Here is a 72,089-nt window from a genome sequence, read left to right as displayed (position 1 = left end):
CCGCTGTAGGGTTTGCAATATGCTTATGATTTGCTTATGGTGGGTGGCGTGAGTGACAGAAGCACAGACCCGAGTAAGTAGGTTGTTCGCGTATGGGATAAAGGGGACTTGATGCTTTAATGCTATGGTTGGGTTTTACCTTAATGAATCTTTAGTAGTTGCGGATGCTTGCTAGAGTTCCAATCATAAGTGCATATGATCCAAATAGAGAAAGTATGTTAGCTTATGCCTCTCCCTCAAATAAAATTGCAATAATGATTACCGGTCTAGTTATCGATTGCCTAGGGACAAATAACCTTCTTGTTGACAAAAGCTCTCTACTAAAACTAATTTAGTTGTGTCTTTATCTAAACAGCCCCTAGCTTTTATTTTCGTGTTCTTTACTTTCTTGCAAGCTTACCCAAAAACACCTACAAAGTACTTCTAGTTTCATACTTGTTCTAGGTAAAGCGAACGCCAAGCGTGCGTAGAGTTGTATCGGTGGTCGATAGAACTTGAGGGAATATTTGTTCTACCTTTAGCTCCTTGTTGAGTTCGACACTCTTACTTATCGAAATAGGCTACAATTGATCCCCTATACTTGTGGGTTATCAAGACCTTTTTCTGGCGCCGTTGCCGGGGAGCAATAGTGTGGGGTGAATATTCTCGTGTGTGCTTGTTTGCTTTATCACTAAGTAATTTTTATTTGTTGTTCTTAGTTGTTTCCTAGCTTTAGTTATGGGTAGGAAATGCAAAATACCAAAAAAAAATTAGTTGTACCTACTGAACCAATGGTTGAAGAACCAATCAAAATCTATCACACTGCTGAAGCTTATTACTTGGATCATCTTCGATCCCTATGTGCTCGTGCTAAAACCCCAACTAGCTTAGTTGAGGGCAAATCTTTAGATGAGCGTGCTTGTTATGTGCGACACCGTATATCTCAAAAATGGAAACTTTTACATCATCAAATTAATACTATGCAATGATATGCTTGGAATTTATGCTATTATTATGATTTTACTTGTTGTTCTGAAAACCCTAAGAAACACCTTCCCTACCAATGTGAGTTTAGTGATAATGTCATCGTATCTTCGTATGCTAAAGGTGCTTATAGTTACTATGATGTTCAACAAATTGAAGAATTTGTTGCTTTTAAGGGTGCTTTTGAAATTGCTTCTTTGATTGAAAAGTATGATGCTACTCTTTACAAATCTGAAAATTTTGCCATACTTGAATATTGTTATGAGAATTATGCTTCTAATGCCTATGTTAAACAATATATTGAGGAGTACTCCGCTGCCCAAGAAGAAACTAATATTTTGCAGGAGTCTATGGAAGAAGAAATTGATGAAATTGTGAGCTCATTGGATGAAAAAGATGATGAGGAGAGCGAAGAACAAAAGGAGGAAGAGCGGATTAGCTACCTGTGCCCACCTTCTAATGAGAGTAACTCTTCAACTCATACATTGTTTAATTTCCCTTCGTGCTTACCGGAGGATGATTGTTATGATCCCATTGATTCTTTTGAAATATCCCTTTTTGATGATGCTTGCTATGCTTGTGGCCAAGATGCCAATATGAATTATGCTTATGGAGATGAACTTGCTATAGTTCCTTATGTTAAACATGAAATTGTTGCTATTGCACCCACACATGATAGTCCTATTATCTTTTTGAATTCTCCAAACTACACTATATCAGAGAAGTTTGCACTTATTAAGGATTATATTGATGGGTAGCCTTTTACCGTTGCACATGATGATTTTGATGAATATAATATGCATGTGCTTGCTGCTCCTACTTGCAATTATTATGAGAGAGGAACTATATCTCCACCTCTCTCTGTTTCCAATATGATAAAATTGCAAGAAACTGTTTATACTATGCATTGGCCTTTACTTTGTGTGCATGAATTGTTCTTTTATGACATGCCGATGCATAGGAAGAGAGTTAGACTTTGTCATTACATGATATATGTTACCTTGTGCTCACCACTAAATTACAAATCATTGTTAATTAAAATTGGCTTTGATATACCTTGGGATCCGGGTGGATCCATTACTTGAGCACCATATGCCTAGCTTAATGGCTTTAAAGAAAGCGCTGCCAGGGAGACAACCTGAAAGTTTTAGAGAGTCATTTATTTCTGTTGAGTGCTTTCATATAGTTTAAAAACAACAAAAATAGAGAGGGGAACCCAAAGCTTTTTCAAAAAGAAAAGCGAAAGTGAGAGAGACAAGCATTGTTGAAGTGGGAGCTAGCCTTGAACTTTGTTCATGCTCACGGCAACTTTACGAATATTGATTACAGAAAATTTTCAACAAAAATAATCATCCCCTTGTACAATTCCATTGTATTATAAAAATAATGTTCCAAGGTTTTCCTTTAGGATGTTTACGATGCTTGTTGGTTTGTGCGGTGCAGGACAGAAACTTTGGTTGTAGTGCGTGAATTTTAATTTTTTACTGGAACGTCGAATGGTTCTGATTCTTTTTGCACTGTCTTGCTGTATTTTTTTTATTTTTCCTAATTTTGGCTGAATTTTTCAAGTATCAGAAGTATGGTGAATTTTCAGATTATTACAGACTGTTCTGTTTTAGACAGATTCTGTTTCTGATGCATAGTTTGCTTGTTTTGATAAACCTATCAATTTATATCAGTGGATTAAGCCATGAAAAAGTTATATTACAGTAGACACAATTCAAAAACAAAATATGAATTGGTTTGCAATAGTACTTATAGTAGTGATTTGCTTTATTATACTAACGGATCTTACCGAGTTTTCTGTTGAAGTTTTGTGTGGATGAAGTGTTCGATGATTGAGAAGCTTTCGATGTGAGAAGAAGGAAGAGAGGCAAGAGCTCAAGCTTAGGGATTCTCGAGGCACCCTAAGTAAATATTCAAGGAGACTCAAGCGTCTTAGCTTGGGGATGCCGGGGAGGCATCCCCTCTTTCTTCAACAAATATCGGTATGTTTTCGGATTCGTTTCGTTCATGCGGTATGTGCAAGTCTTGGAGCGTCTTTTGCATTTAGGTTTTTATTTTTATTTTTATGCACCATGCTGGTATGAGATAGTCCTTGGTTGATTTATAGAATGCTCATTGCACTTCACTTATATCTTTTGAGTATGGCTTTATAGAATGCTTCATGTGCTTCACTTATATCATTTGAAGTTTGGATTGCCTGTTTCTCTTCACTTAGACAACCGCCATTTGTAGAATGCTCTTTTGCTTCACTTATATTTGTTAGAGCACAGGCATATCTTTTGTAGAAAGAATTAAACTCTCGTGCTTCACTTATATTTGTTTAGAGAGATGACAGGAACTGGTCATTCACATGGTTAGTCATAAAATCCTACATAAACTTGTAGATCGTTGAATATGATATGTTTGATTCCTTGCAATAGTTTTGCGATATAAAGATGGTGATATTAGAGTCATGCTAGTCGAGTAATTGTGAAATTGAGAAATACTTGTGTTGAGGTTTGCAAGTCCCGTAGCTTGCTCGTATGGTGAACCGTTATGTAACGAAGTCGGAGCATGAGGTGTTTATTAATTGTCTTCCTTATGAGTGGCGGTCGGGGACGAGGGATGGTCTTTTCCTACCAATCTATCACCCTAGGAGCATGCGTGTAGTACTTTGTTTCGATGACTAATAGATTTTTGCAATAAGTATGTGAGTTCTTTATGACTAATGTTGAGTCCATGGATTATACGCACTCTCATCCTTCCATCATTGCTAGCCTCTTCGGTACCGTGCATTGCCCTTTCTCACCTCGAGAGTTGATGCAAAATTCGCTGGTGCATCCAAACCCCATGATATGATACGCTCTATCACACATAAGCCTCATTATATCTTCCTCAAAACAGCCACCATACCTACCTATCATGGCATTTCCATAGCTATTCCGAGATATATTGCCATGCAACTTCCATCATCATCATATACATGACTTGAGCATTTATTGTCATATTGCTTTGCATGATTGTAAGATAGCTAGCATGATGTTTTCATGGCTTGTCCGTTTTTTGATGTCATTGCTATGCTAGATCATTGCACATCCCGGTACACCGCCGGAGGCATTCATATAGAGTCATATCCTTGTTCTAGATATCGAGTTGTAATCTTGAGTTGTAAGTAAATAAAAGTGTGATGATCATCATTATTAGAGCATTGCCCAAAAAAAGAGAGGCCAAAGAATCCTAAATAAAAAAATAAAGGGGGGCCAAAGAAGCCCGCAAAAAAGGAAAAAAAAGAAAAAGGGGCAATGTTACTATCCTTTTACCACACTTGTGCTTCAAAGTAGCACCATGTTCTTCATATAGAGAATCTCTTGAGTTATCACTTTCATATACTAGTGGGAATTTTCATTATAGAACTTGGCTTGTATATTCCAACGATGGGCTTCCTCAAATGCCCTAAGTCTTCATGAGCAAGCAAGTTGTATGCACACCCACTTAGTTTCAGTTTGAGCTTTCATATACTTATAGCTCTAGTGCATCCGTTGCATGGCAATCCCTACTCCTCACATTGATATCTATTAATGGGCATCTCCATAGCCCATTGATACGCCTAGTTGATGTGAGACTTTCTTCCTTTTTTGTCTTCTCCACATAACCCCCATCATCATATTCTATTCCACCTATAGTGCTATGTCCATGGCTCACGCTCAAGTATTGCATGAAAGTTGAAAAGGTTTGAGAACATCAAAAGTATGAAACAATTGCTTGGCTTGTCATCAGGGTTGTGCATGATGTGAATGCTTTGTGTGGTGAAGATGGAGCATAGCCAGACTATATGATTTTGTAGGGATGAGCTTTCTTTGGCTATGTTATTTCAATAAGACATAATTGCTTGGTTGGTATGCTTGAAATATTATTGTCTTTATGTCAAAGGATAGATTATTGCTTTGAATCACTCGTGTCTTAATATTCATGCCATGATTAGACATATGATCAAGATTATGCTAGGTAGCATTCCACATCAAAAATTATCTTTTTTATCATTTACCTACTCGAGGATGAGCATGAATTAAGCTTGGGGATGCTGATACGTCTCCGTCGTATCTATAATTTTTTATTGTTCCATACCAATATTATTCAACTTTCATATACTTTTTGGCAACTTTTTATACTATTTTTTGGGCTAACATATTGATCCAGTGCCCAGTGACAGTTCCTGTCTGTTGCATGTTTTTGGTTTCGCAGAATAGCCATATCAAACGGAGTCCAAATAGGATAAAAACGGACAGAGCTTATTTTTGGAAAATATGGAAAATTTGGAAGGAAAATCAACGCGAACCAGTGCCCGAGGTGGTCACGAGGCAGGGGGCGCCCCCCTTAGGGCGCGCCCCTATCCTCGTGAGCCCACCGTAAGGCGGTTGACGCTCTTCTTTTGCCGCAAGAAAGCTAATATTCGGAAAAAAATCACGGCGAAGGTTTCAGGCCAATCGGAGTTACGGATCTCCATATATATACGAAACGGTGAAACAGAGCCAGAGGAGAACGCAGAAACAGAGAGAGACAGAGAGATAGATCTAATCTCGGAGGGGCTCTCGCCCCTCCCACGCCATGGGAGCCAAGGACCAGAGGGGAAACCCTTCTCCCATCTAGGGAGGAGGTCAAGGAAGAAGAAGAAGAAGGGGGGCCCTCTCCCCCTTGCTTCCGGTGGCGCCGGAGCGCTGCCGGGGCCATCATCATCACCGCCATCTGAACCAACAACTTCACCGCCATCATCACCAACTCTTCCCCCCTCTATGCAGCGGTGTAACCTCTCTTACCCGCTGTAATCTCTACTTAAACATGGTGCTCAACGCTATATATTATTTTCCAATGATGTATGGCTGTCCTATGATGTTTGAGTAGATCTGTTTTGTCCTAATGGCTATTTGATGATCGTGATTTGTTTGAGTTGTATGTTTTATTATTGGTGCTGTCCTATGGTGCTCTCCGTGTCGCGCAAGAGTGAGGGACTCCCGCTGTAGGGTTTGCAATATGCTTATGATTTGCTTATGGTGGGTGGCGTGAGTGACAGAAGCACAGACCCGAGTAAGTAGGTTGTTTGCGTATGGGATAAAGGGGACTTGATGCTTTAATGTTATGGTTGGGTTTTACCTTAATGAATCTTTAGTAGTTGCGGATGCTTGCTAGATTTCCAATCATAAATGCATATGATCCAAGTAGAGAAAGTATGTTAGCTTATGCCTCTCCCTCAAATAAAATTGCAATAATGATTACCGGTCTAGTTATCGATTGCCTAGGGACAAATAACCTTCTTGTTGACAAAAGCTCTCTACTAAAACTAATTTAGTTGTGTCTTTATCTAAACAACCCCTAGCTTTTATTTTCGTGTTCTTTACTTTCTTGCAAGCTTACCCAAAAACACCTACAAAGTACTTCTAGTTTCATACTTGTTCTAGGTAAAGCGAATGTCAAGCGTGCCTAGAGTTGTATCGGTGGTCGATAGAACTAGAGGGAATATTTGTTCTACCTTTAGCTCCTCGTTGGGTTCGACACTCTTACATATCGAAAGAGGCTACAATTGATCCCCTATACTTGTGGGTTATCAAATATACAAGCCAAGTTCTATAATGAAAAATTCCCACAAGTATATGAAAGTGATAACATAAGAGACTCTCTATTATGAAGATCATGGTGCTACTTTGAAGCACAAGTGTGGTAAAAGGATAGTAGCATTGTCCCTTCTCTCTTGTTCTCTCATATATATTTTTTTGGGCCTTTTCCTCTTTTTTATGGCCTCTTTTTTTTGTCCGGAGTCTCATCCCGACTTGTGGGGGAATCATAGTTTACATCATCCTTTCCTCACTGGGACAATGCTCTAAAAATGATGATCATCACACTTTTATTTACCTACAACTCAACAATTACAACTCAATACTTAGAACAAAAAATGACTCTATGTGGATGCCTCCGGCGGTGTACCGGGATATGCAATGAATCAAGAGTGACATGTACGAATTATGAACAGTGGCTTTGCCACAAATACAATGTCAACTACATGATCATGCAAAGCAATATGACAATGATGGAGCGTGTCATAGTAAACGGAACGGTGGAAATTTGCATGGAAATATATCTCGGAATGGCTAAGGAAATGCCATGATAGGTAGGTATGGTGGCTGTTTTGAGGAAGGTATATGGTGGGTGTATGATACCGGGGAAAGGTGCGGGATATTAGAGAGGCTAGCAATGGTGGAAGGAAGAAAAGTGTGTATGATCCATGGACTCAACCTTAGTCATAAAGAACTGATATACTTATTGCAAAAATCTACAAGTTATCAAAGCAAAGTATTACGCGCATGCTCCTAGGGGGATAGATTGGTAGGAAAAGATCATCGCTCGTCCCCGACCGCCACTCATAAGGAAGACAATCAATCAATAAATCATGCTTCAACTTCATCACATAACGGTTCACCATACGTGCATGCTACGGGAATCACAAACTTTAACACAAATTTTTCTCAAATTCACAACTACTCGACTAGCATGACTCTAATATTACCATCTCCATATCTCAAAACAATTATCAAGTATCGAACTTCTCATAGTATTCAACACACTCATAAGAAAAATTTTATTAATCTTGAATGCCTAACATAATTAAAGAAAATTACCATGCTGTTTTGTAGGACTCTCAAAATAATCTAAGTGAAGCATGAGAGAAAAATAGTTTCTATAAAACAAATCCACCGACGTGCTCTAAAAGATATAAGTGAAGCACTAGAGCAAAAACTATATAACTCGAAAGATATAAGTGAAGCACATAGAGTATTCTAACAATTTCCGAATCATGTGTGTCTCTCTCAAAAGCTGTGTACAGCAAGGATTATTGTGGAAAACTAACAAATAAAGACTCAAATAATACAAGACGCTCCAAGAAAAACACATATCATGCGGTAAATAAAAATATAGCTCCAAATAAAGTTACCGATGGAAGTAGACGAAAGAGGGGATGCCTTCCGGGGCATCCCCAAGCTTTGGCTTTTAGGTGTCCTTAGATTATCTTGGGGTGCCATGGGCATCCCCATGATTAGGCTCTTTCCACTCCTTGTTCCATAATCCATCAAATCTTTTACCCAAAACTTGAAAACTTCACAACACAAAACTTAAAGTAGAAAATCTCGTGAGCTCCGTTAGCGAAAGAAAACAAAACACCACTTCAAGGTACTGTATGAACTCATTATTTATTTATATTGGTGTTAAACCTACTGTATTCCAACTTCTCTATGGTTTATAAACTATTTTACTAGCCATAGATTCATCAAAATAAGCAAACAACACACGAAAAACAGAATCTGTCAAAAACAGAACAGTCTGTAGTAATCTGTAGCTAACGCAAGATCTGGAACCCCAAAAATTCTAAAATAAATTGCTGGACGTGAGTAATTTATCTATTAATCATCTTCAAAAATAATTAAATAAATATCACTTTCCAAATAAAAATGGCAGCAATTCTTGTGAGCACTAAAGTTTCTGTTTTTTACTGAAAGATTAAAAAGACTTTTCCCAAGTCTTCCCAACAGTTCTACTTGGCACAAACACTAATTAAACAACAAACACAAACAAAACAGAGGCTAGATAAATTATTTATTACTAAACAGGAGCAAAAAGCAAGTAATAAAAATAAAATTGGGTCGCCTCCCAACAAGCGCTATCGTTTAACGCCCCTAGCTAGGCATAAGAGCAAGGATAGATCTAGGTATCTTTAGTTGGTAATTCTTTAATGAGACATCTATAACCTTTAGGAGTTTCTTTCCTTTTATCAATAATCAAACTTCTAGGCACAAGATCGAAAAAATCATTAGCAGCAAATGGTTCCTTAATGATAGCAAAAAGATTAGGATTAATACTTATAGATTTGAGATCCGGAGTTTCTTTGCTAGAGGATTCACCCTTATTTTTAGGAACATACATAAGCTTGGCAATTTTAGTTGGAGGACTTGGAGTATTCTTTACAGAAGAAAAGGCGGTTTGCAAGTTGGTAATGATACCCTCAAGTTTATCGATTCTAGTGGAATCATGATTTATTCTTTCATTAATTATAGGTTCCTTCTCTTTAATATTTTTCAAAGTTACTCCTACTTTAGATCCATATTGGGTAATTTGGTTGTGGATCTTTTTATCAAAATTTTCAATTAACTCAATGGTAGCAACTTTATTTTCTATAATTTCAAGTTTTTGCATTACATGCTCCAAAGTTAACATGGTTCCATTAACCAAAAGAGGGGGTGAGCCAAATAAATCTATCATAGCATTATAGGATTCAAAAGTGTGGCTACCTGTAACGCCCTCGATGCGGCTATATCTCCTACGTGTCGAAGCACGACTTAGAGGCATAACCGCATTGAAAGCAATGTCGCAAGTTAGGCAATCTTCACAACATCCCATGTAATATAAATAATAAAAGGGGAAGGAACATAGTTGGCTTACACTCGCCACGTCAATCAAAGTACATAAATAGCATTACATCAATCAAACACTCATGGCCCGACTACGGCGCCAAAATAAAAGATCAACCCAACATGCGACACGGTCCCGATCGCCCCAACTGGGCACCCCTACTGATCATCAGGGAAAGACACATAGTAACGGCGTGAGTCCTCGTCGAATTCCCACTTGAGCTCAAGCGCGTCATCTAGAACGGAGTCATCAGGCCATGCATCTGGTTTGGAAGTAATCTGTGAGCCACAGGGACTCAGCAATCTCGCACCCTCGCGATCAAGACTATTTAAGCTTATAGGTAAGGCAAGGTAAATATGTGGAGCTGCAGCAAGCGACTAGAATATATGGTGGCTAACCTGTTCGCAAAAGAGAGCGAGAAGAGAAGGCAAATCGCAAACGAATAACTAGAGAACAACCTGCGGCAACCATTACTCCAACACCGTGTTCGCTTCCCGGACTCCACCGAGAAGAGACCATCACGGTAACACACACAGTTGATTCATTTTAATTAAGTTAAGGTTCAAGTTATCTACAACCGGACATTAAAAAATTCCCATCTGCCCATAACCGCGGGCACGGCTTTCGAAAGTTCAAATCCCTGCAGGGGAGTCCAACTTAGCCCATGACAAGCTCTCACGGTCAACGAAGGAATAAAACTTCTCCCGAGACATTCCGATCAGACTCGGTATCCCGGTTCTACAAGACACTTCGACAAGTTAAATCAAATCCAGCAACACCGCCTGATTGTGCCGACAAATCCCGATAGGAGCTGCACATATCTCGTTCTCAGGGCACACTCAGATTGTCCTAGGTACGGGTAGGCCAGCCCAGAGTTGCCCCTGGTGGCCACCGGCAGCTGACAGGTGGACCAACACTCAGAGGAGCACTGGCCTGGGGGGGTTTAAAATAAGATGACCCTCGGGCTCCGGAAACCCAAGGGAAAAAGAGGCTAGGTGGCAAATGGTAAAACCAAGGTTGGGAATTGCTGGAAAAGCTTTATTCAAGGCAAACTATCAAGGGGTTCCCATTATCACCCAACCGCGTAAGGAATGCAAAATCCGGGAACATAACACCGATATGACGGAAACTAGGGCGGCAAGAGTGGAACAAAACACTAGGCAAAAAGCCAAGCCTTCCACCCTTTACCAAGTATATAGATGCATTAAGATAACAAGGCAATATAATGGTATCGCAACAAATAAGTAATGTTCAAACAAGGAACGGTCTCCAATCTTCACCTGCAACTAGCAACGCTATAAGAGGGGCTGAGCAAAGCGATAACATAGCCAATCAACGGTTTGCTAGGACATGGTGGGTTAGAGGTTTGACATGGCAATTTGGGAGGCATGATAAGCAAGTAGTAGGCATCGTAGCATAGTCATAGCAAAAGAGCGAGCATCTAGCAAAGCAAAGATAGTAGTGATTTCGAGGGTGTGATCATCTTGCCTGCAAAGTTGTCAGAGTTGACTGGATCCTCGAAAGCAAAATCAACGGGATCCTTGTTAGCGAACTCGTCTCCCGGCTCTACCCAAACAAGACAAACAAGCAACAAGGACACAATCAACCACGTGCAAGGCTCAAACAACATTATGCAAACATGGTATGCTATGCGGGATGCGATATGTGATGCATATGCAAGATTTGACAAGGAATGAATGAACCTGGCCTCAACCTGGAAAACTAAGTGTGCCAATGGAAAGGTGAGATGATTTCGCTTGAAAACGATATAAAGAACACCGGAATCGGAGTCGCGGTTTGGAAATGGCAAGCAATTCAAATATGACAACGGTCTGTGATATACAGCAAGTAGCCATCTAAATGCAACAAGTTAAACATGCTACAGCACCAAAACATGACAACAAGTACATGGCAGGGATCCAATCATGATGCTTAACAAAAGACGAACACTGAGCTACGGCCAATTCATCCATTAACAGGTTCAAACAAGCATGGCAAAAGTGCATTTAGTAAACAGATTTCAGACTTAGTGAAATTAACACTTGTCTGGAATTTCAGATCAGGTAGCACACTTTGGATCATGAAAACTATATGCTACAGGGCCTGAACATGGCAAAGTAAAGCATGGCATGGAGCTACTCAAAGAGCTTAACAAAGGTCCCTTAGTGACCTTGAGCCAAAAGGGATCAGAAAATACATTTGCAAGCATGTGAACATGGCAAAAAAACATAATCAGATCACAGGCTTAGTGAAAAGCTGGAGCATGCAAATCAGATATCAAGTAGGCATATTTACGAGCTTGATGCACTCACTACAGAGTGAGTCATGACGATCTAAGCATACACCCATCAAGAATACACATTATACAAGATAGACATGTCAAGAACAATAGCATAGCATGCACGGATCAACTACAACATCCTCGGCAAAATTGCTAACAAGTAGACAATCTGCCCAGATTCACGAAATAGCAAAAGTAGAGCTCGATTGACTCAAGCTAGGGTGCTCCATAATTGCAAACAAATACATGGATGGATAGAGCACTACAAGATTAACAAATCATCCTTACTGATCATCCTCAAAAGAGGCACGGATCACTAGGAAACAACATGAACATATGACATATTGAAATAAATAGATCAACGACAGATCAAGGACATACCCTAAGTCCCTGAAATCAGCATTAACGAATGCACCACTTTGCAAGCTTGTGCTAGTCACCACACACATCATAAAAATATAAGGTTTGCACCTCTGGATAGATGGCAAAGCATATAACAAAACATATGTAGAGCCCAGGGGCATATCATGCACACATTAATCATGGAAAAAATGACAAATAGCTATTTGGAGCAGCAGATCCGATAATTATCTCAAATAGCACTCTTCCAACAGCATTTCGGGCATCAAGATGAACTCAAATGAAAATGATGCAATGAGATTAAATGATGTGCTCTCTGAGACGAACATTTTGATATGCTATATGACCAAAACGGAGCTACGAATGCGGAGATACAACATGATGAAAACGCAAAAAGTTAGGATTTCGGGGCAAAAGTCAACCGTCCCAAATAGATCTAGATCCGGCCCGGAAGCACTGTAGCGCCACGGCTGCCGAGGTTCGCCGGAGATGGCACCACGGTGGTCGGACTTGTCGAGGGAGGCCGGTGTGGAGGAGGGACTTGAGGCCGGAGTTGCGGGCGGTGAGGAGGAGGAGCGGCGTCGGGCGGCGCTCGGCCGGAGTCGGTGGCGCGGCGGCCGGAGGTGGAGGTACGGCGGCTCGGTGCCCGGAGCTGGGGAAGAGGCGGCGCGGTGAGGCGCCCCGGTGCGGCCCGGTCGGGTGGAGGAGAGGGCCGGCCTCGGGCCTCGCGGGCCGGCGGTGGGAGGCGGCGCGGTGAGGCCACGTGGCGGCCTGCGATTCATCGGGCGGCGGCGGCGCGCTTTGTCCGGCCAGACCGGACGTGTCCGGCGCGGCGCGAGGTGGTGGATCTAGGGTTTCGGGGAGAGGAGAACGAGAATTTCGGAGGGGGTCTATATATAGAGGTAGAGGGAGCTAGGAGAGTCCAAATGAGGTGCGGTTTTCGGCCACGCGATCGTGATCGAACGCTCTAGATGATGGAGAGGGTTTTGGTGGGTTTTGGGCAAAATTGGAAGGGTATTGGGCTGCAACACACACGAGGCCTTCTCGGTCCCTCTAGCATCAAACGAAGTCCAAATGGTACGAAACTTGACAGGCGGTCTACCTGTAGTAAACCAAGGCCGCTTGACAAGTCTCGGTCCAATCCGGAAATGTTTAATCCCCACACACGAAAGAAAGGTAGAAATGATCACCGGAGGAGAACGGAGCGCCGGAATGCAAAACGGACAACGGGAAAAAAGCTCGCATGCATGAGACGAACACGTATGCAAATGCAATGCACATGATGACATGATATGAGATGCATGACAATGACAATAACACACGGAGACAAAAACCCGAACCCGAGAAAATAAAATAACTTAACGCCGGAAACGGCAAGAGTTGGATTACATATTAGGTAAATCATATCCGGGGTGTTACAACACTCCACCACTACAAAAGGATCTCGTCTCGAGATCTAGGACTAAAAGAATGCCGGTTATTCAGAACGGAGGTGATCCTCACGTTCCCAGGTGGCTTCACGGTCGGAATGGTGTGACCACTTGACTTTGAGTAATTTGATTGACTTGTTGCAAGTCTTGCGTTCAGTCTCTTCAAGAATAGCCACGGGGTGCTCACGATAAGAGAGATCTTCTTGGAGCTCAATGTCTTCGAAGTTAACGGTGCGGTCATGAGTCTTGAAGCACTTGCGGAGCTGAGAGACATGGAACACATCATGCACATTTGCAAAGTTTGAAGGAAGCTCGAGTTGATAGGCGAGATCGCCTCTCTTGCTGACGATCTTGAAAGGTCCCACGTATCTAGGGGCAAGCTTCCCTTTGATACCGAAGCGACGGGTACCTTTCATTGGAGAGACGCGGAGGTAAACATGATCTCCGATCTCGAAAGCCAAATCACAGTGCTTACTATCATAGTAGCTCTTCTGGCGGGATTGGGCTGCTTTGAGGTTATCTCGAATGACTTTACACATTTCAAATGGGGCCTTGCCCGAACTTGCTTGAAAACTGTTGTTGTAGGAGAATTCAGCATAAGGAAGACAATCCTCCCACTTCATGCCGAAGGAGATCACACAAGCCCTAAGCATATCTTCAAGAATCTGGTTGACACGCTCGACTTGACCGCTAGTTTGAGGATGGAAAGCTGTGCTGAAGCGGATGTTGGTGCCCATGGCCTTCTGAAAAGAATCCCAAAACTTGGAGGTAAAGATGCTGCCACGGTCTGAAGAGATCACCTATGGAATACCGTGCAGCGAGACAATCCGAGAGGTATACAGCTCCGCCAATTGAGCTGCAGTGATAGACTCTTTGATAGGCAGAAAATGAGCCACTTTAGTGAGTTTGTCGATGACAAAGAATATAACATCATTGCCACGTTTGGACTTTGGAAACCCAGTCATGAAGTCCATCTCAATGTGGTCAAACTTTCATTCTGAAATGGCAAGAGGTTGGAGGAGACCAGCTGGCCTTTGGTGTTCTGCCTTCACTCTTCTGCATACATCACATTCATTCACGAACTGAGCAATCTCGCGCTTCATTCGAGTCCACCAATAAGCCTGCTTGAGGTCCTGATACATCTTCGTGCTCCCAGGGTGGATGGAGAGGAGAGAATTGTGAGCCTCGTTCATGATCACTTTACGAAGGTCACCTTTGGGCACAACAATACGATCCTCGAAGAAGAGAGTATCCTTGCCATCAAGGCGGTAGCACTTGTACTTGGGTTGACTCTTGGCAATCCCAATCTTCACCTTCTTCACCATAGCATCAAGAAGCTGGGCTTGGCGAATCTGGTCTTCCAAGGTAGGAGAGACTTGAAGGTTGGCGAGGAAACCTTGAGGAACAACTTGCAGATTAAGTTTGCGGAAAGCTTCACAAAGCTCGGGTTGATAAGGCTTGAGAATCAGACTATTGCAATAAGCCTTCCTGCTCAATGCGTCAGCAATCACATTGGCCTTGCCTGGAGTATACTCGATACTCGGATTATACTCTTGAATCATTTCGACCCATCGAGTCTGCCTGAGGTTGAGATTAGGCTGAGTGAAGATGTACTTGAGACTCTTGTGGTCAGTGAAGATGTCCACTTTTCTTCCCAATAAGAGATGTCTCCAAGTCAAAAGAGCATGCACAACTGCCGCCAACTCGAGGTCATGAGTGGGGTAGTTCTTCTCGTTGGGCTTCAACTGGCGAGAGGTATAAGCCACAACTTTCTTCTCTTGCATCAACACTGCACCGAGACCTTGGAGAGAGGCATCGCAAAAGACCTCGTACGGTTTGGATTCATCAGGAGGAGTCAGAACTGGAGCAGTGACCAATTTCTCTTTCAAAGTGTTGAAAGCAATGTCACATTCCGGAGACCAAACATACTTGACGTGCTTCTGGAGAAGATTTGAGAGAGGCTTCGCGATCTTTGAAAAGTTTTCAACGAATCTTCGACAGTAGCTTGCGAGACCGAGGAAGCTACGGAGTTGCTTCACGTTCTGAGGTGGTTCCCAATTCACAATTGCAGACACCTTCTCAGGATTCACCGCAATGCCCTTGGCAGAGATGATATGCCCAAGATAAAGAACCTCATCGAGCCAAAATTCGCACTTGGAGAACTTGGCGTAGAACTGGTGTTCCCTCAGCTTATCGAGTACCAAAATCAAGTGCTAGGCATGATCTTCCTTGTTCTTCGAATAGACCAGAATTCCGTCGAGATAGACCAAAACAAAGTCATTGGTGTAGGCGTTGAAGATGAAGTTCATCATGCGAGAGAAAGTCGGAGGAGCGTTGACGAGGCCAAAAGACATGACAGTGTATTCATATGAACCATAGCTTGTCCTGAAAGCTGTCTTGGGAATATCTTGCTCGCGGATACGAATCTGATGATAACCCATACGGAGATCAAGCTTGGAGAATACTTGGGCACCTTTGAGTTGTTCGAACAGCTCGTTGATGTTGGGAAGTGGGTACTTGTTCTTGATAGTCTTCTTGTTCAATGGACGGTAGTCAACACAAAGTCGGTCCGTTCCATCCTTCTTCTTCACAAAAAGAACACCACAACCCCACGGAGAGGAACTAGGTCGGATGAGACCCATTCACTCTTGAATATCGAGTTGCTTCTTCAGCTCCTTCAACTCTTCAGGTCCGAGCTTGTAAGGACACTTGCACACTGGTTCTGTGCCAGGCTCAAGATCGATGACGAATTCAACTGGCCGGTGCGGAGGCATTCCTGGAAGCTCTTCTGGAAAGACGTCTTGATAATCGCAAACGACTGGGATTTGAGAGATGGCATCGAGTTCACCCTTCTCATTAAGAGAAAACAGCCGGATTGTATCATCACGAGCGGCAAAGACAATTACATCCTTAGATGAATGAGTCAATTGAATCTGCCTGGCTGCACAATCAAGCTGAGCCTTGTGCTTAGAAAGCCAATCCATTCCAAGAATAAGATCAATGTCTGAGTCACCAAGAACCGTTGGAGAAACCAGAAACTTGTAGTCGCCCAAGGTGATAGTAACATCCGGAACGATGGAGTTAGCATGCATGCGCTTACCGGGAGAGACAACTGCTAACGGACTAGGCAAAACTTGCAAAGTCAATTCATGCCTAGATGTAAACGGTCTTGAGATGAAACAATGCGATGCACCAGTGTCAAAAAGAACTTTAGCTGGAATATCGTTAACAGGGAGGTTACCCATGATGACATCTGACGAGTCCTCTGCCTGAGCTGCATTCATCAAATTGACCTTGGCGTGCTTGGGGTTATGCTTGACCACAGCTGTACTTTCCGATCTCACAGGAGGAGGAGGGAGGCGCCTCTGATTGAAGCATTTGTTGGCATAGTGACCCTTCTGTTGGCACTTGTTGCACGTGACCTCTGAAAGCGGACGGTGATACGGAGCACTCGATCTTGGAGCTTGAGACGAAGTCTTGTTCTGAAAGCCAGGGTTGGGTGGGTGGGAAGATCCACTGCCACCTTTGCTGTTCTGCTGATACGGCTGACGGAACGGAGGAGGAGGAAGCCAAAACTTCTGCTGCTTGGCCACTTGAGTAGAGGAAGAAGGAGTAGCATCTCTGACTCGCTTCTTGGAAGCATCACACCTCAGTTGAGCAGCCTCTTGCTTCAATGCCATGTTGTAGAACTCATCGTACCTCAAGGGCTCAAAGAGAACAAGAGCTAGCTGGATTTCTTCTCTGAGACCACCCCTGAACTGGTATATCATGCTCTTCTCGTCAGGGATGTCCTGCTTAGCAAAGCGGGCGAGCTTCTGAAACAACTTGTTGTAGTCATAGACAGACAAAGAGCCTTGCTTCAGGTTGCGGAATTCCTCATGCTTGCTTTTAACCACGCTCTGAGGAATATGATGAGCTTTGAAATCTTGACGGAATTCATCCCAGGTAATCACACGGCCTCCTCTGGAATCCTTGTACTGCTGGAACCACTCTGCAGCTTGGTCTTTTAGTTGAAAGGAAGCGAACTTGACAAAGTCCTCAGGCCTGACGTTACTGCACTCGAAATGCTTGCACAAGTCCACGAGCCAATCGTCAGCATCAGTTGCCTCAACACAATTGCTGAAAGTCTTTGGCCCGTTAGCAAGGAACTGGTTGAGTGTAGCAAAGTGATTCTGATTGTTGCCTTGGTTCGCTTGGTTGCGCTCTTGAAGAATTTGCATGATCAACTGCGTGTTTGCATTGGTTGCGGCCATCACATCTTGCCATGCCTCCGGAGGAGGGGGAGGTGGTGGCGGATCCTGATTCTGATTCTGATTTTGATTGCTGCTCTTAGCGGGAGCCATCCTGAAGAGGGTGACATCCATTAGCACATTGATAGATAAAAAATTTGAAGCTGAATCAAGCGGGATGAAATTGCAACATATAGTCTTCACATCCGAACAAAAGAACGAATGCATTCCACTTGAAATGGTCACATATCCATAAATTGAGAAGCCACTTAGAATTTAGGTAGAGGAATAAATCAACAAGGTACGGAGCAAGAACGAATACTCGGTAAGAAAACCCAATCTCAAACCAAATATCCATGGAAGAAGAACTAGAGCCACAAAAATTCCCACCTATGAAACTCTCGAACCTTTCCGGTTATGCAATCAGGTGTTGGGGATACAGGGGAAGCATAATATCTCACCCAAATCTAGCAATTCCTACATCCAGCTGTATCCATCCTTCAACACATAACCGAGAAAAACTTCAGAAACCATCTACCTCAACCTTCAAAAAACATCCGTTATACAAGTTATGGCAATACTCCTGAACTCCCGCCCCAGTACTGGGTGGCGTCGAGGTTATCTCACCAACGAACTGCATAAAAGAGATTTTTGATGTCGGCGTACTAAACTCAGGTATTCCAAAACTGCAACGATAAAATTGTGACGACAACACCTCAGAGCTCAACTCCCCGGGACACTGCCACAACCCCTAAATGACAGGAGACACCAAGAACAATGTTCTCGTCACAAAACCATCGGAACGATTCCAAGATACCCGCGTGATCATAAATTTTTTTTTGGTGAAATTTGAGAAGAGAAGAGTCAAAACTCTACGTCAGGATGCCTTACCAGAGCGATGAGGAGACTGGGGAGTAAAAAGAATTCCTAAACTCTCCGATATATAATTCCTAAATGACTCAAAAACATTTTTCTAGACACAACTCGGCCGCTAATAACGATCAAGCAATGGGGCTCCTAAGGTCGGGGAAGGCTCTGATACCAACTTGTAACGCCCTCGATGCGGCTATATCTCCTACGTGTCGAAGCACGACTTAGAGGCATAACCGCATTGAAAGCAATGTCGCAAGTTAGGCAATCTTCACAACATCCCATGTAATATAAATAATAAAGGGGGAAGGAACATAGTTGGCTTACACTCGCCACGTCAATCAAAGTACATAAATAGCATTACATCAATCAAACACTCATGGCCCGACTACGACGCCAAAATAAAAGATCAACCCAACATGCGACACGGTCCCGATCGCCCCAACTGGGCACCCCTACTGATCATCAGGGAAAGACACATAGTAACGGCGTGAGTCCTCGTCGAACTCCCACTTGAGCTCAAGCGCGTCATCTGGAACGGAGTCATCAGGCCATGCATCTGGTTTGGAAGTAATCTGTGAGCCACAGGGACTCAGCAATCTCGCACCCTCGCGATCAAGACTATTTAAGCTTATAGGTAAGGCAAGGTAAATATGTGGAGCTGCAGCAAGCGACTAGCATATATGGTGGCTAACCTGTTCGCAAAAGAGAGCGAGAAGAGAAGGCAAAGCGCGAACGAATAACTAGAGAACAACCTGCAGCAAGCATTACTCCAACACCGTGTTCGCTTCCCGGACTCCGTCGAGAGGAGACCATCACGGTAACACACACAGTTGATTCATTTTAATTAAGTTAAGGTTCAAGTTATCTACAACCGGACATTAAAAAATTCCCATCTGCCCATAACCGCGGGCATGGCTTTCAAAAGTTCAAATCCCTGCAGGGGAGTCCCAACTTAGCCCATGACAAGCTCTCACGGTCAACGAAGGAATAAACCTTCTCCCGAGACATTTCGGTCAGACTCGGTATCCCGGTTCTACAAGACACTTCGACAAGTTAAAACAAATCCAGCAACACCGCCTGATTGTGCCGACAAATCCCGATAGGAGCTGCACATATCTCATTCTCAGGGCACACTCAGATTGTCCTATGTACGGATAGGCCAGCCCAGAGTTGCCCCTGGTGGCCACCGGCAGCTGACAGGTGGACCAACACTCAGAGGAGCACTGGCCCGGGGGGGTTTAAAATAAGATGACCCTCGGGCTCCGGAAACCCAAGGGAAAAAGAGGCTAGGTGGCAAATGGTAAAACCAAGGTTGGGAATTGCTGGAAAAGCTTTATTCAAGGCAAACTATCAAGGGGTTCCCATTATCACCCAACCGTGTAAGGAACGCAAAATCCGGGAACATAACACCGATATGACGGAAACTAGGGCGGCAAGAGTGGAACAAAACACTAGGAAAAAAGCCGAGCCTTCCACCCTTTACCAAGTATATAGATGCATTAAGATAACAAGGCAATATAATGGTATCCCAACAAATAAGTAATGTTCCAACAAGGAACGGTCTCCAATCTTCACCTGCAACTAGCAACGCTATAAGAGGGGCTGAGCAAAGCGGTAACATAGCCAATCAACGGTTTGCTAGGACATGGTGGGTTAGAGGTTTGACATGGCAATTTGGGAGGCATGATAAGCAAGTAGTAGGCATCGTAGCATAGGCATAGCAAAAGAGCGAGCATCTAGCAAAGCAAAAATAGTAGTGATTTCGAGGGTGTGATCATCTTGCCTGCAAAGTTGTCAAAGTTGACTGGATCCTCGAAAGCAAACTCAACGGGCTCCTCGTTAGCGAACTTGTCTCCCGGCTCTACCCAAACAAGACAAACAATCAACAAGGACACAATCAACCACGTGCAAGGCTCAAACAACATGATGCAAATATGGTATGCTATGCGGGATGCGATATGTGATGCATATGCAAGATTTGACAAGGAATGAATGAACCTGGCCTCAACTTGTAAAACCAAGTGTGCCACTGGAAACGTGAGATGATTTCTCTTGAAAACGATATAAAGAACGCCGGAATCGGAGTCACGGTTTGGAAATGGCAAGCAATTCAAATATGACAACGGTCTGCGATATACAGCAAGTAGCCATCTAAATGCAACAAGTTAAACATGCTACAGCACCCAAAAATGACAAAAAAATACATGCCAGGGATCCAATCATGATGCTTAACAAAAGATGAACACTGAGCTACGGCCAATTCATCCATTAACAGGTTCAAACAAGCATGGCAAAAGTGCATTTAGTAAACAGATTTCAGACTTAGTGAAATTAACACTTGTCTGGAATTTCAGATCAGGTAGCACACTTTGGAGCATGAAAACTATATGCTACAAGGACTTAACATGGCAAAGTAAAGCATGGCATGGAGCTACTCAAAGAGCTTAACAAAAGTCCCTTAGTGACCTTGAGCCAAAAGGGATCAGAAAATACATTTGCAAGCATGTGAACATGGCAAAAAAACATAATCAGATCACAGACTTAGTGAAAAGCTGGAGCATGCAAATCAGATATCAAGTAGGCATGTTTACAAGCTTGATGCACTCACTACAGAGCGAGTCATGACGATCTAAGCATACACCCATCAAGAATACACATTATACAAGCTAGACATGGCAAGAACAATAGTATAGCATGCACGGATCAACTACAACATCCTCGGCAAAATCGCTAACAAGTAGACAATCTACCCAGATTCATGAAATAGCAAAAGTAGAGCTCGATTGACTCAAGCTAGGGTGCTCCATAATTGCAAAAAAATACATGGATGGATAGAGCACTACAAGATTAACAAATCATCCTTACTGATCATCCTCAAAAGAGGCACGGATCACTAGGAAACAACATGAACATATGACATATTGAAATAAACAGATCAACGACAGATCAAGGACATAGCCCTAAGTCCCTGAAATCAGCATTAACGAATGCACCACTTTGCAAGCTTGTGGTAGTCACCACACACATCACAAAAATACATGGGTTGCACCTCTGGATAGATGGAAAAGCATATAACAAAACATATGTAGAGCTCAGGGACATATCATGCACACATTAATCATGGCAAAAATGACAAATAGCTATTTGGAGCAGCAGATCCGACAATTATCTCAAATAGCACTCTTCCAACAGCATTTCGGGCATCAAGATGAACTCAAATGAAAATGATGCAATGAGATGAAATGATGTGCTCTCTGAGACGAACATTTTGATATGCTATATGCCCAAAACGGAGCTACGAATGTGGAGATACAACATGATGAAAAACGCAAAAAGTTAGGGTTTCGGGGCAAAAGTCAACCATCCCAAGTAGATCTAGATCTGGCCCGGAAGCACTGTAGCGGCATGGCTGCCGAGGTTCGTCGGAGATGGCACCGCGGTGGCCAGACTTGTCGAGGGAGGCTGGCGTGGAGGAGGGACTTGAGGCCGGAGTTGTGGGCGGTGAGGAGGAGGAGCGGCGTCGGGCGGCGCTCGGCCGGAGCTGCACCGGCGCGGGGACTTGGTGGCGGCGACGGCGATCGCCGGAGTCGGTGGCGCGGTGTAAGTGCATCTAGTGCCACCCCTAGTTGGTTTTGGAGTATTGACCAAACCTAGTTGAGGGACTAATGTGTTTGTGAGAATTGCAGGATAACACAGGTAGAAGTCCCTCATTGATTCGGTTTTCCTACCAAAGATGACCCCTAAAAATGTATGAAGACATTGAAGTCAAAGGTGATATATGAAGACATTCACATTGAAGACTATGACAAGAGAAGACATCGCATGAAGCCTATGGAGCTCGAAGACTTAGATCTTTCGTAGTTCTTTTTCTTCTTTGTTGAGTCATAGGAACCACCGTACTGTTAAGTGGGGTCCAAAAGAACCATTCAGAATGACCGAAGTGATGCTTAAACAAAACCTATGTCTTCGAGTGAAGACTATGAGAGCGAATCTTGTCCAGAGTCGGACAAGTCAGCTTTGCTTGTAGCCCAAGTAAAGTTGCCGTGTGAGTTTGAAATCTGACCGTTGGAACACGTGTCAGTTCCTACAACCATAAACAGTTGGCTGCTCAGAGTTAGTGTACGGCTTTTGTCGTTTGAGAGCAACCCACCTCGAAGCATTTGAGAGAGAATTCCTTGCCAGGATAAAGCCCTAACCACCCAAAGCCAAAGAGAATTAGGCATCACTTAAGTCTTCTTGTCTGTGTGATCTGAAGACTTATTACACTTGAGGACTGTGCATCCTCCAGCCGGTTAGGCGTCGCATTCTGAGCATCCAAGAGACATTGTGGATCGCCGGTGAACGAAGTCTGTGAAGGTTTGGGAGTCTACCTTGAAGACTTACCAGAGTGATTGGGCGAGGTCTGTGTGACCTTAGTGTAAGTGCATCTAGTGCCACCCCCTAGTTGGTTTTGGAGTATTGACGACAAACCTAGTTGAGGGACTACTGTGTTTGTGAGAATTGCAGGATAACACAGGTAGAAGTCCCTCATGATTCGGTTTTACTACCAGAGATGACCCCTAAAAATGTATGAAGACATTGAAGTCAAAGGTGGTATATGAAGATATTCACATTGAAGACTATGACAAGAGAAGACACGATATGAAGCCTATGGAGCTCGAAGACTTAGATCTTTCGTAGTTCTTTTTCTTTTGTGTTGAGTCATAGGAACCACCATACTGTTAAGTGGGGTCCAAGAGAACCAGTCAGAATGACTGAAGTGATGCCTAAACCAAAAAACCTATGTCTTCGAGTGAAGACTATGAGAGCGAATCTTGTCCAGAGTCGGACAAGTCAGCTTTGCTTGTAGCCCAAGTAAAGTTGCCGTGTGAGTTTGAAATCTGACCATTGGGACACGTGTCAGTTCCTTAGTGACCCAGGGTCATTTCGGACAAATCAGGTCGGGTTGCCAAGTGGCTATAAATAGCCCACCCTCTACAACCATAAACGGTTGGCTGCTCAGATTGAGAGTACGGCTTTTGTCGTTTGAGAGCAACCCACCTCGAAGCCTTTGAGAGAGAGAATTCCTTGCGAGGATAAAGCCCTAACCACCCAGAGCCAGAGAAAATTGGGCATCACTTAAGTCTTCTTGTCTGTGTGATCTGAAGACTTATTACACTTGAGGACTGTGCATCCTCCAGCCGGTTAGGCGTCGCGTTCTGAGCTTCCAAGAGACATTGTGGATTGCCAGTGAACGAAGTCTGTGAAGGTTTGGGAGTCTACCTTGAAGACTTACCAGAGTGATTGGGCGAGGTCTATGTGACCTTAGCTCAAGGAGAATACGGTGAGGACTGGGTGTCCTGAGCTGCGTGTTCAGGACTGGGTGTCCGGGACTGTGTGTCCTAAGGTTTAAATACCTAGCCGCTCCAACCAGACGTACAGTTGTCACAGCAACTGGAACTGGTCCAACAAATCATTGTCTTCAACGAGTCACTGGTTTCATCTTCACTTCACTTTACTCACTGTTACTCCTTGTGAAGTCATTGTATGTTTGCTCTATCATTTGTCTTCACTGAGTGACTGCGTGTTCTGTTTGGCTTCACAATATCTTCCTACCTGATCCTTACTACCTAGCTGCTATTAGTCTTTGTGCTTTCACTTCATTGAAAACTTGACTATGGTTTGCCTAGTGTAGCCTACCTTCTGCTGCATGGTAATAGGTTTAATTTTATCATTTGTCTTCAAAACTCCCATGTTCTAAAGACTTTCATAAAAATCGCCTATTCACCCCCCCCCCTCTAGTCGATATAACGCACTTTCAATTGGTATCAGAGCAAGGTACTCCCTTGTTCTGTGTGATTCGGTTTAACCACCTGGAGTTTTAGCTATGTCGACTGCAGGGATAATTAAAGTCTCCGCTGCGTGCCCCGTCTTCGATGGAACTGAATATCCCTACTGGAAGAATAAGATGCGTATGCATCTTGAAGCCATTGACGTCGACCTATGGTATGTCGTCGAGAACGGCGTTCCCAAGGCTGGAGAAGGTGTCACTTCTGCTGATGTCAATAAATTCGTTCAACTGGACTCTACTGCCAAGAATATCATCTGTGGTCATCTGACCAAAGGACAGTATGGCCATGTGAGTGCTTTGAAGACATCCAAGCTGGTCTAGGACTGGCTCTCCAAGGTCAATGAAGGCATCTCAACCCAGAGAGATCAGAGAATCAGTGTCCTTCGCAACCTCTTTAACCGCTTCAAGCGAAATGATAATGAGAATGTCTAGCACACATTTGACCGACTCACTGACATCACAAATGAGCTTCAAGCCCTCGGCGCCACTGAGATTACCAAACACGAAGTCATCAAGACGCTGCTGAGATCACTTGATAGTTCGTTTGACATCCTGGCCCTGATGATTCAAGAACATCCTGATTTCAAGACACTTGATCCGTCTGACATACTTGAGAGGCTCAACACACATGAGTTTCAGCTTTCGGAGAAAAGAGAGATCTACGGTCCAAACTATGGGCGAACTCGTGCCTTGAAGGCAAAAGTTGTCTCCTCATCTGAAGAAGAATCTGACAGCAGTTCTGATGACCCTGAAGACATTGGAAGGGAACTTGCTATGCTTGTCAAGAAGTTCCAAAAATTCACCAAGAAGAAAAGCTTCAGAAAGTCTTCCCGATCAAGTTCAAGGAATGATGAAGCTCCTGCTCATGACTACAAGAAGAAAACATGTCACAAGTGCAAGAAACTTGGCCACTTTATCTCTGAGTGTCCATAGTGGGACAATGAGAACAAAAAGAAGAAGAAGAGCAAGGAATATGACTCTGACGACAAGAAGAAGAAGAAGAAGAAATACTCAAAGTCTTCTTCCAAGTCTTCCTCAAAGTCTTCATCACACAAGAAGAGCTCATCTGGCAAGGCACATGCGTTTGTTGGCAAGGAAATGGATTCAGAGGAGGAGTCTGCTTCTGAGGAGGCGGAGGTGGAGTCTGAGGAGGAATCCGACTCAGGCGTCGCAAGTCTGGCTACAGCATACGTTGCCAAATCCATCTTCAACACTGAAGACAATGACTTCATCACCGACACCGATGCAAATGACAAGGACTACTCCGCTTCTACCTACTGCTTCATGGCACGCGGTTCCAAGGTAAACACACGCACTACTCACTATCAAACATCTAGTGACGATGACTCTGATTGTGGTTCAAAACCTAGCTACAAAACACTTGCTAAAATTGCAACTGAACAACAGAAAGCTATGGAACATATTCAAAAACTGTTAGACAGAAGCGATGATCTGTTAGGTGCTGAAATGACTCGATCTGAATCCTTAATTGAAACATAAAGAATCTTCATGTTAAGTATCAGGAACTTGAAAGTCGTCATGAGACTCTCTCAACAACTCATGAAAAGCTTTCCTATGATTATCTTCAAAGGAAGCAAGATCTTGAGAAATTGAGAGCAGTTCATGAAGATCTTCAAACGGAAAACGAGTCACTTCGCGCCAAACAGATCAGTCCCGCTCAGGAAGGATTTGAACCACCATGTCTTAAATGCATTGAGCGTGATAATGCTACTTCTGTTGCTGAATGTTCTACTGCTACTGCTGTTGCAATATCTTCAACTGTTGATGCGGTAACTAACCCCTCTGCTGAGGATACCACCGCTATTGCTGATGAGAATGCTAGGTTGAAGACATTGCTTGAAACAGGGATGTACAAAAGTCTTAAAGGGCATCAGACGCTATGTGATGTCCTCAAAAAGCAGATTCTGAACCGAAACCCTAGGAAAGAGGGTGTTGGGTTCGTAAGGAAAATGAATGCAGATGGCTCTTACTGGAAACCTGAGCAGTACCCCAAAACCATGTGGGTTGCTACAAAGGAACCTTCAGCTGATCCATCCAATCTAACTGGCTTCACTTGTGCTAACCCCATTATCATTGATGAATCCTTTGATGCAAACTATATACTGTTTAAGAATCAGAATGGTGAAGTGTTTGCCAGGTACATTGGTACTAACTGCAGGAATGGACCGCCTATGAAGAAGATCTGGGTTCCGAAAAGGTGTCTGGAGAGTCTTCCTGTGAATGTCATCATGACACCTCACTTGAAGAAGACAAACCTCAGACCAAAGGCTTCATACGGTCCAAAGGCTTCATACAAACAGAGGACTCACCTGAGTCACACTAATGCAAATGTTTTGCAGGGAAACCATACTCAGGCATATGAATATGAGAGCGGTTCATCAAATCGCCATGTTCATAAGACCAAGAACTATTCTGCTTATTCTTATGAGTACTATTGTCCACCTGCAAGACTGTTTGCTAAGGCTTCAAAGCCAAAATTCTCAGATGCTGCACTTAGACTTGTTGCTTCTAAGCCACCCTTGAAGATGTGGGTGGTTAAGAAGGCTTAACTCTCTTTTGCAGGGAAAGGTCTCCAGCAGAAAACCAAAATCGTCTGACGCTATTGCTGGGGACCTTAAACATCTTGTAGGGCGCAAGATCAAATGCCCAAATGGTCTTACTATGTACTTCGTACCTGAATCGCTTGCTACTCTCCCTATTAGTCCTAACCTGGATCTAAGCTTTCATAACCCACTGGTTCGTCAAATGTTTTTGCTTCACAATGCTCTTGGTGAAGCCTATCCCCCTAACTGCACTGTAGGGTACGACACCAGCGTCTTCAGAATGGATTATTGACAGTGGGTGTACAAATCACATGACTGGCAAAAGAAGTCTTCTTATGGACTCAACCTTACGTCCATCCGACAAGAGCCACATCACATTTGCTGACACTGGTAAAAGTAAGGTATTGGGTCTAGGTAGAATTGCAATCTCAAGGGATCAACACATGGATAAAGTCATGCTTGTTGAATCCCTTGGCTTCAACTTAATGTCTGTCTCAATGCTTTGCGATTTGAACATGATCGTAATGTTCTGAAAATATCGTTGCCTTGTACTAATGGAATCTGAAAAGTCTTTAGTGTTTGAAGGGTATCGAAAAGATGATTTGTAAGTGGTAGATTTCTCAGCAGGACCACAGCTTGCAGTATGTCTTCTAGCAAAGGCTTCAGAATGCTGGCTCTGGCATCAGAGGCTTGGACATGCTGGCATGAGGAACCTCCACACCCTTGCAAAGAAGAAGCATGTCATAGGCATCGAGGGCGTCAAGTTCAAGAAAGACCACTTATGCGGTGCCTGTGAAGCAGGGAAGATGACGAGGGCCAAACATCCCTCGAAGACAATCATGACTACTACTCAACCCTTCGAACTGCTTCACATGGATCTTTTCGGTCCCACTCATTACTCAACTCTAACTACTACTGCTTGCCTCTATGGCTTCGTTATTGTTGATGATTATTCTAGATATACTTGGGTGTACATAATCCTTTACAAGACTGAAGTGCAGGATGTCTTCAGATGCTTCGCCAATCGAGCTATGAACAATTTTGGCGCCAAAATAAAGCACATCAGAAGTGACAATGGCACTGAATTCAAGAACACTGGCCTTGATACATATCTTGATACCTTGGGCATCACACATGAATTCTCAGCCCCGTACACACCACAGCAGAATGGCGTCGTCGAACGCAAGAACAGAACACTAATTGAGATGGCCAGAATGATGCTAGATGAATACAAGACCCCAAGAAAATTCTGGCCCGAAGCCATTGATACTGCATGCCATACAATCAATCGTGTTTATCTTCACAAGCTACTGAACAAGACATCTTACGAGCTCCTTACTGGCAAGAAGCCAAATGTCAGTTACTTCAGAGTATTTGGCGCAAGGTGCTGGATCAAAGACCCACAACACACCTCAAAATTTGCACCAAAAGCACATGAGGGTTTTATGCTTGGATATGGAAAGGATTCGTACTCCTACAGAGTCTTCAATCTCTTTCATTACAAAGTGGTTGAAATAGTGGATGTGCGGTTCGATGAGACAAACGGTTCACAAAGAGAGCAGCTGCCAAATGTGCTAGATGAAGTTCCATCCAGTGAATCAATCAAGCTAATGGGAACTGGAGAAATTATACCTTCTGAAGCTCATCCTGAAGAAGAACTTATCATTTCAGCACCTGATCAACATGAAGACAATGCTCAGCCTGAAGACATTCCTTCCAACAACGAGAATGAACAGCAAGAGCAAAGTCTTCGCGCTGTACATCCTCGCGTTGCCAATGAAGTGCAGATTGAAAGAATAATTGATAGCATCAATGCACCTGGTCCACTCACGCGTTCAAGGGCAACTCAGCTAGCAAATTTCTGTGGACACTTCGCATTCGTCTCAATATCAGAACCCAAGAAAGTTGAAGAAGCCTTCATGGAACCTAAATGGATTCAAGCTATGCAAGAAGAGCTTCAACAGTTTGAGCTGAATAATGTATGGGAACTGGTTAAGCGTCCTGATCCCCGGAAGCACAATATAATAGGCACCAAATGGATATACCGCAACAAGCAAGATGAGCATGGTCAAGTTGTCAGAAACAAAGCTCGTCTCGTTGCTCAAGGATATACTCAAGTGGAAGGCATTGACTTCGATGAAACATTTGCTCCTGTGGCTAGACTTGAAGCCATACGCATACTGCTGGCCTATGCAAATCATCATAACATACTTCTATATCAAATGGATGTGAAGAGTGCCTTTCTCAATGGCAAGATTGAAGAAGAAGTGTATGTTGCACAACCGCCTGGCTTTGAAAATCCAAAACATCCTGACATGGTATACAAGCTCAACAAGGCACTGTATGGCCTCAAAAAAGCCCCTAGGGCCTGGTATGACACACTCAAATACTTCCTGAAGAGCAAAGGCTTCATACCTGGTTCCCTAGATCCCACTCTTTTCACGAAGACATATGATGGTGAACTGTTTGTGTGCCAAATATATGTGGATGACATTATCTTCGGCTGCACCAATCAGAAGTACAGTGAAGAGTTTGGATATATGATGCAAGAGCAATATCAGATGTCCATGATGGGGGAGCTGAAGTTCTTCCTTGGTCTTCAAATACCACAACAACGAAATGGCATCTTCATATCTCAAGAGAAGTATCTCAAAGATTGCCTGAAGAAGTTCGGTATGCAAGACTGCAAAGGCTTCACAACACCAATGCCAGCCAAACATCATCTGGGTCCTGACGACAATGGTAAAGAGTTCGATCAAAAGGTATACCGCTCCATGATTGGTTCTTTACTTTATCTATGTGCATCTAGGCCAGATATTATGCTTAGTGTTTGCATGTGTGCTCGATTTCAAGCGGCACCAAAGGAGTCACATCACTTAGCTGTGAAGCGAATTCTTCGATATTTGGCTCACACCCCAACTCTAGGATTATGGTATCCAAAGGGCTCAGAGTTTGATCTGGTTGGATTCTCGGATGCTGATTATGCTGGTGACAAAGTTGATCGCAAGTCTACATCAGGCACATGTCATTTTCTGGGACGATCACTTGTATGTTGGTCTTCAAAGAAGCAGAACTGTGTATCTCTCTCCACTGCTGAATCTGAATACATTGCTGCTGGATCTTGCTGCGCTCAGCTTCTGTGGATGAAGCAAACACTCAAGGACTATGGCATTCATCTGAAGCAAGTGCCACTTTACTGCGACAACAAAAGCGCCATCAAGATTGCTAACAACCCAGTTCAGCACTCGAAGACAAAGCACATTGAAATTCGTCATCATTTTCTCAGAGATCATGTTGTGAAGGAAGACATTGATATCATACATGTCAACACTGAAGAGCAATTAGCAGATATCTTCACCAAGCCCTTGGATGAGAAGAGGTTTTGCAAGTTACGGTGTGAGCTAAATATCCTGGAATCCTCAAATGTCCTGTGATCAGGCACACATCCTAACCCTTATGCATATTGATGACTTAGATGTGCAACACACGAAGTGAAGTATATCTTCAATCAATGAAGACATACATTCTAAGTGTGAATACATTAATGTGGAATTTGACTTCAGAGCACCACGATAATTGTGCGCCGCGTCTGGGTCTAATACTTCCTATACGGTGGGTAACGCCACCACCAAACGTTCTATTTTGAAGAGTTTCACTCATGGCGTTACCTTGCAATGTCTTCACATTTGGTTTGGCTTCGATCTCAACATATTTTCATGATTATCTTCACTATGTTGATTATATATATATATACTAGTGTTCTGTCCTCTACAACATTCACTTATAGCTATGTCTTCGTGTTGAATCTTTTGAACTAAGTGAATGTGATCGGACCCCAACCTGTCTATGCTTTCTATCTCAAACTCTATCTCTCCAAGTCATATGCATTCTATTGAAACTGTCGAATGTCTTCTCTGTGTCCTTGTCAGCAGAAGATACAGAGACAACCATTAAGTCCGTTTTCAATGCTCATTCCTCCACATGAAATTCAGAGAAGTAGGAATGACCACCCGACAATCCAGGCGTGCGTGGGACGTGGAACAAACCCCAAAATTCCGCATACTGGCCACGTGTTCCTCAGATGCGAATCGCCAGGGGCACCTGTGTAATAGCACAGTGCCGCCCCTGTGCTTATAAATACACACTCACAGTGGTAATTATCTCTTCTTCCACCCTCGCACGAACCCTAGCGCCACCGCTAGCTCTCGACGACGCCGGCGACGAAGCGCTTCGCTGCCGCAACCTCTCCGACGCCATCTTCACGCAGACAGCGGACATCGTCCTCTCCGCTGTCGCCGTAGGTGTCCTCCGTCGCCAAGTTAGGGCACGGAAGAGTGAACTGCTCGGCCTCATCTCGTACTCTGTCTAGCAGTTCTCAGTGTGGTAAATAAAACTCCCTTTTTACAGCACCATTGATCCTATTGATCTGTCACTTTATACCACAAGCAGTTTCTATTCACACAAGCTAGATCTCTCTCATACTGCATCTCATAACATGCCTAGTATATTCACTTGTGCTTCACAAAGTAGTTAGATTCCTCACTTGTACTGATCTGATCTGTGGATTCGTACAAATCTGGAACCAACTTCTTATCTATGAGTGAATGTCTTCGCACGATGAGGTCAATGTCTTCTAAACTGATTTATCTTCAAAATCTTCTGAGAATGCATATGACCTCTTCCCCTTCCCTCGCACCTTAATGCTGTCACAGGTACATGTCCGTGGGAGAATCCTTTGGTTCTCATAGTCTGCATTCATTTGCAGAATTCTTACAGCATCACATAAATTCTCCTGAAGCTAGTTCCTGTTGGTCCAGCAAAAGAAAGCCTTTGAAGCCTTTGAACGTCTTGAAGCCTTTCAAGTTAAAGTTTATGGCTTCAAAGAAAGCAGCAAGGAAGGGGGGCAGACAACGTCGTGGCGGAACATCCAGAGATCTGCCTGATGAACTCGCAGAAATGTATAAGACAGATCCTGAAGAGGATTATAGTCAGCGCAAGACCCGAATCCAATGGATTCGACGCTATTGGCAGAACAATGGTTCAAATACCGCTTCACAACCCAAGAGTATGCTGAGAAAAGTGCCATCAAAAGACCGTTGGGAGACATCTTATACAAGAACCTTCTACCCAGGTCCAGAGATGAAGCTATTGCCCAAAGCTTCTATCCATGCATGGTCTGTGGGCCACGGCCTGATGATGCACATCCGTCGTCACTACTCTGGTGTCGTGACGACAATCTATTCAAGCGCAACTTCCAGTTTGCCCAAAACTCAGCGAAGCAGAACAAGAAGAAATTTGGGTTAGACTTCAACCCTGGTCCCTCAGCACCAAGGGCAGATGGCACACGACATGCAGAACCCAATGTCATCGGTCCTTTCGCCAACCTTGAAGGCCTCATCACCTACATCTTGGTTCAAGGGACTGCAGTGAATGAGCCTGCGGCTGACACTGAGTCTGATGACGCGCCTGCAGTGCCGAAGCCAAAGCAGTTGAAGAGGCCAAAAGCTTCAAAGCCAGCCCCTTCTCCAAAAATCTCAAGGGCAAAGCCATTGGCAACTGCACCTCCTGAAGACAGTGTGCAGTCTGAAGATTTATCACGCGTCTCCAAGCCCCAGAAGGTCAAGATGCCTCTGTCTCACACTGGCAAAGAGCTAACAGCTGCTGCCATACTGCGCAATGACGACATTGATCTGTCAAGTGATGAAGATCTTGCCGATGACGCTCTTGAGCAACTCATCAAGAGCAAAGAAGAAGCAGAAATCTTCAATGATCTGCCTCTCTTTGATGTCACCATCATCCACAACTTCATTGACGAGTGGTTTGACACGCCAAACATCAGCTTTGAAGATCTGCAGCTACCAATTGGCCTCAGTGTCGCCTTCCAAGGCGCCATTGCTTCAGAACTTGCTATTGCCCAGTGCATTGTTGAACTGAAGCAGAAGATTAACTATGAAAAGGCTCAGTTCAAGAAGCATATGGCCAAGCTCGGCGTGCAAGAAGTGAAGAACTTCAAGACAATGATGCACGAGCTCAAGGAAGCCTTTGTGAAGAAGCGTGCAGAAGCTCAGGGTTCGCGTGAGCGCATGAAGACTCTGGCTGACAGATGTGTGCAAGCCTATAATGAGGCTGAGAAGCGCAAAGCACTTGGGCGTCCTGGCATCGACCCCAGGATGGCCGCAAAGAAGAAGAAGAAGCCTGCTACGGCTGAATCTGATGCACCAAGGCAAGAAGCAGTTCCAATTGTCTTCCCAACAAGAATGACTGGCTCGAAGCCAAAGAGCCGGTCAACAGCTTCAGAGCTCAAGAAGACAAGAACTGCTGAGGCTGAAGCCAGGAAGAGGAAACACTCTGAAGCCTCTCCTACTGCCCCCACCAAGAAAAAGAGAGAGACCAAGAAAGCTCGGGCTGCTCCCACAGAGCCCTTGATAGTTGAACCCATTTCTATGGTTCATCCTGACGCAGAACGTCAACTGATAGTTCATGAGCCTGCTTCCACAGAGGCTCCTGAAGCTGAAGACATTCCAGCAGCTGATCCCATTGCTGCTGAAGACATTGGTCATCATGACAATGTAGAATATGATGCAGTCCTTCCTCAGTTAGAAAACAGCAAACTCATCAGCATTGGTCGTCCACTGACGCCAATTGCACAGGATGCTTCATGGGCGGATCGCCCACAAGAGGAAGAAGACTATGAGGCCCAGACCACTCCAACTCCACAGGCGTCGTCTGCGTTCCGCAGGCTTCGCAAAGGTCCAAGGCCTCAAGTCTCTGCTGAAGACATTCCGGCCGCATCAGTCGCAGAAGAAGTACCACAAGATCCCACTCCCCTGCTCCACCAAGAAGCAGTTCTCCAGGAGAACGTGCCTGTAACCGACCCTCCAGCTAGTCAAGTGGAGGATGCAAATCTTGAGGCTGCCACAACCAACAACAAAGCTAATGTGGAGCCCTCCCCAGCAAAAGCTTCAGAAGACAGCGAAGCCACTGATCCCGCCACTTCTGTTCCTGAGTCTGCTGCCGGTCCCTAATTCAACTATCATGTTGAGCACAGGCCTCAGGTCCAGAAGCCAATCCCAAGACTGCCAAGGTTTCTAGGTCCTGCATCAGCACCTGGCTCCTTCAACATCAATGGCTTCAGGGCAGACAACACGTTCTTCGATAACTCCAGGAACCCCTACTCAAGGGAAAGGATATCATATGATTGGTTCTGGAGCTATCCTCAGCGAAGCTATTACTCTTGCATTCTTTACAACCAAGGTCGCATCTTCCCACACAAGCGCCTTGACATTGAAGCCATAGCTGGTCTGCCCTATCTAGAAGAAGCGTTGGATTGCTTCAAGCAAGTGGGTCTGCTGAAGTTTGTTACTGATGAAGAGCATTGGAATGAAGAGCTGCTGCTACAATTCTATGCCACACTTCACATCAAAGGGTATAGCAGAGATCCGAAGACTTGGGTCCTGGAGTGGATGACTGGCAACGTTCATCACGAAGCCAATGCATTCGACATCATTGAGCGCACTGGCCTGCCCACTCCTGGCGATCTCTTCGAGCAAGGCTGTCAGCTGCACGCTGAAGCTATTGAGAGCATCTTTCAGCGACCAGAACCTAATATGAGTCAAATGCTCAGCATGATGAAGCCTTTGCCTCAAGATGCTGCGTATCCCACAGAGTTCTTAGCTAAAGACCTTGAGTACCTGCCCAGAACCATCTATCACATCATCAGGTGAACTCTTTGGCCTATCAAAGGGCACTCTCCAAATGCCAAGCTTTAGGGTGCAATGAAGACTTTGGTCTTCTATATACTTCATGGCAAATTCTTCAATGCACAGGACTTCTTCATACGCCAACTTGCTGCATCAGGCATTGATCTATTTGGTTTGAAGTTCTACGCCCCTTGGGTCATGTGGCTGATCAAGCTACACTCCGCCATCTCTTATCAGCCCTCAGCCCGCAACCATAGGAACTTCTTGCCTGACGTGGACATGTCTACTGAAGCCATATATTCTGAGCCTACCAAGCAACCTCAAAGTCTTCAGAATGCAGAACAGCAGAGTTTTACACAGAACGTTGAAGGCGTTGAAGCAGTTTCTCGGGTGTATCCTTTGGCTGGCACTACACGTGCACCACACCCTGCTTCAACTGAAGCCACTGACAGTGCCACTGCTTCAAGACCCAAGAAGCGCACTGGTGTTCTCAACGACCGAGAGCTTCTTATGGCCCTACATCAGAAACAAGATAGGCATCATGACTGGCTGAAGCGTCAGATGAAAAGCCTCTTGGTGGATGTTAATCGCACTCGAAATCTTGCCACCAAGAATGCTTTTGTTGCCCATGAAACCTGTCACCGCACATGGAAAGGGCTAACGATGATGCTTTCTGAAGCTGATCTTCAAGAGGATGGCTTCACTGAGAGATTCAAGTTTGACTCCACACCTCCTCGAAGGGCTGTGCTGCTAGGAACTCCATCCCTTGAAGACTCTGAGTTCTCTTCCTCTGCAGCCACAGTCACTGCCAGAATTATTGAGGAAGAAGACGATGCTACTTCACTTCACCGCCACCTGCTTCAGCACCTCCAAGCTCTTCTGCACCGCCAAACAACACCAACAACCCTGCTACTTCGCCTACTCCTCATGGGAACGAGTAGAGGCTCTATGTCTTCAAACCTTTTTGGTCATTACTGACAAAAGGGGGAGAAGCATATGAGATTGATAGTCTTCAAGCGGGTCCATATGGGCGGGTGCTTTATATTTTGCTTCGTGCTTACAACTCTCGTTTTTGCTACATTTGGTTCTTATGAGTTGTAACACTTAAACTAGATGGCCGTCTGCTACTTATTTGCCACCTTGTTTTGCGAAGATAAATTCCGCATGTGCGACGATAAATTCCGCACTTAGCTCATTCTGCAGACGTCCATTTTCCATTATGCATGTCATTATCTTCATATACTTTCACATGCATAGTGGATTGTCATCATAAGTTGAAGTGGATCTCCACAAGTACCACCTGCCATGTGTATTTGCATTCCAAAAGCAAATTAACTTATATGCACATCTTCAGGGGCAGCCCTTGCAACTTATGAAGACAATTCCTTATTCTTTACAATTTCACAGATTATATTCCCCGTTGAAAACTTCAACTAGTTTGTCATCAATCACCAAAAAGGGGGAGATTGTAAGTGCATCTAGTGCCACCCCCTAGTTGGTTTTGGAGTATTGACGACAAACCTAGTTGAGGGACTAATGTGTTTGTGAGCATTGCAGGATAACACAGATAGAAGTCCCTCATGATTCGGTTTTACTACCAGAGATGACCCCTAAAAATGTATGAAGACATTGAAGTCAAAGGTGGTATATGAAGATATTCACATTGAAGACTATGACAAGAGAAGACACGATATGAAGCCTATGGAGCTCGAAGACTTAGATCTTTCGTAGTTCTTTTTCTTTTGTGTTGAGTCATAGGAACCACCGTACTGTTAAGTGGGGTCCAAGAGAACCAGTCAGAATGACTGAAGTGATGCCTAAACCAAAAACCTATGTCTTCGAGTGAAGACTATGAGAGCGAATCTTGTCCAGAGTCGGACAAGTCAGCTTTGCTTGTAGCCCAAGTAAAGTTGCCGTGTGAGTTTGAAATCTGACCGTTGGGACACGTGTCAGTTCCTTAGTGACCCAGGGTCATTTCGGACAAATTAGGTCGGGTTGCCAAGTGGCTATAAATAGCCCACCCTCTACAACCATAAACGGTTGGCTGCTCAGATTGAGAGTACGGCTTTTGTCGTTTGAGAGCAACCCACCTCGAAGCCTTTGAGAGAGAGAATTCCTTGCGAGGATAAAGCCCTAACCACCCAGAGCCAGATAAAAGTGGGCATCACTTAAGTCTTCTTGTCTGTGTGATCTGAAGACTTATTACACTTGAGGACTGTGCATCCTCCAGCCGGTTAGGCGTCGCGTTCTGAGCTTCCAAGAGACATTGTGGATTGCCAGTGAACGAAGTCTGTGAAGGTTTGGGAGCCTACCTTGAAGACTTACCAGAGTGATTGGGCGAGGTCTATGTGACCTTAGCTCAAGGAGAATACGGTGAGGACTGGGTGTCCTGAGCTGCGTGTTCAGGACTGTGTGTCCGGGACTGTGTGTCCTAAGGTTTAAATACCTAGCCGCTCCAACCAGACGTACAGTTGTCAGAGCAACTGGAACTGGTCCAACAAATCATTGTCTTCAACGAGTCACTGGTTTCATCTTCACTTCACTTTACTCACTGTTACTCCTTGTGAAGTCATTGTATGTTTGCTCTATCATTTGTCTTCACTGAGTGACTGTGTGTTCTGTTTGGCTTCACAATATCTTCCTACCTGATCCTTACTACCTAGCTGCTATTAGTCTTTGTGCTTTCACTTCATTGAAAACTTGACTATGGTTTGCCTAGTGTAGCCTACCTTCCGCTGCATGGTAATAGGTTTAATTTTATCATTTGTCTTCAAAACTCCCATGTTCTGAAGACTTTCATAAAAATCGCCTATTCACCCCCCCCCCTCTAGTCGATATAACGCACTTTCACTTAGCTCAAGGGGAATACGGTGAGGACTGGGTGTCCTGAGCTGCATGTTCAGGACTGGGTGTCCGGGACTGTGTGTCCTCAGGTTTAAATACCTAGCCGCCCTAACCAGATGTACAGTTGTCACAGCAACTGGAACTGGTCCAACACATCATTGTCTTCAACAAGTCACTGGTTTCATCCTTCCCTTCTCTTTACATACTGTTACTCCTTGTGAAGACATTGTATGATTGCACTATATTTTATCTTCACTGAGTGACTGCGTGTTCTGTTTGGTTTCATAATTTCTTCCTACTTGATCCTTACTACATTGCTGCTCTTAGTCATTGTGCTTTCACTCTATTGAATACTTGACTATGGCTTGCCTAGTGTAGTCTACCTTCCGCTACAGGGTAATAGGTTTATTTCTGTCGTTTGTCTTCATAACTTCCATGTTTTGAAGACTTTCATAAAAATCTCCTATTCACCCCCCCTCTAGTCGATATAACGCACTTTCAATTGGTATCAGAGCAAGGTACTCCCTTGTTCTGTGTGATTCGGTTTAACCACCTGGAGTTTTAGCTATGTCGACTACAGGGATAATCAAAGTTTCCGCTGTGTGCCCCGTCTTCGATGGAACTGAATATCCCTACTGGAAGAATAAGATGCGCATGCATCTTGAAGCCATTGACATCGACCTATGGTATGTCGTCAAGAACGGCGTTCCCAAGGCTGGAGAAGGTGTCACTGCTGCTGACGTCAAGAAGTTCGTTCAACTGGACTCTACTGCCAAGAATATCATCTGTGGTCATCTGACCAAAGGACAGTATGGCCGCGTGAGTGCTTTGGAAACATCTAAGCTAGTCTGGGATTGGCTCTCCAAGGTCAACGAAGGCGTCTCAACCCAGAGAGATCAGAGAATCAGTGTCCTTCGCAACCTCTTCAACCGCTTCAAGAGAAATGACAATGAGAATGTCCAGCTCACATTTGATCGACTCACTGACATCACGAATGAGCTTCAAGCCCTTGGCGCTACTGAGATCACCAAGCATGAAGTCGTCAAGACACTACTGAGATCACTTGACAGTTCGTTTGACACCCTAGCCCTGATGATTCAAGAACGTCCTGATTTCAAGACACTCGAGCCGTCTGACATACTTGAGAGGCTCAACACACATGAGTTTCAGCTTTCTGAGAAAAGAGATATCTACGGTCCAAACTATGGGCGAACTCGTGCCTTGAAGGCAAAAGCTGTCTCCTCATCTGAAGAAGAATCTGACAACAGTTCGGATGATCCTGAAGACATTGGAAGGGAACTTGCTATGCTTGTCAAGAAGTTCCAAAAATTCACCAAGAAGAAAGGCTTCAGAAAGTCTTCCCGATCAAGCTCAAGGAATGATGAAGCTTCTGCTCATGACTACAAGAAGAAAACATGTCACAAGTGCAAGATACCTGGCCACTTCATCTCTGAGTGTCCGCAGTGGGACAATGAGAACAAAAGGAAGAAGAAGAGCAAGGAATATGACTCTGACGACAAGAAGAAGAAGAAATACTCAAAGTCCTCTTCCAAGTCTTCTTCAAAGTCTTCATCATACAAGAAGAGCTCATCTGGCAAGGCACGTGCGTTTGTTGGCAAGGACATGGATTCAGAGGAGGAGTCCGCTTCTGAGGAGGCGGAGGTGGAGTCTGAGGAGGAGTCCGATTCTGGCGTCGCAAGTCTGGCTACAGCATACGTTGCCAAGTCCATCTTCAACACTGAAGACAATGACCTCATCACCGACACCGATGCAAATGACAAGGACTACTCCACTCCTACCTACTGCTTCATGGCACATGGTGCCAAGGTAAACACATGCACTACTCACTATCAAACATCCAGTGACGATGACTCTGATTGTGGTTCAAAACCCAGCTACAAAACACTTGCTAAAATTGCAACTGAACAACAGAAAGCCATGGAACATATTCAAAAACTGTTAGACAAAAGCAATGATTTGTTAGGCGCTGAAATGACTCGTTCTGAGTCCTTAATTGAAGATATAAAAAATCTTCACGTTAAGTATGAGGAACTTGAAAGTCGTCATGAAACGCTCTCAACAACTCATGAAAAGCTTTCCTATGATTATCTTCAAAGGAAGAAAGATCTTGAGAAATTGAGAGTGGCTCATGAAGATCTTCAAAAAGAAAATGAGTCACTTCGCTCCAAACAGATCAGTTCCGCTCAGGAAGGATTTGAACCACCATGTCTTAAGTGCATTGAGCGTGATAATGCTACTACTGTTGCTGAATGTTCTACTACTGCTCCTGTTGCAATATCTTCAACTGTTGATGTGGGAACTAACCCCTCTGCTGAGGATTCCACTGCTATTGCTGATGAGAATGCTAGGTTGAAGACATTGCTTGAAACAGGGATGTACAAAAGTCTTAAAGGGCATCAGACACTATGTGATGTCCTCAGAAAGCAGATCTTGAACCGAAACCCGAGGAAAGAGGGTGTTGGGTTCGTAAGGAAAATGAATGCTGATGGCTCTTACTGGAAACCTGAGCAGTACCCCAAAACCACATGGGTTGCTGCAAAGGAATCTTCAGCAGATCTATCCAATCTGTCTGGCTTCTCTTGTGCAAATCCCATTGTCATTGATGAATCCTTTGATGCAAACTATAAACTGTTTAAGAATCAAAATGGTGAAGTGTTTGCCAGGTACATTGGTACTAACTGCAGGAATGGACCGCCTATGAAGAAGATCTGGGTTCCGAAAAAGTGTCTGGAGAATCTTCCTGTGAATGTCATCATGACACCACATGTGAAGAAGACAAACCTCACACCATAGACTTCATACGGTCCAAAGGCTTCACACAGACAGAGTACTCACCTGAGTCGCACTAACGCAAATGTTTTGCAGGGAAACCGTACTCAGGCCTATGAATATGAGCGCGGTTCATCAAACCGCCATGTTCATAAGACCAAGAACTATTCTGCTTATTCTTATGAGTACTATTGTCCACCTGCAAGACTTTTTGCTAGGGCTCCAAAGCCAAAATTCTCAGACGCTGCACTTAGACTTATTGCTTCTAAGCCACCCTTGAAGATGTGGGTGGCTAAGAAAGCTTAACTCTCTTTTGCAGGGAAAGGTCTCCAGTAGAAAACCAAAATCGTCTGACGCTATTGCTGGGGACCTTAAACATCTTGTAGGGCGCAAGATCAAATGCCCGAATGGTCTGACTATGTACTTCGTTCCTGAATCACTTGCTACTCTCCCTATCAGTCCTAATCTGGATCTAAGCTTTCATAACCCACTGGTTCGTCAAATGTTTTTTCTTCACAGTTCTCTTCGTGAAGCCTATCCCCCTAACTGCATTGTAGGGTACGACACCAGCGTCTTCAGAATAGATTATTGATAGTGGGTGTACCAACCACATGACTGGCAAAAGAAGCCTTCTTATGGACTCAACCTTACGTCCATCCGACAAGAGTCACATCACATTTGCTGACACTGGTAAAAGTAAGGTATTGGGTCTAGGTAGAGTTGCAATCTCAAAGGATCAACACATGGATAAAGTCATGCTTGTTGAATCCCTTGGCTTCAACTTAATGTCTGTCTCAATGCTTTGCGATTTGAACATGATCGTAATTTTTGGAAAATATTGTTGCCTTGTACTAATGGAATCTGACAAGTCTCTAGTGTTTGAAGGGTATCGGAAAGATGATTTGTACGTGGTAGATTTTTCGGCAGGACCACAGCTTGCCGTATGTCTTCTAGCAAAGGCTTCAGAATGCTGGCTCTGGCATCGGAGGCTAGGGCATGCTGGCATGAGGAACCTCCACACCCTTGCAAAGAAGAAGCATGTCATAGGCATCGAGGGCGTCAAGTTCAAGAAAGATCACTTATGCGGTGCCTGTGAAGTAGGGAAGATGACGAGGGCCAAACATCCCTCGAAGACAATCATGACAACCACTCGACCCTTTGAACTGCTCCACATGGATCTTTTCGGTCCCACTCATTACTCAACTCTTACTACTACTGCTTGCCTCTATGGCTTTGTTATTGTTGATGATTATTCTAGATATACTTGGGTGCACATAATCCTTTACAAGACTGAAGTGCAGGATGTCTTCAGACGCTTCGCCAATCGAGCTATGAACAATTATGGCGCCAAGATAAAGCACATCAGAAGTGACAATGGCACTGAATTCAAGAACACTGGCCTTGATACATATCTTGATACCTTGGGCATCACACATGAATTCTCAGCCCCGTACATGCCACAGCAGAATGGCGTCGTCGAACGCAAGAACAGAACACTCATTGAGATGGCCAGAACGATGCTAGATGAATACAAGACCCCAAGAAAATTCTGGCCTGAAGCCATTGATACTGCATGCCATACAATCAATCGTGTTTATCTTCACAAGCTTCTGAACAAGACATCTTATGAGCTCCTTACTGGCAAGAAGCCAAATGTCAGTTACTTCAGAGTATTTGGTGCCAGGTGCTGGATCAAGGATCCACATCACACTTCAAAATTTGCACCAAAAGCACATGAGGGTTTTATGCTTGGATATGGAAAGGATTCGCACTCCTACAGAGTCTTCAATCTCTTTCTCTATAAAGTGGTTGAAACAGTGGATGTGCGATTTGATGAGACTAACGGTTCACAAAGAGAGCACCAGCCAAATGTGCTAGATGAAGTTCCATCCAGCGAATCAATCAAGCTAATGGGAACTGGAGAAATCATACCCTCTGAAGCTCAACCTGAAGAGGAACTTATCATCTCCGCACCTGATCAACCTGAAGACAATGCTCAGTTTGAAGACAATCCCACTAACAATGACAATGATCAGCAAGAGCAAAATCTTCGCCCTGTACATCCTCGTGTTTCCAATGAAGTGCAGATTGAGAGAATAATTGATAGCATCAATGCACCTGGTCCTCTTACTCGTTCAAGGGCGACTCAGCTGGCAAATTTCTGTGGGCACTTCGCATTCGTCTCAATAACAGAACCCAATAAAGTTGAATAAGCCTCCATGGAACCTGAATGGATTCAAGCTATGCAAGAAGAACTTCAACAGTTTGAGCTGAATAATGTATGGGAACTGGTTAAGCGTCCTAATCCTCGGAAGCACAACATAATTGGCACCAAATGGATATACCGCAACAAGCAAGATGAGCATGGTCAAGTTCTCAGAAACAAAGCTCGCCTCGTTGCTCAAGGATATACTCAAGTGGAAGGCATTGACTTCGATGAAACATTTGCTCCTGTGGCTCGACTTGAAGCCATACGCATACTGTTGGCCTATGCAAATCATCATAACATACTTCTATATCAAATGGATGTGAAGAGTGCTTTTCTCAATGGCAAGATTGAAGAAGAAGTGTATGTTGCACAACCGCCTGGCTTTGAAGATCCAAAACATCCTGACATGGTATACAAGCTCAACAAGGCACTGTATGGCCTCAAACAAGCCCCTCGGGCTTGGTATGACACACTCAAATACTTCCTGAAGAGCAAAGGCTTCATACCTGGTTCCCTCGACCCCACTCTCTTCACGAAGACATATGATGGTGAACTGTTTGTGTGCCAAATATATGTGGATGACATTATCTTCGGCTGCACCAATGAGAAGTATAGTGAAGAGTTTCGATATATGATGTAAGAGAAATATCAGATGTCCATGATGGGAGAGCTGAAGTTCTTCCTCGGTCTTCAAATACGACAGCAACGCAATGGCATCTTCATATCTCAAGAGAAGTATCTCAAAGATTGCCTGAAGAAGTTTGGTATGCAAGACTGCAAAGGCTTCACGACGCCAATGCCAGCCAAACATCATCTGGGTCCCGACGACAATGGTAAAGAGTTCGATCAAAAGGTATACCGCTCCATGATTGGTTCTTTACTTTATCTATGTGCATCTAGGCCAAATATTATGCTTAGTGTTTGCATGTGTGCTCGATTCCAAGCGGCACCAAAGGAGTCGCATCACTTAGCTGTGAAGCGAATTCTTCGATATTTGGCTCACACCCCAACTCTAGGATTATGGTATCCAAAGGGCTCAGAGTTTGATCTTGTTGGATTCTCGGATGCTGATTATGCTGGTGACAAGGTGGATCGCAAGTCTACATCAGGCACATGTCATTTTCTGGGACGATCACTTGTATGTTGGTCTTCAAAGAAGCAGAACTGTGTATCTCTCTCCACTGCTGAATCTGAATACATTGCTGCTGGATCTTGCTGCGCTCAGCTTCTATGGATGAAGCAAACACTCAAGGACTATGGCATTCATCTGAAGCAAGTGCCACTCTACTGCGACAACGAAAGCGCCATCAAGGTTGCCAACAACCCAGTTCAGCACTCGAAGACAAAGCACATTGAAATTCGTCATCACTTTCTCAGAGATCATGTTGTGAAGGAAGATATTGATATCATACACGTCAACACTAAAGAGCAATTGGCAGATATCTTCACCAAGCCCTTGGATGACAAGAGATTTTGCAAGTTACGGTGTGAGCTAAATATCTTGGAATCCTCAAATGTCCTGTGATCAGGCACACATCCTAACACTTATGCATATTGATGACTTAGATGTGCAACACACGAAGAAAAGTATATCTTCAATCAATGAAGACATACATTCTAAGTGTGAATACATTGATGTGGAATTTGACTTCAGAGCGCCACGATAATTGTGCGCCGTGTCTGGGTCTAATACTTCCTATACGGTGGGTAACGCCACCACCAAACTTTCTGTTTAAAGTGCTTCACTCATGGTGTTACATTAGCTATGTCTTCACATTTGGTTTGGCTTCAATCTCAACATGTCTTCATGATTATCTTCACTATGTTGATTATATATATACATATACTAGTGTTCTGTCCTCTACAGCATTCACTTATAGCTATGTCTTCTTGTTGAATCTTTTGAACTAAGTGAATGTGATCGGACCCTAACCTCTCTATGCTTTCTATCTATCTCTCCAAATCATATGCATTCTATTGAAACTGTCGAATGTCTTCTCTGCATCCTTGTCAGCAGAAGATACAGAGACAACCATTAAGTCTGTTTTCAATGCTCATTCCTTCACCTGAAACCCGGAGAAGTGGGAACGACCACCCGACAATCCAGGCGTGCATGGGACGTGGAACAACCCCCGATATGCTGCATGACGGCCACGTGCCCATCAGATGTGAATCGCCAGGGGCACCTGTGTAATAACGCAGTGTAGCCCCTGTACCTATAAATACACGCCTCACCACAGTCATTATCTCTTCTTCCCCTCTCGCACGAACCTAGCGCCACCGCTAGCACTCGACGATGCCGGCGACGAAGCACTTCGCTGCCGCAACCTCTCCGACGCCGTCTTCACGCCGACCGCGGACATCGTCCTCTCCGCCGTCACCGTAGGTGTCCTCCGTCGCCAAGTTAGGGCACGGAAGATCGAACTGCTCGGCCTCCTCTTCCACTCCGTCTAGCAGTTCTTCGTGTGGTTAATAAAACCTCCTTTTTACGGCCCCCTTTGATCCTATAGCTTTATCACTTTCTACCACAAGCAGTTTCTATTCACACAAGTAGGATCCATTTCATACTGCATCTCATAACATGCCTAGTATATTCACTTATGCTTCACAAAGTAGTTAGATTCCTCACTTGTACTGATCCGTGGATTCGTACAAATCTGGAACCAACTCCTTATCTATGAGTGAATGTCTTCGCACGATGAGGTCAATGTCTTCTAAACTGATTTATCTTCAAAATCTTCTGAGAATGCATATGACCTTTTCCCCTTACCTCGCACCTTAATGCTGTCACAGGTACATGTCTGTGGGAGAATCCTTTGATTCTCATAGTCTGCATTCATTTGCAGAATTCTTACAGCATCACATAAATTCTCCCGAAGCCAGTTCCTGTTTGTCCAGCAAGCGAAAACCTTTGAAGCCTCTGAACGTATTGAAGCCTTTCAGATTAAGGTTCATGGCTTCGGAAAAATCAGCAAGGAAGGGTGACAGAAAGCGTCGAGGAGAGACATCAAGAGATCTGCCCGATGACCTCTCAGAGCTGTACAAGACAGATCCTGAAGACGATTACAATCAGCGCAAGACACGAATCCAATGGATTCAACGCTATTGGGCAGAACAGTGGTTCAAGTATAGATTTGTGACCAAGGAATATGCTGAAAAGAATGCCATCAAGCGACCATGGGGAGACATCCTCTACAAAAATCTTCAACCCAGGACCAGAGATGAAGCCATTGAACAAGGCTTCTATCCCTGCATGGTCCGTGGACCACAACCTGCGGATGCTAACCCATCGTCCCTGCTATGGTGTCGTGACGACATTCTATTCAAGTGCAACTTCCAGTTTGCCCAGAACTCAGCAAAGCAAAACAAGAAGACATTGGGACTAGACTTCAACCCTGGTCCTTCTGCTCCAAGGGCTGACGGCACACGTGATGCAGAACCCAATGTCGTCGGTCCTTTCTACAACCTTGAAGGTCTCATCACCCATATCTTGGTTCAAGGGACAGCCGTGAACGAGCCCGCAGATGACGCTGAATCAGATGAAGCGCCTGCAGCACCGAAGCCAAAGAAGCAGCCAAAAGCTTCAAAGCCTGCCTCTGCTCCAAAACTCTCACGGGTGAAGCCACTGGCAACTGCACCTCCTGAAGACAGTGTGCAGTCTGAAGATTTGTCACGCATCTCCAAGCCCCAGAAGGTCAAGATGCCTCTGCCACACACCGGCCAAGAGCTAACAGCTGCTGCCATTCTACGCAATGATGCCATTGATCTATCAAGTGATGAAGATCTTGCAGATGACGCTCTTGAGCAACTCATCAAGAGCAAAGAAGAAGCAGAAATCTTCAATGATCTGCCTCTCTTTGATGTAACAATCATCCACAACTTCATTGATGAATGGTTTGACACGCCAAACATTAGCTTCGACGATCTGCAACTACCCATTGGCCTCAGTGTCGCCTTCCATGGCGCCATTGCTTCCGAGTTAGCTATCGCCCAGCGCATTGTTGAACTGAAGCAAAAGATTGACTATGAAAAGGCTCAGTTCAAGAAGCATATGGCCAAGCTCAGCGTGCAAGAGGTGAAGAACTTCAAGATTATGCTGCACGAGCTCAAGGAAGCCTTTCTCAAGAAACGTGCAGAAGCTCAGGGTTCTCGTGAGCGCATGAAGGTTCTGGCTGACAAATGTGTGCAGGCCTACAATGAGGCTGAGAAGCGCAAGGCCCTTGGGCGTCCTGGCATCGACCCCAGGATGGCCGCAAAGAAGATGAAGAAGCCCGCTACGGCTGAACCTGACGCACCAAGGCAGGAAGAAGATCCCATTGTCTTCCCAACTAGAATGACTGGCTCGAAGCCAAAAAGCCGGTCAACCGCTTCAGAGCTCAAGAAGACGAGGACTGCTGAGGCTGAAGCCAGGAAGAGGAAACATCCTAAAGCCTTTCCTACTGCCCCCTCCAAGAAAAAGAGGAAGACCAAGAAAGAACGGGCTGCTCCCACAGAGCCTTTGATAGTTGAACCCATTTCCATAGTTCGTCCTGACGCTGAACGCCAACTGACAATCCATGAGCCTGCTTTCACAGAGGCTCATGAAGCTGAAGACTTTCCAGCAGCTGATCCCATCGCTGCTGAAGACATTGGTCAACATGACCATGTAGAAGATGGTGCAGTCCTTCCTCAGCTCGAGCACAGCGAACTCATCAGCATTGATCGTCTTCTGACGCCAATCGCTCAGGATGCTTCATGGGCTGATCACCCACAAGAGGAAGAAGACTTTGAGGCCCAGCCAACTCCAACTACACAGGCGTCGCCTGCTTTGCGCAGGCTTCGCAAAGGACCTAGGCCTCCAGTCTCTGTGTCTAAAGCTGAAACTGCTGAAGATATTCCGGCTGCATCAGCCGATGAAGAAGAAGTCCCACAAGCTGCTACTCCCCTGTCCCACCAAGAAGCGGTTCTCGAGGAGAACGTGATTGTGACCGACCCTCCAGCTTGTCAAGTGGAGGTTGAAAATCTTGAGGCTGCCACCACCACCACCAATGAAGCCACTGACGTTGTCATGGCTGAAGCTAATGTGGAGCCCTCCCCAACAAAAGCATCAGAAGTCAGCGAAGCCACTGATCCCACTGCTTCTGTTCCTGCACCTGCTGCCGGTCCCCAGTTCGACTATCATGTTGAGCACAGGCCTCAGGTACAGAAGCCAATCCCAAGATTGCCCAGGTTCCCAGGTCCTGCATCAGCACCTGGATCCTTCAATATCAATGGCTTCAGAGCAGACAACACATTCTTCAATAGCTCCAGGAACCCCTACTCAAGGGAAAGAATATCATCTGATCAGTTCTGGAGCTATCCGCAGTGAAGCTATTACTCCTGCATTCTATACAATCAAGGTCGCATCTTCCCACACAAGCGTCTTGACATTGAAGCTATAGCTGGTCTGCCCTATCTGGAAGAAGCTCTGGATTGCTTCAAAGAAGTTGGATTGCTGCCATTCGTCAATGACCAAGAGCATTGGAATGAAGAGTTGCTGCTCCAATTCTATGCCACACTTCACATCCGCGGGTATAACAGAGATCCGAAGACTTGGGTCCTGAAGTGGATGACAGGAAACGTTCATCATGAAGCCAAAGCCTTTGACATCATTGAGCTCACTGGTCTGCCCACTCCCGGAGATCTCTACGAATCTGGCTGTCAACTTCACAGTGAAGCTGTGGAGAGCATCTTTCAGAAGCCTGAACCTAACATGCGTCAGATGCTCAGTATGATGAAGCCATTACCCCAAGATGCTGCATATCCCAAAGAGTTCTTTGTTGAAGACCTAGAGTATCTGCCAAGGACTATTTATCACATCATAAGGCGAACTCTCTGGCCCATCAAAGGGCACTCTCCACATGCCAAGCTTGAAGGTGCAATGAAGACTTTGGTCTTCTATATTCTTCATGGAAAATGCTTCAATGCACAGGACTTCTTCATTCGCCAACTTGCTGCATCAGGCTCTGATCTTTTTGGCTTGAAGTTCTATGCCCCATGGATAATGCGGCTGATGAAACTTCACTATGCTATCTCATATCAGCCATCTGCTCGCAATCATCGGATTTTTCTGCCTGATGTGGATATGCTTATTGAAGCCATCTATCCTGAGCCTGCCAAGGAACCTCTAAGTCTTCAGAATGCGGAGCATCAAAGTTTTTCTTAGAACATTGAAGGAGTTGAAGCAGTCACTCGTGTGTATCCTTTGGCTGGCACTACACGTGCACCGCATCCTGCTCTCACTGAAGCCACTGACAGTACAACTGCTCCACGACCCAAGAAGCGCACTCGTGTTCTCAATGACCGAGAGCTTCTTGTGGCTCTTCATCAGAAACAGGATAGGCATCATGACTGGCTGAAGCGTCAAATGCAAAGCCTCTTGGTGGATGTTAATCGCATTCGCAATCTTGCCACCAAGAATGCTTTTGTTGCCCATGAAACCTCTCGCCGCACATGGAAAGGGCTGACACTGATGTGTTCTGAAGATGATCTTCAAGAGGATGGCTTCACTGAGGGCTTCAAGTTTGACTCCACACCTCCTCGACAGGCAGTGCTACGACGAACTCCATCTCTTGAAGACTCTGAGTTCTCTTCCTCTGCTGCAACTATGAATGCCAGAGTGATCGAGGATGAAGACGATGCTACTTCACCGCCACCTCCTTCAGCACGCTTCGACTCTGCTCCAAGCTCTTCTACACCACCAAACACCACCAACGACCCTGCTGCTTCACCTACTCTTCATGGGAACGAGTAGATGCTCTATGTCTTCAAACCTTTTTGGTCCTTACTGACAAAAGGGGGAGAAGCTGAGTTTGATAGTCTTCAAGCGGGTCCATATGGGCGGGTGCTTTATATTTTGCTTCGTGTTTACAACTCTCGGTTTGATACATTTGGTTCTTTGAGTTGTAACACTTAAAACTCGATGGTCGTTTGCTACCTATTTGCCACCTTGTGATGCAATGATAAATTCCGCATGTGCGATGATAAATTCCGCACTTAGATCATTTTGCAGACGTCCATTTTCCATTATGCATGTCATTATCTTCACATACCCTTTTCATGCATAGTGGATTGTCATCATAGGTTGAAAAGGATCTCCACAAGCACAACCTGCCATGTGCATTTGCATTCCAAAAGCAAACTACTTATATGCACATCTTCAGGGGGAGCCCTTGCAACTTATGAAGACAATTCCTTATCCTTTACAATTTCACATATTATATTCCCCATTGAAAACTTCAACTAGTTTGTCAGCAATCACCAAAAAGGGGGAGATTGTAAGTGCATCTAGTGCCACCCCTAGTTGGTTTTGGAGTATTGACGACAAACCTAGTTGAGGGACTAATGTGTTTGTGAGAATTGCAGGATAACACAGGTAGAAGTCCCTCATTGATTCGGTTTTCCTACCAGAGATAACCCCTAAAAATGTATGAAGACATTGAAGTCAAAGGTGGTATATGAAGACATTCACATTGAAGACTATGACAAGAGAAGACATCGCATGAAGCCTATGGAGCTCGAAGACTTAGATCTTTCGTAGTTCTTTTTCTTCTTTGTTGAGTCATAGGAACCACCGTACTGTTAAGTGGGGTCCAAAAGAACCATTCAGAATGACCGAAGTGATGCTTAAACAAAACCTATGTCTTCGAGTGAAGACTATGAGAGCGAATCTTGTCCAGAGTCGGACAAGTCAGCTTTGCTTGTAGCCCAAGTAAAGTTGCCGTGTGAGTTTGAAATCTGACCATTGGAACACGTGTCAGTTCCTTAGTGACCCAGGGTCATTTCGGACAAATCAGGTCGGGTTTCCTAGTGGCTATAAATATCCCACCCCCTACAACCATAAACGGTTGGCTGCTCAGAGTTAGTGTACGGCTTTTGTCGTTTGAGAGCAACCCACCTCGAAGCATTTGAGAGAGAATTCCTCGCGAGGATAAAGCCCTAACCACCCAAAGCCAAAGAGAATTAGGCATCACTTAAGTCTTCTTGTCTGTGTGATCTGAAGACTTATTACACTTGAGGACTGTGCATCCTCCAGCCGGTTAGGCGTCGAATTCTGAGCATCCAAGAGACATTGTGGATCGCCGGTGAATGAAGTCTGTGAAGGTTTGGGAGTCTACCTTGAAGACTTACCAGAGTGATTGGGCGAGGTCTGTGTGACCTTAGCTCAAGGGGAATACGGTGAGAACTGGGTGTCCTGAGCTGCGTGTTCAGGACTGGGTGTCCGGGACTGTGTGTCCTCAGGTTTAAATACCTAGCCGCCCTAACCAGACGTACAGTTGTCACAGCAACTGGAACTGGTCCAACACATCATTGTCTTCAACAAGTCACTGGTTTCATCCTTCCCATCTCTTTACGTACTGTTACTCCTTGTGAAGACATTGTATGATTGCACTATCTTTTATCTTCACTGAGTGACTGCGTGTTCTGTTTGGCTTCATAATTTCTTCCTACTTGATCCTTACTACATTGCTGCTCTTAGTCATTGTGCTTTCACTCTATTGAATACTTGACTATGGCTTGCCTAGTGTAGTCTACCTTCCGCTGCAGGGTAATAGGTTTATTTCTGTCGTTTGTCTTCATAACTTCCACGTTTTGAAGACTTTCATAAAAATCACCTATTCACCCCCCCCTCTAGTCGATATAACGCACTTTCACGCGGCGGCCGGAGGTGGAGGTACGGCGGCTCGGTGCCCGGAGCTGGGGAAGAGGCGGCACGGTGAGGCGCCCCGGCGCGGCCCGGTCGGGTGGAGGAGAGGGTCGGCCCCGGGCCTCGCGGGCCGGCGGTGGGAGGCGGCGCGGTGAGGCCACGTGGCGGCCTGCGATTCGTCGGGCGGCGGCGGCATGCTTTGTCCGGCCGGACCGGACGTGTCCGGCGCGGCGCGAGGTGGTGGATCTAGGGTTTCGGGTAGAGGAGAACGAGAATTTCGGAGGGGGTCTATATATAGAGGTAGAGGGAGCTAGGAGAGTCCAAATGTGGTGCGTTTTTCAGCCACGCGATCGTGATCGAACGCTCTAGATGATGGAGAGGGTTTTGGGCCAAATTGGAAGAGTGTTGGGCTGCAACACACACGAGGCCTTCTCGGTCCCTCGGTTAACCGTTGGAGCATCAAATGAAGTCCAAATGGTACGAAACTTGACAGGCGGTCTACCGGTAGTAAACCAAGGCCGCTTGACAAGTCTCGGTCAAATCCGGAAATGTTTAATCCTCACACACGAAAGAAAGGTAGAAATGATCACCGGAGGAGAACGGAGCGCCGGAATGCAAAACGGACAACGGGGAAAAAGCTCGCATGCATGAGACGAACACGTATGCAAATGCAATGCACATGATGACATGATATGAGATGCATGACAACGACAATAACAAACGGAGACAAAAACCCGAACCCGAGAAAATAAAATAACTTAACGCCGGAAACGGCAAGAGTTGGATTACATATTAGGTAAATCATATCCGGGGTGTTACACTACCCAAGAAGTTCCCTCCGGTAATGGTATCAAGGACATATCTGTGCCAAGGAATAGCACCTACATAAAAATTGCGAAGAAGAATAGAAGTAGATTGCTTCCTAGTAGATCTATTTTGAGCATTGCAAATTATATACCAAGCGTCTTTTAGGTTTTCTCCTTCCCTGTGCTTAAAATTAAGAACTTCATTTTCGGAAGACAACGGAGAAGATAGGGGACTAGCCATAATGACAAGCAAGCAATCCAATACACAAGCGAACAAGAAACGGGCAAAAAGAGGCAAATAGAGAAAGAGATGGAGGACGGAGAGAGAGAGGGCGAATAAAACGGCAAGGGTGAAGTGGGGGAGAGGAAAACGAGAGGCAAATGGCAAATAATGTAATGCGGGAGATAAGGGTTTGTGATGGGTACTTGGTATGTCTTGACTTGCAAACGCGCCACAAGTGACTCGTTGTCGGGAGCCAAATGTTGACTTGTCTTGCGCGAACCTCCCCGGCAACGGCGCCAGAAATCCTTCTTGCTACCTCTTGAGCACTTGCGTTGGTTTTCCCTTGAAGAGGAAAGGGTGATGCAACAAAATAGCATAAGTATTTCCCTCAGTTTTTGAGAACCAAGGTATCAATCCAGTAGGAGGCCACGCACAAGTCCCTCGCACCTACACAAACAAATAAATCCTCGCAACCAACGCGATAAGGGGTTGTCAATCCCTACACAATCACTTACGAGAGTGAGATCTGATAGATATGATAAGATAATATTTTTGGTATTTTTATGGTAAAGAGAAATAAAAGATGCAAAGTAAAATAAATGGCAAAGGAAATAACTAAGTATTGGATGATTAATATGATGGAAGATAGACCTGGGGGCCATAGGTTTCACTAGTGGCTTCTCTCAAGAGCATAAGTATTTATGGTGGGTGAACAAATTACTATTGAGCAATTGACAGAATTGAGCATAGTTATGAGAATATCTAGGTATGATCATGTATATAGGCATCACGTCCGAGACAAGTAGACCGACTCCTGCCTGCATCTACTACTATTACTCCACACATCGACCGCTATCCATCATGCATCTAGAGTATTAAGTTCAAGAGAACATAGTAACGCTTTAAGCAAGATGACATGATGTAGAGGGATAAACTCATGCAATATTATATAAACCCCATCTTGTTATCCTCGATGGCAACAATACAATACGTGCCTTGCTGCCCCTACTGTCACTGGAAAAGGACACTGCAAGATTGAACCCAAAGCCTAGCACTTCTCCCATTGCAAGAAAGATCAATCTAGTAGGCCAAACCAAACTGATAATTCAAAGAGACTTGCAAAGATAACCAATCATACATAAAAGAATTCAGAGAAGATTCAAATATTGTTCATAGATAAACTTGGTCACAAACCCACAATTCATCGGTCTCAACAAACACACCGCAAAAGAATATTACATCGAATAGATCTTCACAAGAGAGGGGGAGAACTTTGTATTGACATCCAAAAAGAGAGAAGAAGCCATCTAGCTAATAACTATGGACCCGTAGGTCTGAAGTAAACTACTCACACTTCATCGGAGAGGCTATGGTGTTGATGTAGAAGCCCTCCGTGATCGATGGCTCCTTCGGTGGAGCTCCGGAAAAGGCCCCAAGATGGGATCTCGTGGATACAGAAAGTTACGGCGGTGGAATTAGGGTTTTGGCTCCATATCTGGTAGTTTGGGGGTACGTAGGTATATATAGGAGGAAGGAGTATGTCGGTGGAGCAACAGGGGGTCCACGAGGGTGGAGGGCGCGCCTGGGGGGTAGGCGCGCCCCCCTACCTCGTTCCTTCCTCGTTGATTTCTTGACGTAGGGTCCAGGTCCTCTGGATCATGTTCGTTTTGAAAATCACGTTCCTGAAGGTTTCATTCCGTTTGGACTCCGTTTGATATTCTTTTTCTGCGAAACCCTAAAATAGGCAAAAAAACAGCAATTCTGGGCTAGGCCTCTGGTTAATAGGTTAGTCCCAAAAATAATATAAAAGTGTATAATAAAGCCCAATAATGTCCAAAACATAATATAATATAGCATGGAACAATAAAAAATTGTAGATACGTTGGAGATGTATCAGTTTCTTCACTTGAGCAGCAACTGGCTTGTTGTTCTTCTTGAAGTTCCCTTTCTTCCCTTTACCCTTTTTCTTGAAACTGGTGGTCTTGTTGACCATCAACACTTGATGTTCCTTCTTGATTTCTACCTTTGTGGCTTTTAGCATTGCGAAGAGCTCAGGAATCATCTTATCCATCCCTTGCATATTATAGTTCATCACGAAGCTCTTGTAGCTTGGTGGAAGTGATTGAAGAACTCTGTCAATGACACTATCATCAGGAAGATTAACTCCCAGCTGAGTCAAGTGGTTGTGGTACCCCGACATTCTGAGTATATGTTCACTGACAGAACTATTCTCCTCCATCTTGCAGCTATAGAACTTATTGGAGACTTCATATCTCTCAATCCGGGCATTTGCTTGAAATATTAACTTCAACTCCTAGAACATCTCATATGCTCCATGACGTTCAAAACGTCGTTGAAGTCTCGGTTCTAAGCCGTAAAGCATGGCACACTGAACTATCGAGTAGTCATCAGCTTTGCTCTGCCAGGTGTTCACAACATCTGGCGTTGCTCCGCAGCAGATTTGTCACCTAGCGGTGCTTCCAGGACGTAATTCTTCTGTGCAGCAATGAGGATAATCCTCAAGTTACGGACCCAGTCCGTGTAATTGCTATCATCATCTTTCAACTTAGCTTTCTCTAGGAACGCATTAAAATTCTACGGAACAACAGCACGGGCCATCTATCTACAACAACATAGACATGCAAAATACTATCAGGTACTAAGTTCATGATAAATTAAAGTTCAATTAATCAAATTACTTAAGAACTCCCACTTAGATAGACATCTCTCTAATCATCTAAGTGATCACGTGATCCATATCAACTAAACCATGTCTGATCATCATGTGAGATGGGGTAGTTTTCAATGGTGAACATCACTATGTTGATCATATCTACTATATGATTCACTCTCGACCTTTCGGTCTCAGTGTTCCGAGGCCATATCTGCATATGCTAGGTTCGTGAAGTTTAACCCGAGTATTCTGTGTGTGCAAAACTGGCTTGCACCCATTGTATGTGAACGTAGAGCTTATCACACCCGATCATCACGTGGTGTCTCGGCACGACGAACTGTAGCAACGATGCATACTCAGGGAGAACACTTATACCTTGAAATTTAGTGAGAGATCATCTTATAATGCTACTGCCGAACTAAGCAAAATAAGATGCATAAAGTATAAACATCACATGCAATCAATATAAGTGATATGATATGGCCATCATCATCTTGTGCCTTTGATCTCCATCTCCAAAGCACCGTCATGATCACCATTGTCACCGGCTTGACACCTTGATCTCCATCGAAGCATCGTTGTCGTCTCGCCAACTATTGCTTCTACGACTATCGCTACCACTTAGTGATAAAGTAAAGCAATTACATGGCGATTTCATTTCATACAATAAAGCGACAACCATATGGCTCCTGCCATTTGCCGATAACTGTGTTACAAAACATGATCATCTCATACAATAAAATTTAGCATCATGTCTTGACCATATCACATCACAACATGCCATGCAAAAACAAGTTAGACGTCCTCTACTTCGTTGTTGCAAGTTTTACGTGGCTGCTATGAGCTAAGCAAGAACCATTCTTACCTACGCATCAAAAACCACAACGCGGTATAGTGATTGCTTTTTGATCTTCAGAAAGAACCCTGTTCATTGAATCCGATTCAACTAAAGTTGGAGAAACTGACGCCCACCAGCAACCTGTGTGCGAAGCACGTCGGTAGAACCAGTCTCGCATAAGCGTAATGTCGGTCTGGGCCGCTTCATCCAACAATACCGCTGAATCAAGAATCAACTAGTGACGGCAAGAAATATGTATATACCCATGCCCACAACTCCTTTGTGTTCTACACGTGCATATAACATCTACGCATAAACCTGCCTCGGATGCCACTGTTGGGGAATGCAGTAATTTAAAAAAAAATCCTACGCATACGCAAGATCATGGTGATGCATAGCAACAAGAGGGGAGAGTGTTGTCCACGTACCCTCGTAGACCGTAAGTGGAAGCGTTATGACAACGCAGTTGATGTAGTCGTATGTCTTCACGATCGACCGATCCTAGTACCGAAAGTACGGCACCTCCGCGATCTGCACACGTTTGCTACGTCTTGAGCTTGCGTTGGTTTTCCCCGAAGAGGAAGGGATGATGCGGCAGAGTAGCATAAGTATTTCCCTCAGTTTTTGAGAACCAAGGTATCAATCCAGTAGGAGGCCATGCTCAAGTCCCTCGTCCCTGCACAAAGCGATAGCAACTCGCAACCAACGCGATTAGGAGTTGTCAAGCCCTTCACGGTCACTTACGAGAGTGAGATCTGATAGATAGAATATTTTTGGTATTTTCGATATAAAGATGCAAGGTAAAAAGTAAAGGCAAAGTAAATAGCAAAACAATATTAAAGTGATGGAGATTGATATGATGAGAATAGACCCGGGGGCCATAGGTTTCACTAGTGCCTTCTCTCAAGAGCATAAGTATTCTACGATGGGTGAACAAATTACTGTTGAGCAATTGATAGAATTGTGCATAATTACGAGAATATCTAGGCATGATCATGTATATAGGCATCACGTCTGCGACAAGTAGATCGAAACGATTCTGCATCTACTACTATTACTCCACTCATCGACCGCTATCCAGCATGCATCTAGAGTATTAAGTTAAAACAGAGTAACGCCTTAAGCAAGATGAGATGATGTAGAGAGATAAATTCATGCAATATGAAATAAACCCGATCTTGTTATCCTCGATGGCAACGATACAATACATGCCTTGCTGCCCCTTCTATCACTGGGTAAGGACACCGCAAGATCGAACCCAAAGCTAAGCACTTCTCCCATGGCAAGAACTACCAATCTAGTTGGCCAAACCAAACGGATAATTCAAAGAGACTTGCAAAGATAACCAATCATACATAAAAGAATTCAGAGAAGATTCAAATATTATTCATAGATAGACTTGATCATAAACCCACAATTCATCGGTCTCAACAAACACACCACAAAAAGAAGATTACATCGAATAGATATCCATGAGAGAGGGGGAGAACTTTGTATTGAGATTCAAAGAGAGAGAAGAAGCCATCTAGCTACTAACTATGGACCCGAAGGTCTGAGGTAAACTACTCACACTTCATCGGAGAGGCTATGGTGATTTAGAAGCCCTCTGTGATGATGGCCCTCTTCCGGCGGAGCTCCGGAACAGGCCCCAAGATGGGATCTCGTGGGTACAGAAAGTTGCGACGGTGGAATTAGGTTTTTGGCTCCTGTTCTGATCGTTTGGGGGTACGTGTGTATATATAGGAGGAAGAAGTACGCCGGAGGAGCAACGAGGGGCCCATGAGGCAGGGTGCACGCCCTAGGGGGGGCGCCCCCCACCCTCGTGACCGCCTCTTTTGTTCCATGGAGCAGGGTCCAAGTCTCCTGGATCACGTTCGGTGAGAAAATCACGTTCCCGAAGATTTTATTCCGTTTGGACTCCGTTTGATATTCCATTTCTTCGAAACACTGAAATAGGCAAAAAACAGCAATTCTGGGCTGGGCCTCCGGTTAATAGGTTAGTCCCAAAAATAATATAAAAGTGGAAAATAAAGCCCAATATAGTCCAAAAGAGTAGATAATATAGCATGGAGCAATCAAAAATTATAGATACGTTGGAGACATATCAACGTTCGGCTCGGTAACGTCCCACGAACTCACGATCCAACAGAGTGTGGAGGGAGAGCTTCGTCAGCATGACGGCGTGATGATGGTGATGATGATGCTACCGGAACAGGGCTTCGCCTAGCACCGCTATGATAAGACCGAGGTGGATTATGGTGGCGGGGGGCACCGCACACGGCTAAGAGATCAATGATCAACTTGTGTGTCTATGGGGTGCCCCCCTCCCCCGTATATAAAGGAGTGGAGGAGGGGGAGGGTCAGCCCTCTACTATGGCGTGCCATGGGGAGTCCTACTCCCACCGGGAGTAGGATTCCCCCCTTCCATGTAGTAGGAGTAGGAGAGAAGGAAAGGGAAGAGAGAAGAGAAGGAAGGAGGGGGCGCCGCCCCTCCCCCCTAGTCCAATTCGTACTAGGCCTTGGGGGGCGCGTGCCCTGCCCTAGGCAGCCCCTCCCTCTCTCCCCTAAAGCCCATTAGGGCCCATATACTCCCCGGGGGGGTTCCGGTAACCCCCGGTACTCCGGTTAATGCCCGAACTTACCCGGAACCATTCCGGTGTCCAAACGTAGTCATCCAATATATCGATCTTTATGTCTCTACCATTTCGAGACTCCTCGTCATGTCTGTGATCATATCCAGGACTTCGAAAAACCTTCGGTACGTCAAAACATATAAACTCATAATACCGATCGTCACTGAACGTTAAGCGTGCGAACCCTACAGGTTCGAGAACTATGCAGACATGACCGAGACACGTCTCTGGTCAATAACCAATAGCAGAACCTGGATGTTCATATTGGCTTCCACATATTCTATGAAGATCTTTATCGGTCAAACCGCATAACAATATACGTTGTTCCCTTTGTCATCGGTATGTTACTTGCCCGAGATTCGATCGTCGGTATCTTAATACCTAGTTCAATCTCGTTACCGACAAGTCTCTTTACTCGTTCCGTAATGCTACATCCCGTAACTAACTCATTAGCTACATTGCTTGCAAGGCTTATAGTGATGTACATTACCGAGAGGGCCCAGAGATACCTCTTCGACAATCGGAGTGACAAATCCTTATCTCGATCTATGCCAACTCAACAAACACCATCGGGGACACCTGTAGAGCACCTTTATAATCACTCAGTTACGTTGTGACGTTTGGTAGCACACAAAGTGTTTCTTCGGTATTCGGGAGTTGCATGATCTCATAGTCATAGGAACATGTATAAGTTATGGAGAAAGCAATAGCAACAAACTAAATGATCATCGTGCTAAGCTAACGGATGGGTCAAGTCAATCACATCATTCTCTAGTGATGTGATCCCGTTAATCAAATGACAACTCATGTCTATGGTTAGGAAACATAACCATCATTGATTTAACGGGCTAGTTAAGAAGAGGCATACTAGTGACATTCTGTTTGTCTATGTATTCACACATGTACTAAGTTTCCAGTTAATACAATTCTAGCATGAATAATAAACATTTATCATGATATAAGGAAATATAAATAACAACTTTATTATTGCCTCTAGGACATATTTCCTTCACAAAAACAACACAACACCAATATAGCTAGCATGCCCATGAACCCTAAACATGAACATGAAACACACACCAATCTAGATAACATGCACATGAACACTTAGCAAGAACATCAAAGACAACAACAATATGGCTAGCATCATGAACACATTGCTGCGCATGAGCATTAATCGTGAATATCAAACACAATCTACCATGCCCATGAACACATTCTACATCATGAGCACTAAGCACACACGAATCTTGCATGCCTATGAACACTACTAAGCATGAACATCAAACACAGCACATATCAAGCATGCCCATGAACACATTCTACATCATGAGCACTAAGCACACTCCAATCTTGCATGCCTATGAATACTACTAAGCATGAACATCAAACACAACACCTATCAAGCATGCCCCATAACACATTCTACATCATGAGCACTAAGCACACTCCAATCTTGCATGCCTATGAATACTACTAAGCATGAACATCAAACACAACACCTATCAAGCATGCCCCATAACACATTCTACATCATGAGCACTAAGCACACTCCAATCTTGCATGCCTATGAATACTACTAAGCATGAACATCAAACACAACACCTATCAAGCATGCCCCATAACACATTCTACATCATGAGCACTAAGCACACTCCAATCTTGCATGCCTATGAATACTACTAAGCATGAACATCAAACACAACACCTATCAAGCATGCCCCATAACACATTCTACATCATGAGCACTAAGCACACTCCAATCTTGCATGCCTATGAACACTACTAGGCATGCACATCAAACATAGAGCAAAGCATGAATACTACCTTGCCTACGAACAATACTGCAAATGAAGAGATCGAGATTCGATTCGATTGGAATCGATTCGAATCGATTCAATGGCATGCTGATGATGAAAACCCTAATCTACACATCTACGAGCAAAGGGAGATTTTTGGTTCTTACCTGAGCGGGTGGAGCTGGAGCGTACGTCGGCCGGGAAGAAAACCCCGGCGAGAAGGAGATGGCGGGCGAAGAGGAGGAGCCGCCAATGCCGACGGTGCTCATGCCCTCGCACGCGGTCAAGGAGGATGGCGTCATTGTCCATGGGCCTTCTGCGATGCCCGGAGAAAACCCTTAGATGGGGGTAAAGAAACCGCCCCCACCCAACGGGGCTCCAACAGCGGGGCGGGGCGGCCACCACCGGCAATGCTACTGAACCCAGTACCACGAGGTCCGGTAACGGCGACGGAGCCAGAGCGGTCGGCACCGCATTAACCGGACGAGGCGGCCTGGTGCAGATAGGAGACGGCGCGTGTAGAGCCCGCATGAGATCGACCCCAGAGTTCGCCAAGCCGGCAACCCACCGTTCATGGATGAGCTTGTTGCCGGCGCTGATGAAGGACAGCAGACGACGCGGCGACATGTGACTCATCGAAGTAGAGGAGAGGAGAGAAGAGAAACGGGCGGCGAGAGGAGTAAGAAAGCATGGTGTGAAAGAGAGCGGGCAGTGACACGAGAGAGAGGAGTTATGAGCCGTCGGGTCTGTCTCCCCGCTTCCCGAGGCGTGTAGCGAGGAGCCACATGTGGCCGCGCTCAGCCTAGCTATGAAGAAATTGCCGATTCGGCACTAGCTCGCAAGCCTGGCGCAGCACTGCTTTAAGTTTCGTGCGGGTCAGGACATGGTGCAGCCCAGTCAACCAAACAGCTGGTTTCCATCCCGCGCGGGCCTAGTTGGCCCAAATGCAAGCAAGCGTCACAAACAGCTCCACTGCAATTAACCAGTACACGCTGCGTATAACGGAAGCTAGCAATCTGGAGCACAACTGGCGCCATGTTTGTGGTTTACCATTGCTTTGTTCTTATCCGTCTCGACGCAGTGGGGTTCGCTCCGTTGCCTGGCTCTCGATGTCTTTTTTTTGAGACAAACTCGCAAAGCTTTTATTCATCCGTCACAAATGTTTACAGGGACGAAATCCAAATTTCCTGGGTGACCTAACCAGACATGGCGGCCAAAACCCAGGGATAACGCATGCTTTGCAAGCTTGTGAGCCTCAACATTCAAGGTCCTAAACTCATGATTAATCAAACAAGAAGAAAAAACTCTAGAGCGGTCTATTATTTCATGTATCACGGCTCCATATTGTGCACTTGTACCTCTCTTGATTGCTTCGACCGCCACTTTACAGTCCGATGCCACTGAAATATCATGGAAGAGCAGGTCCTCAGCAAGGGCCAAAGCTTCACGAATCGCCAAGGTCTCCAAAATCTCTAGATCATCAACATTATTGAAACGGATCACCGACGCTCCTTGGTACTCCCCGCTCCCGTCTCTGCATATGGCCGAAACCGTCCCAAAACCACCATGTCGCGCAACAGCCGCATCAACGTTGATTTTCATGTGATTTTCAGGCGGGGGGATCCACTGATTCGGTCTAGGGGCCGGTGCCTTCTTCTCCTTCTCTGGCTTCTCCCAAAATTGTAGCTCCGACAGGTAGCTTGATATGAAACCATGAGTTGAAAAGGGTGTTTGGAAAATCCCCTCATGTATTAACTTCCTCCGTGCAGCCCAAATCGCCCATAGGGTGGCGATCATTGTGACAAGCTCGTCCTTCGGTAGAGACTCGAACATGAGAATAACCACTCTCTTGCATTGTCGCTTTGGTTCATAGACATATGCTGCACCATATCCTCATTTGACAAAGCCCATATGCTCCTGGATAGGGTGCAGTCCAGAAGTGAGTGGCGCCAGCTATCCTGCGCCCCACACACGCCGCAGTTATCCGTCGTGGACATCTTTCTGTGCTGTAGCAAGTCTCCTGTCGGTAGTGAGTGTTGGGCAAGTCTCCAAGTGAAAACTTTGAACTTCGACGGCACCTGTAGCTTCCATAAGGCCGACCAACTCGACATCAGACCCCGAAGATTGGAGGTATGCTCTCCTTCCTCTAACCATGCTTCTCTTCCACTCTTTATGCGGTATATCATTTTGTACGCTGTCCTGACAGAGAAAAGGCCTCTCGGGTCCTCGGACCACGCCCAAAAATCATCAACTTGACAGGTGCAAATGGGAATCCTCAGGATAGCCTCGGCATCCATTGGAGCAAAAACTTGCCTGGTCAAACCTTCCCTCCAAGAAGAGGATGATGCATCAATTAAGTCTGAAACTACTTCTGGAGGGTTATGGATCAAGGAAGAAATCGGCCTCATCATACCTGCCCTTGGAATCCAATTGTGCGGCCAAATATTGGTCGAGCGCCCATCTCCTATCCGCATAATCGCACCCATTTTCATTATGTCCCTTCCATCAACAATTGCTCTCCATATCTGTGATGGGTGTGAGCCCAACTCTGCCTCGAAGATGGATGAGTTGGGGTAATAAGCCGCCTTTAGAATGCGTGCACTCAAGGAGAGCGGCTCTGTCAGGCATCGCCAAGCCTATCTAGATAGTAGAGCCAGGTTAAAAACTTCCATATCCTTAAAACCAAGACCACCCAAGTTTTGGGGGTTTGTCATGACGTCCCAAGATACCCATGCAGGTTTCCTCCTCCCATTTTTTGAGACCCACCAAAATTGCCGAATAATTGACGTTACACTATCACATAGACCCCTCGGGAGGCGGAAGCAAGACATAGAGAAAACTGGTATGGCATGTGCAACTCATTTTATCAACACCTCTTTACCTGCTGCTGACAATAGTTTCTGCATCCACCCCTTCACTTTTTCTCACACTCTATCCCTCAGATAACGGAATGTGCCATTCTTTGACTGACCAACCTCTGTAGGCATCCCCAAATATTTTTCGCTAAGGGACTCATTCTAAACATGAAGGATGTTTTTTACTTGGTTCTTCAAAACCTCGGGGCACCCTTTGCTAAAGAATATTGAGGACTTGTCAGTGTTGATTCTTTGGCCGGATGCGTCGCAATAAGTACGAAGTAGGTTTGATACCGCATTTGCTCCCTCCACACTAGACTTAAATAGCAACAGGCTGTCATCCGCAAACAGAAGGTGATTCACCACAGGAGCTGTGGGTGCCACCCTCACGCCACCAAGCACCGATGACTGAGAACTATTTTTTAAGAGGCACGAAAGGCCCTCTGCTGCCAATAAGAATAGGTAAGGGGAAATGGGATCTCCCTGCCTTATACCTCTGGATGGTTTAAATTGCTCCAACTTTTCTCCGTTGAACAAAACCGAGAAAGACACTGATTTTACCATTCCCATTACAATATCAGTCCATGTTGAGGAGAAGCCCAATTTCAGCATGATCACATGTAGGTAAGCCCACTCAACCCTATCATACGCTTTCATCATGTCTAGCTTCAAGGCACATAGACTATTTGTCTTAGATTTGTTCCTCTTCATGAAGTGCAAGCATTCATAAGCACAAATAATATTATCTGTGATAAGTCTCCCAGGCACAAAAGCAGACTGTTCTTCGGAAATAATATCAGGCAAGATCTTCTTCAATCTGTTGGCAACGACCTTCGAGGCGATTTTATATAAGACATTGCAAAGGCTTATTGGCCTGAACTGAGATAAAAGGGTCGGACTAGCAACCTTTGGTATCAAAACTAACACTGTGTCATTGACTCCCTCAGGGCTCTCCTCCCCTTTAATGATCCGCAAAACCACCGCTGTCACTTCATCACCGCATAGGTCCCAATGTCTTTGGTAAAAGTGGGCCGGAAAGCCGTCGGGACCCGGGGCTTTGGTCGGGAACATTTGAAAAAGTGACGTCTTCACCTCAGCATTCGAGTAGGGCACCTCTAATGTGTTGTTCATCTCCTGCGTAACCTTGCGGGGTACATGCTGAAGCACTTCCTCCATTCCGCTCACTCCCTCAGACGTATACAATGTCGTATAGAAATCTTGGACCATGTTCCGAAGTTCGGCCGGATCATCTGTCACCACGCCAAGGGAGTTTGATAATGCTCGAATCATATTCTTCTTGCGCCTCAAGCTAGCCCGCATATGAAAAAATCTGGTATTTTTATCCCCCGCTGAAAGCCACTCTAGCCGAGATCTCTGACGCCACATGAGTTCCTCCCTGTGGAGAAGTTCCACTAGCCTCTCGTTAAGTTTCAGTTCAGCATGTGTCGGGCCAGTACGAATTGGATCGCCTCGCAGTTGCTCCAGCTTTGCCTTGATCTCCTTCATTTCCTTCCGAACACTTCCAAACGTATCTCTGTCCCACGTTGCCAGGTCCGTACTAATCCTGAGAAGCTTATCCCGAAAATCGCCCACACCATAGCCCGGTGCAAGAGTACTCCAGCTGTCAGTTATCTTCTCCGTCCATGCCTCGTGCGACTCCCACATGGTTTCATATCTGAACATCTTTCTCTTCATTGTATCATGTTGAGTTCCATCGAACCTCAGCAGAATCGGGCCATGATCTGATGTGGATCCGTCTAGGTGATATAACGTAACTAGTGGAAACCGAGCTGTCCAGCTAGCCGAAGCCAAAGCCCTGTCAAGGCGAACTCTACAATAGTTCCCTCCTGTAACCTTTTTCTCAAAAGTCCAGGGCCGTCCCTGATAGCCAAGATCCATGAGCATGCACACGTCAATAGCATCCCGAAAAGCTTGTATTTGCGCGTTACTTCTGTCCGCGACTCCATCGTGCTCTTCTGGAAGTAGCACTTCGTTGAAATCGCCAAAGCAAAGCCATGGCAAATTGCTCATAGTACTAATTCCCTTAAGGATATCCCAGGTCTGGTGCCTTAAGTGTGTCCGGGCCTCCCCATACACACAAGTGATGCGCCAGGGATCCTGACCCGTTTCTGTGACCCTAGCATCAATGTGGTACACATAATCTCCCAAAATTTCAACTTCACAATTGTTATTCCAAAACATACCAAGTCCTCCACTCCTCCCTTGACTGTTTATTGCATACGAATTGTCAAAACCCAAAGTTCCAGCTAAAGCTTCTACACGTGCACCACTTAACTGTGTTTCAACAATGCATAGCACGGTAGGGGTAAACTTCATCGCGAACTCGCGAATCTCTCGAACTGTCGCAGGTTTACCCACTCCACGACAGTTCCAACAAAAGGCACTCATTGGGCCCGGCGGTCCTCCTCTAGGGAGTCCGCCAACTTCTTAACAGAAATATTGAAACCTTCCTGACCAGTGGTCACCAATCTTGTTCATTTGGGATCTCTTTTCGGGGGTGGGCTGATCACTGAGCTGCTCCCCGCAGGCACTAAGGCGAGCTGATCAGGTCCCAAGTCAGATCCATGATTGGTAGCTGGAGCGTTGCTGGCTTGCCCTGTTCCACTGGCCCTTTTACGGGAGGCCTCCTCCATGTCTGTATCTTGAGCCGGTTCTAGCTGATCTTCATCATGTGTCTGGTTCTCCCCAGCATCCCCGTCGAAGCTGTTATTGCCTGGGTGCTGCCCTCGTCCCCCCATGCGTCCACCTCTTCGGCCACCGTGACGGCCTCGGCCACCAACAGGCCCTCTGCCAGTTCTCATGTACCAGCCCGCCCTCAGGTCTTTGAACACCAAGGCCGAGGGTGGATGCAAGCCTGTCCCATGTTCTTTGAAGAGATGACCCAGCATCCCACAAACTGTGCACCAGTCGGGCAGCTTCTCATATTTCACCCGATAGATCTGGCGCTTCCCTCCCCTCACCATTGACACCGCATTCTTCAGAGGCTTCGTCACATCGATTCTAACCCAAACACGATGGAAATTTCCAGCAAAATCCTGTGAAGGAGGTTCAGCAAACAAAACTTCTCCAACCCTGGCAGCAAGCGGTTCAATGAGGTGAGCAAACAAGTTAGGGACGTCATGGATCTGGATCCAGATATCAATTCTATCCAACTTGATAGTAGTCGGTTTCGTCACCCCATCATATGGTTTGATAATGATAGCATCTCCCCTGAAGTGCCAAGGCCCTTCTTGCATCACCCTCTCCCAATCACCCAGGCAAGAAAATTGGATAGTGTACAGATTATCTTCCAAAGGCCTGAATTTGACCTCCTGGGCAAGGTCCCAGGCAGATCTCATATTGCGAAAAAACCAAGTCTGGCTGTAGGTTTTCACAGAGTTCACCTTCGCGATAGCAACCCAGCGAGCTGCGTCTTCAGGGATGTCAGCCTCGTCGAAAACTACATCGTCCAGATCCTCTTCCTTGAGCCCCAGCTCTTGCATCATCTTCTCTACGTCACTGACCCCGATAGCCCTAGGGTTTTCTTCGGACGCCATGTCGAAATCTCACCCGATGGGTCAGATCGGGTCGGGAACAAGGGAACCCTAGGAGCACCCCTCTCTCGCAAGCCAGACCCGTCCCCCAACAAGGGCAGCGAGGGCGAGCCGAGGAGGTTAATTGGCGACAGCAGGGACGGCCAAACTCCAATCGGCGGCGGAACGCCTCAGAGAAAACCTAAACCCTAACGAGAGGGAAAACCTACCTGGCTCTCGATGTCTGGCTCCTTGCCTGGGCGCGGCTGATGTTTTCTGGCACGGTTGTTCAACTCCCCAACCAAAAACTGCAGTGTTCCAAGCAAAGCTTTTTCCCCTTGAAGTGTCCTGCAGCAATTCGTCAGCTGAAAAACAATTCATGGCCAACTGGAGTTATACGTGACAACTCGTCAGCATGGTTCAGCTGTTCGAACTGCAGCAACAAACAACATTTCCACCATGACAGATATTAGGGCAAGAACGCCTTCGAAAAGAGTTACTACTACTTTCCCCCATCTCCCCCTTCCATTTGTTAGATCAAAAATTATTGAAATCCATCAATCGGATTCTCCACCAAGCTCTACATGTTACATTCTTGACCAGTAAGCAAGACCTTCTCCCATAAAAGTTACCATCGACGCAACTCTACACGGTTGCCCTCAGAGTCCTCGATCCTATAGCAGCGTCTATTAAAGGACAAAAGGAAAGTGTGGGACACAACAGCATGAGGCGAACCAAGCTGCATCTACAGCAATCTTCAACCAAACTAATGACATGGTCCTCACGAGGATCATGATAAGTAAAACGAGCATATATCTGCTTCTAATGCCCATTTTCACGGGCCTCCTCTTCATCCGCATCCTCGAAACGCTGGTCATTGATTTGAAGCTGCAGTTATAAATAACAACATTAGTCGGTCACTGGCACAAAGTAGATCTAAACTCGTCTTCACTCTTATAAAGCTCTGAGTAGGTTGCGGTATGTTCACCCAGATTGCCTATCAAGTTGCCAGGAAATCAATCACCACAAATATCATATAGTCTTAGCACAATCTTTTGATTACTTGATTAAATCAATGTGTATTCATATATTTTTATTTGCACAAAGTTAAGGACTAGATTGAACCACAAATAACTCATGCAACCAAAGCATTTTAACTTCCATACCAAGGCACAAGTTTTTAGCCACTCCCTCCAATCCAAATTACTTGTTGCTCAAACAGACGTATCTAGCACTGAAATACGTCTAGATACATCCGTTTGAGCGACAAGTAGTATGGATCGGAGGGAGTAATAATTTTAGAAGTTGCAGTGGATCATACAATATAATATGCCGGTATCAACGACTAACTATAGTTTCATAATACAAAGTGATTTTTCTTTTTTACACTAATATCTAGTGATTCTAATTAAACACACGTGCTCAAAACCATGAAACATGAGCTCTATAAAATCATGCTACTAATTGTCTTCACGGCGAGTTAAACTCAGATATACCACTGTAATGCGGACCATGGTCAACGCGGGTTACGCATCTCAGATATTGATCATTACAAATATAACAGCATCAATCCCGTCAAAGCATACCTCAAGTACTGAAGAACTGAGGTCATCTCCACCATTTTGACCTATCGGGATGGGAATAAAAAACTCAGGGTCGATTCCTGCATGAAAGGTAAGAAGTCAGAGCTCTGCTCAGACAATAGCTGAAAATGTAAATAAAATGTACTGTGAAAACTTACCATCAACCATGTGTTCATCTTCATCGCCATGAATCCAACCACCATTGGTCATATCCCCACCATGGAACAAGTCACTGTCTTCATTTTCTTCTGGAGTTTGAAAGAACACACACATTTTAGTACAGTTCTTCTGAACATCAGTTTTCAAGTATTAACTGCAACTCAAATTACTTACCAGCAGTAGGATCAGGGTTCAGTTCAGCACAATGGCAGAAGGCATTAAAAAGTGAATCTACTGAACTTCTGTCAAGGATATCAAGCATGAATTTTTACGAGAAGGTGAACGCTGCTTTTATAATTCATAGCAAAAATGTACAGGGAGTTAAATAAAGTGTCGAGCCTACAAGTTATTCTCCCGGGTCACTATGGCACTGAGTTACAAGAATGGTGTATGTCTGCTCGAATGATTTCAACTGAATGATGTTATCCAAAGAAACATCCAAGATTTAGGGTTAGTTGGGCTTGCTAGTGTATATCGGGTGATGCTTATTTTAAAAGCTGCCGTGGAAACTAATTCTGGCCCGGTTCTTTTGGCAGTTTCCCCCAGAATCTTGAGAATCGACCCTCCACCCAGCTTCTCCCAGAATCTTGAACCCATATCTTTTTCACAATCCTAGCTAGTTAGGATGTAAACAGCTAGGATTATCAAAAAAATATGAGTTCAAGATTCTGAGAGAAGCTGGGTGGAGGGTCGATTATCCAGATTTTGGGAGAATCGGCCAAAAGAACTGGGCCTCTGTTATCCAATGCTCATTCCTCTCATATTCGCACTGCATTTTATGTTATCCAGAACATATATATAACAGTTTGCAGCTTAATTCAGGAAAAAATAACAAATCCAAAACCGATGAGATTGTCATAAACCATTCCATTGCAAAACAGGGCTCTTAATTTGCACTGCATAATGCACCCAGGAACTGATTAGCTCGCAAACTGCTTTAAAAAATATAAGAGATTTATCTATATGACTAGTTCACTACATAGTTTTATCCATATTACTACTATGTTCCATCCATGACTTGATTTCCCGAAAATAGGAAATGATGGAAACACAATCAGAATGCAGTGTTCCCCATCAATGCAAATGAACTTAAAACATAACTGACAAACTTCAGTGATAAAAACAGAAAGATTTGAATTCCATATGTCTGCTCTACAACTAATTGCTTAACTGGATAAGTCACTGGAAAAACAGAAAGTCAAAGCGTCACTGTTACAGTAAACAATGGAAAAATGGAAATTTACTGCAAAAAAAAGAGAGGGCAGCCTAAATCAGTCCACTGGTTTTTATGTTAACAGTGAAATCAGAGAAAATGGCATTGCAAGATAAAAGCATCAGCCATAATGTGCAAAAATATATGAAAATTTTAGAAGGATACGTTGGGCAGCATCTGCCAATATAATACGCATCTCAGAGATTTTTGGTAGCTGTGAGTCACCACCTGCTTCAGAGTCAAAATCACCATCCTCTTCATCAGAGTCAGCTTCGGCTTCAATCTATAAATATAAAGAGGGGTGTTACGCATTAGAGCTAATAGCGCTAAAAAAGGAGATTATTGCTAGCTAGCTACTGAACAGTGACCACAAAGATCAAAATCAGAACCAACCAAAAATCAGTATAAATGTAGTAACAAACTTACGTTTTTACCAACACTAGATTTATTTTGCATACAGACAGAACTAGTTTTCTTTTTAAAACTTCAATCATCCAAACACTAGGGCTGATACAAGTCCTAAGACACTAGCAGCGGACTAACAAATAGGCTGCAAATGGCAAAGTCAATGAGAGATAACACAGGTCACTGCTAGCTATCAAGAAAAGAGACACAAAGGCTGCAAATAGCGAAGTCAATGTGAGATAGCACTGATCACTGTTAGCTATCAAGAGAAGAGACACAAAGCCTGCATTCGGTGGTCCATGTGCATATTACAGAGAGTAAATCCGAGTCAAGAACCGTGTGATGTTGAATTTAGTCCACTCCAACCACAGAACTATATGAGCTGAGCTGCGTTTTAAGTAACTAATTTGGTCAACCACACGATTCAGCCCAATCAATTTTCTCATGCTTAACATCCCACTGAACCAAGTGACATTCCAAAGGCATAATGGTGCCAAACAATGCTTTATGTTACATACATATCACTATAATTATCAAATATCAAAATAAATATAATGCATGTCAGCATGTGACACAAATCTACACTAAATGACTTATGTGCCACATTAAATTGCCCACGACCTAAATCTCCTTATTCCTCCAAGCTACAACGCACTAATATAAACGAAACGGCAAACAAAGCTTTCTATGCTCAAATGAGGCCCCTGACATGCGTGTTGTGTGCTGACTGCTGAGGGAACTAACAATACAGCCACCAAAACAAACTGCGGCAAAAAATACCAACAGAACATCAGGGCCAGAAGACTGATCCAGGTCGGTCGAAGCACACCCCAACTTCAAACAAGCCACAAATGTTAAAACATGAAATGCAACTGATCAACTGTTTTTCCCAAATTAGTCACCAACACCACAAAATTCAAACAGGGCGGTTGTACCCTCAATCACCTGAGTGTAGAGGCACGGCGAGGGGTACGCCTCCGGGTCGCGCGACACTGCGTGGAGCGTGATGTCCAGGAAGCCCACCGCGTATCCTTTGCCCTTCTCCGCCCCGCTGAGCCAAATCACCCTCCTGGGAACAGAAACGCAAACGGGCAAGAAAAGTAAGGCGTCGGAAGAGATGGCCGCGGTGCCGGTGCGGCAGGAGGGCGCCGAAATCCATCGGCTCGCTCTCTACCTGGTGGTGATGAAGAGGGTTCCCGGGGGCTCCGGCGCGCGGTTGCCGAGGGCGACCGAGGCGGCGCGCTCCACGCACACGAGCTCCTCGCCGGCGGCGTCGTCGAGGCGGGGCGTGCCGTCTACCGCGACGTCGGTGAAGCGTTTGAGCCCTGGCGCCATGGGGACGGTGGCGGGGATGAAAGCAGAGAGCTAGGGTTTCGGGCCTTTGGAGCGTGCGAGATTTGGGGATTCTTTCGAAAGGGTTTAGCGGTTGCTCCAGTGGAAGACAGCTTTGTATCCTGACCGCGCCATACGCGGGTCTCCTACGCATAAACTCTGCGGCCAGTAGGCAGTAGCATGGCCCAAGCAGTCCGTTATAAAGGCCCGCAGAACGGACCAGAATGCAGTTTCCGAATTTTACCAACAGAAAAAAAAACTGCATTCATATAAAAAAAACTAACAGCTGCCAGGATGTTCTTTTTCTTTTTATGGTCATACGTGTCTCATTCATATCATGAAGAATAAAGTATAAGTCACATAAAAACCGATATGACAAAACTGAAAAGATAGCAGAACATCTCCGAGCTTAGTACCCAGCTGCCAAGATGTTCATTTTTATTTAGGGGATCCCTTTTATTAGCACTAACATGGAATACGTCAATATTAAATATGTTTGATACAAATGCTGCTGAATAACAAAAGATACATAAAACTAATCAATTGTGGCGATGTCGTTCCTGAATTCTCTTGAAGGAAGTTTCTTTTTTTGTTTGTGGGGGGCTCTCGACAGAAATTTCTACCCCGTGTGTTTAACGGAAGAAAACCCCCGATTCCTACGAACTACGGTTGGTCGGGTTGAAGAACTATATCGTGAGACAACGGCTGCTGATAATAGAAAATGATGTATTGGATTTAGAGCAAGTAGTAGTCGTGTATGGTATTCAGTCGAGCAATTAATAATATACACTTACAAGACATCACTCCTTGGTACAACTTTTGCAAAGATCAAAATTTCTAAGGATCTATGATGGATTTT

The 72,089-nt window shown here is 44.8% G+C and overlaps 1 protein-coding gene across 1 annotated transcript; it reads right to left on the bottom strand.

Moving 5' to 3' along the window:
* Positions 1-67,034: 67,034 nt before the first annotated feature.
* LOC125552282 (chloride conductance regulatory protein ICln) lies at positions 67,035-71,393 on the bottom strand. The gene is made up of 7 exons (XM_048715781.1): positions 71,073-71,393; positions 70,844-70,967; positions 69,659-69,776; positions 68,455-68,514; positions 68,280-68,369; positions 68,125-68,201; positions 67,035-67,426 (listed from the first exon to the last, which is right to left on the bottom strand). The coding sequence occupies exons 1-7, from the start codon at positions 71,231-71,233 to the stop codon at positions 67,361-67,363; spliced, it is 696 nt and encodes a 231-aa protein (XP_048571738.1). The 5' UTR covers positions 71,234-71,393; the 3' UTR covers positions 67,035-67,360.
* Between the last annotated feature and the right edge of the window lie 696 nt (positions 71,394-72,089).

Source organism: Triticum urartu, chromosome 4, assembly GCF_003073215.2.
Source record: "Triticum urartu cultivar G1812 chromosome 4, Tu2.1, whole genome shotgun sequence".
Classification (NCBI taxonomy): Eukaryota; Viridiplantae; Streptophyta; class Magnoliopsida; order Poales; family Poaceae; genus Triticum; species Triticum urartu.
The sequence above is the reverse complement of the archived record's forward strand: the minus strand, read 5'-3'. Positions and strand labels throughout refer to the sequence as shown.

Coding starts and splice junctions, on each gene's coding strand:
- LOC125552282 (XM_048715781.1), bottom strand. CDS start 71,233: ATGGCGCCAGGGCTCAAACGCTTCACCGACGTCGCGGTAGACGGCACG. Junction 69,777..70,843: donor CGCCGTGCCTCTACACTCAG/GTGATTGAGGGT, acceptor TTATATTTATAG/ATTGAAGCCGAAGCTGACTC. Junction 68,370..68,454: donor GAACCCTGATCCTACTGCTG/GTAAGTAATTTG, acceptor TTCAAACTCCAG/AAGAAAATGAAGACAGTGAC.